Genomic DNA, 72,089 nt, shown 5'->3' on the forward strand with positions numbered 1-72,089 from the left:
GTGTGAAGTGCAATGATGATGATGATGATGATGTGATATGTCCGAGGTTATCATATAACCTTTGTATACACCTACCGAGCATTTCTTTGAGGTAGGACCCATGGGGGTTTGCAACCCATACATAATCTCAATAACTAATACCAATATAAATATCATATCTCCTCTCCAACTTGTGAACTTTGGTAGAGGGTGTTTGAAGGTGTCATATTTCCTTTAGAAAAACTAGTATTTCTATAGTAGTATCAGTATTTCATGAATATATGTATGATATGAGTATGTAATGCTCACAACCAAACTAGAATAAGAATCTCCAATCCAACCAATATACATGTATGTGAGCCAAAAGTCTACTCAATAGGGCAATCATCCATGATCCAACATAAGCTATGTATCCATAGAATGAAATATGCAAGTAATATATCATTGATACCACATAAACCCAAACTTAGGCATTTTTACTAAGAAAAAACTACCAAATGTATACGCAAAGCCGACAATACTAGATAAGAACCCTACACGGGGAACACACTTAACAAGTAGTCTCAAACCACCAATAACAATAACATAAGCCCCCACACGGGTAGACAACAGTAATAACACTATTTCTTGATTTATTCCCCTACCCTTAACATACTTTAATAAAAGATATTAACTTTCCAAATCAGTCAGAAGAAAGTTAAGCCATAACTACCGTGAATGTAGAAATCCCAATCTCAAACCTTCAATCATAGAGCTTTCCCCAGTCGAACATCCTCAAAATCAACTAAAATATACAAGTATAGAATCTACACATTAAGAAAGCAAATGATACCCATATTTCACATTTCCAAGGCAGGGTCAAAACGGACTTCCGAAATGGGTTTTCAAAAAGAAAGGGTAAACTTAGAATTTTGTTTTATAAAAACTTTACCATGATTTAAAAAAGCCATAGAAGAAGATCCAAGTAAAAATTGGTTGAAATTGGGGTTTAAATTAGAGAAATACTATTTTAAGCCTTTCGGGTCAAAATCCCCAAATTCCACTTTTAAATTCACGAAATTAAAGGTTTTAGATGACAAGAATTGAAGTAAAATAGTTGAATAGTGATTTGGATCTTACCCTAGCTTGAAAATGGAAGAACTCAACCAAAAACCCTTTAACCCGAATTTCAAAACCTAAAAAATAGGAGAAAAATAAAAAAAAGGAGTTTTTATACTCCTAGGTATTACTGTTTTAGCAGTCACCGATAAAGCAGTCAAGTGCCACTTTAGCGATACTCGTGATATGGAATGTCCACTTTAGCAGATAAGGGGCCACTTCAGCAACCTTCACTTAAGCGGACAAGGCTCTTCTTTAGCAACCACCAGTTGGTGAGTCGGGTTGCTAAAGCAACCACTTGGCCTATTTTGCGATCATCACTAAGGAGACCCTAGTGGCACTTTAGCGATTGCACCAGCTGGGTAGTGCACCAACTAGGACTTGGAAAATTTTCAAGTCTCGACTGACCCATTGAGATTTATCCAGAATCTCAAGAATGCAAACAAACTATGCTACCCTGCCAATTTTGACACTCTAGACTCAATGGCGACACTAGTTTGTTGAAAAGCAAATTTTTTCACAAAATTGATCCCCATAACTCAATTTCACAATCTTTCAAACCGAGGGTCTAAATGAGATATACTATCTATAAAATTACACCAACTATGCTACTGAACCAAAATTGATGTTTTGAATCTATTGTCTCAGTTTGTGTTGCCATCGAACACAAAAAAAATAAATGTTGACCAAAACTCAATAATAAGACCTTTTTAACCTCTAAAAAGCACAAACTCACACAAAATGCACCATAATGCATTGGAAATTGTGTCAATCATGCCTAGACCCTAAAAATATTTTGTAGAAACCATAAAGAGGGGTAAAATAGTTAAACTCATAAAAATGAATAATTCACAAAATCAAGCCCTTGTAGGAGTTTAGAGGAGCAGATACAATTTATGAAAAGAGAGTGCATACATAATGTGGCCATTAGTAGTACCTATGGGTTTGTGATTAATTTTTTACTTAGGTAAAGGTCATATGGAACTATTATAAAATAGGGGGTGTAAGGTGAGAGTTGGGAAAATTGTTGACAAATATTACTAATGCTTAGTTGTCTAAGAATTTATTACTGTCATGATCCTTCCCTAATTTCTATTGCTATTATATATTTCTAACCCTAGTTGGTAGATGATACCTACCAGTAGGTGTGGTTGTACTAATAATATACTTACTATATCTCCTTAGGGTATATAACCACGTTGTTGGTCAATTAGAGTTTCTACAGGGATGGTCGTAGTTACTGTTCAACAACTTTTGTCATCCTACTCGTACATGGATATTGCATCTTGGGTCTTCCTTTCATTTATTTAGTGCTCTTATATCAATTTTTATTTGGTTCTGGGGAACTGTTAATTTACTTTCATAATGTATTTATGTAATAGATTTATTTTGAACAAGATAACTATTTATTTTTTAATTTAATTATACATAAAGTTGTTTAAAATATCTTCCCCATTAATTGAATGGTTAGGTAGTAAGGGTTCTCTTATCCAGGGTAGGGTTGGATAGGTTGATACAAAATCCATGGAATAGATCGTGACAAGTTGGTATTCAAGCCCAGGTTATCAGTCTCTCAGTACAAGAGCAAATGGAGAGTAGAGTTTTGTGGTTTTGTGTGTTGACATTCACATCAACTCTGTAGGAAGCTACAAGGTATCTAGGGATCAATTTCACTTTCTTCTCTCCTATTGTACTATTTCAGTGTTGTCTCCCTAACTTGAGTCCAATTGGTATCTATAAGATTTCAATTGGTATCTTGACAATCACAATTAGGATTAGTTGCTCCCAATTGGTATCTCGATGACACTTGAAAGGTTAGAATAATGTCTTTCTAATTGGTAGAGGTCAATAAGAGGCATAGGACTGGTGTACTGATATGGTAGGCTATGTTGAAAACAAATGATATGTGAATCCTTAGGCATATATCTAATTTGATATTTAATATTGTAGTTTCAGGTTAGGTAGTACACGTAACTCTTTTGTTAGATTGATCTATTATGCTTACTAAATAGGAACTTGTATTTGAACATTTTAGGAGGCGGAGATAGTATGTTATATGTCTTCCTTATGTAGATATTTGTTAATTTAGTGCTATGAGTGATTTTCAATTATGATCAGTACAGGTAAATCTTTTGCTATTTGAATGGTTATACTTATCGGGAGCCCTCATCAGGTGATGATTAAGTTAAAAAATTATCTACCTGTATGGGTTTTTAGGCATTAGTTTGGTTTAGGTGATTAGTATGAGTATTGTTAGCTGAGTGGTTTCATGGGAATATCTAAAAATCATAAAAATTGGAAGTAATTTTGAGGCATGTCTTCATTTATGTGAGTGATATATATTTTGATTTCTTATGATTTGAAGTATTCCTTGATTTCTATTTGGTCATTGATGATATACTTGGATATCCTTGCATGGTCAATCTATGTTTATCATGTTAAGAATTTCCTAAGACGTGTAGTCTTTTTGAGATTTTTAAGCATAATGAGTTGAGAGAATTGAAAACCGTGTGATAAATGAATATAGAGTAATGTGTTTGGGTATACTTTTTTAAAAACTGGTAGAATGTATGGAATGGGATAGTAAGTGTTCGTGGGATAACATCATGCTGAAAGACCTGGGACAAAGATTTTAGAGTTGGAGTCATTGGTTCAGAACTATTGTAGCGATAATCTATTCATTGCTGCATTATCGCCACAAGAACTCCCCATCACTTCTGTGACATAATTGCAACGTTTCTTTTGTCGCTGCAATGATGTTGCTATAGCAGTAGACCTATCACTGCAGAGACGCCTAGGTAATTCATCTATTTTTATGATTTTTTGTGCTTCATAAAAATGACCTTGTATTGGTAATATGCACGAACAAAAATAGTTATCTGAAATAACTAGCAAGCTAATAGTTTATCAAGTCAAAGTTCTATAAAATAAGAGTACCTAAAAGAACGGAAAGAAAAAAATGATTATTTTACATGCCCCAAACAGGGGCAACCTAAGACTAGAAATAGTAATAAGCTAAAAGCGGAAATTGTATAATATGGACTAGGGAAAGACCTAGATGGAGTCCCCATCATTTCTGAGGCTTGAGAAGTCGTACACCTCATCCGCCATTCCACTAAAGATGGAGAACTCCTCCATATCTTCCTTCTTTAACTTGGAAGCTTTTTGTCATGACCCAAAATCCAAGGGTTATGATGACACTTATTGCAACAAGCTTTGACAAGTAAGCCTATTACCCAAACTAATATAACAAGGAAAATCAATACTAAAATCCAAGACAAGGCTTCTAGAGCGAAGCCGAGCCACAAAAACATGATAATAGCAAAAATATAATCAAAGATAACAAACCAAATTCGAAAACCTGGTGTCACGATGTAAGAACCACTAATACAACTCAAAGTCAGAATATACATAGGATATCCAAAAAAAGGAATAAACTCTGTTTCTTAAGATAGTAAGACATAGTCTAGATAAGAAAAGGTAGTGGCCAGCTCTGGATGTATAGATCAACCACTACCTCGAATAGACTCTAAATGCCGCCTGAATCAGCTATCTGTGCGGCACACTCATACCTGGGTCTGCACCAAAAGGGCATAGTGAGTATGGTACACTTGTATGCAGTAGGTATCATAGGCTAGCCGAGTAAAGTAGAAAATAAAGAATATAAACACAAACTATGGGCACGTCATGTACACTCAGAAAATATCCCAAATAGTAGTCCAACACCGTCTTCACTAATATTCTACTATAAGCACATAATACAATTACAGGTAGGGGAAAGAAGAGCAAATATACACATATACCAAATACAAGTATAAGAAGATAGAATAAATGGACATATATTAAGTCAAGAACAATAATACAATCACAAAATAAGATCAATATATGAAATACAATGAAGAAGAAGAAAAAGATGATGATGTTAGTAACGATGATGATTCATGAGGTCGTCGCACAACCTCCATATATACCTACCGAGATCTAGTTCTAGGTTGGACCCATGGGAGGTTCATCAACCCACACCTACCGAGCTCTACCCCTAGGTAGGACCCATGGGGGATGGGGGTCGTCAACCCATATACACCCAATATCCAATACCAATATCCATAAATCCTCTTCATCATAGACATCAGTAGAGGATTTTTATAGTGGTCACATTTTTTGTTAGAAAAAGCCAGTATTTCCAGTATTTTAACTCATGGTACCAATGTTTCATGAATTAGTGAAATATGAGGATGTAATGTGCACAACCAACTAAAATGAGAGTTTCCAATGTCTAACTAATATATCAACCACGTTAGCACAAATCCACTCAAGTCAACCAACCATCCATGATTGACTATAGTCCAGAAACCATCAAGTGAAATATTCAAGGAAAAAGGCCATTAATACCACATAAATCCCCCAATATAGGCCTTTTCCATACAATAAAGTACAACCAAACATACATATATCACTATCAGACCAATAAAATCATACAAGACCCCACACAGTCGCACATAATAAATAATATCTCAAAACTACCAAATAATAATTACATAGGCCCCACACGTGTACATGAATCTAAAAACATTTTCCATGATACAAACATATACCCATAGCATGCTTTTACATTAAGATTAAGTATCCAACCTAGTCTGAAGAAAGTTAAGACATAACATACCTCGAAAGCCAAAATTGAAACAAATAAGCCTTTATCACTGAGATTTTACCTCATACACGGACCCAGAAAGTCAGCTAAACACATAAATATAGAATCTATGCGTCAAAAGAAAGCAAAAGATACCCATATTACCCACTTCCAGATCGACGTCAAAATGGACACCTAAAATGGATTTTGAAAAAGAAGGGTAGAACTAGAATTTTTGTCCAAAAATAATTTTTCCATGATTAAGGGAACTCAAAGGAGAAAACCCAAGTGAAATGAGGTGAAATTGGAGTTTGAATTGAAGAAATTCTAACTAGGTCCTTCTAGGGCAAAATCTCCAAATTCTACCTTTAAATTTGAGTTTAAACAAGATTTAAATAATAGAATCAAAGAAAAGCTGTTGAACTTTGGAGCTTACCCAATCTTAAGAATAGAAGAAAATGCCTAAAAACTTGATCCCCAAGCTCCAAGTGTCAAAAATAGTGAAGAAAACCATGAAAGGATTATTTATATACCTAACTGCCTGGTGCCACTAAAGTGGTGAAGTACCACTTTAGCAGTACCTGCTAGCGTACCAGTCTGCTTTGACAACTAAAGCGGCCACTTGATTGCTTTAGTGGTATCCGCTAGTGTGCCAGTCTGCAAAAGAGGACAAGGGCCTCTTTAGCGCCCTCTTCTAAAGCGAACAAGGGCCACTTTAGTGTCCTTTACTAAAGCAGACGAAGGTTGCTAAAGTGCCCTTGCCCAGTTGGTAGCCGACTGCTAAAGCGGCTAATTGGGGCCTTTGCGCATGCTGCTAAAGTGGCCAAAGTGGTGCTTTAGCAGCTGCATTAGCTGTGGAGACTTGAAAATACCATGTCTCTGTGGACCCCTCTAGATTCATCGAGAATCCCGAGAACACAAACAAACTATACTACCTTATCAAATTTGATGCTCCAGACTCAATAACGAAATCAAAATTTCTAAAAAAATATTTTTTCCATAAAATTGACCCCAAGATCTGTTGACACTCAATTTTGGATCACACTTTTTTCTTTAATTATATTTTCAATACTTCTTGGCACTAAACAATTTTTCAAGATGAATTCATATTTTAATTTCTATGAATTTTGAAAAAAAATGAAAAAGGGAGGATTCATTTTTCTATCATGTTTTAAAATATTTTAACTAAATATAATTAATTATTTAACATCAAAAACAAACACGCGTACACATTTTTAGACTATATACATACATATATATATATATATATTTATATATACACATATACATACATATATTCTTATTATGTATTATGTTACATAATTATTAAATTTAAATGCGTATACAAATTTATATATACATATATATATTAAAATTAATTTTAGGATAATAAGAAGCATCGACAGAATAAATTTTAGTGGAAAAAAGAGCATTTAGGCCAAATACAATTCAATCTCAATCATATTTTTAAAACCCAATTTTATTCACCCATTTCAGACTAAAGAAGCCCAAAATTTAGCCCGACCCAGTCCATTAACAATATCCACCTCATCAATCCTCCCTCACCATATACACCATTAACATGTCACCACATCAGCAAGAAATATAAATCCTCACCCAACAAACACAAATTCATCTCACCTGTTAAAAGTCCTTTCAATCTGATGGTCATTTTTCAATAAAAGTTTTTTCTTATATATGTATATATATATTTTTAGTATTAAGATTTATATTAATCATCCGATTGAATGGTCCAAATTTTAATCAAATTCTAAAATCACCAGAACATCTCTCTCTCATGCGTCTCTTTCTCTTCTCCCCAAAAAATTGACCCATCCCTTTCAGTTTCCCAAAACAAACATTAAATCAAAAATTCTGATCTTCTCTTCTCTCTTTCTCGTTCTCTCCCCCACCAAATAAGAAAACCTTAGCAATGGCTGCCCCATCACTACTGTCACCCAATGAGATTCCCCCTTTTTATCTTTTCCTAATCCGTGAATTCAACGGATGTCAGAGAGACAGACCCAAATTGATACAAGAGTTAATTTTTATTTTAAAATCGTATTAAAGGTTCAAGAGTCATCCAAATTCATAAAGATCCTTTTCAACTTTTTAAATTTTGAATTTTCCTTACTATTCTAACCATTGGCTTTCCATGAAGTTTTGGGTTTCAAATTCAAATTTGCCTATAAATATCCAGAGTTTAACCTATAAAGGGGAAGGTTTTTTAGATTCACAGGTCTCGGTCCCCCACAACACTGGTTGAGCATTCAAAATACAGAAGTTTATACCCCAAAACATCAGGTTAAATAGCTTTTTCATTACTAGTATATAGTCTCTGGTTTTTCTCGATTTGAGTTTGAGTTTCAAAATTGAGTCGAGGCTGGAGAAAACTTGATGAAAGCCTCTATTTGTTTCCCAAGACAAGGTATGAACTGATTCTTTCATTACTCTCTTGTCTACTCTCATTCTTTTATCTTGATGATGTGAATATAAGATTTATTTATTGTCAAGCTTTGTGGTTGTATGGCTGGTCGTCTTCTACAAACTAAATTGAATATATAATTTGGTCTTAATTTGTGTTGATACATGGTGGTTTGAGTTTGAGTTGCGTATGACGACACTTTCACCTTGTTTGATTCCTTTTCCTTATTAAAATATGGGTTGCCTCTAGTTTTGTTGTAGTTTTACCACTATAGGAAAAGAATATTAATTTATTTGATAGTTCTAATACATGCTCCGTATTGGTTAAATAGGTGTATACATACCAACTGATGTTATTTAATGTTCTCTTCCTATTTTCTACAAGCTAAAGTTTAATAAACGTTATTCCACTTTGATTTTCTGCTACTGTTTTGTATGTTTCTTAAATCTAAAGATTAGTCAAAGAGTTCCCTGCCAGTTTATCTTAAAGAATCAATTAAAAATTTATCTAGGTTGAATTCAAAATAAAAAATATTTTTTTGCTATCTTAATATGAAGTGTCCTTTGTTAACCGAAGAGGCTTTGATTGTATCCCAAAAATTGCTATTTATTTCTGTCATATTAAGGTCAATAGAGAAATGACCAAGTTCTGATTTTGTTGTAGAGGGATACTTCCAGTTTTGAGTTAAGGGGAAATAACTCCTAATTTGTCCTCATACTTTTGAAATATGAATGCTTATGCCTGCTAAAGTTTGACAAATATGATCTTTTTTTTTTTTAGAAAAAAGAACCTTAGGTATTCTAAGTAATCAAAATCTCATTATATTTGTCTCGAGATTGAAAGAATTGATCAAAAATTACTCTTTGTTTTAATAAGTAACCTGCTAACATTGTTCATGAAGTCGAGGCTATAGCCTAGCTTATTAATTTTTCTTTACTGGCCTCTATCATTTTATGTTTAAGGAGTGACTTTAAAGTGTATTTCAGGGTATTCATTTCTTTTTTATCTTTGCAGTTGTGTGTATATGTTCTTTAAGCAGTTGTGTGTATATGTTCCTTAAGTTGGAGTTTAACAAGAGATTTTAAGAAAGAAAAGTTTTTCACAATTTTTTTTTTGTTTTATCTAAGGATTTAGTAAAATTCCAATTACAATTATCACCTCTTGATAATTTATATTTATTGCTTAGTTATGTTCTAATTTCCCCTTTGGTTAAGGTGTATAAACTATTTAGAATGTTAGTATTCATTCGAGTTTTGAATATTCATCTTGCATTAAAGTGTGCTTTCATACTTTTCTATTAACATGTACCTTCATATTTATATGAATAACTGCTAATCCTTATTGTTTTCCTTTAATGTAACATCTACACTCGTGAGTTAGAGTTCTGCAATGGAACTCATCTTGACCTATAGCATCGGGTCAACAAACTACTAGGATTGCAGAGACTCGAAGTTGCGTAAAGTAGAAGCTCAACTCCTAAACGGAGTCTCGTATTCCTTTGTCTTTCGTCCTCTTAATTTTTCATATCATGTTATGTTTTCTTTGGAATGATGTCTAATTCTTGTTTTTGTGATTGATTATACTTCAGATAACCTTATTGTTTATTGTTTCATATTACCAAATTATTTGTGGATCCTTTTGAAGTAGCTTGACGTCCTCATTTTTTACAATTAACGCACGACTAGTGCAATGATTTTTTCTTAAATAAATAATAAAAAAAGACTTAAGCAATTTTAACTTCATCTCACTCTTTAAAACTAAATATTTTTCAAAAAAAAGAGTTTTTCTCACAAAATATTTGTTGCAATCTAACGTTTTCTTAAAATAAAAGAAGAGTTTCAATATTATAATGAGATGACCACGAATTGTAAAAATATCGATTTTTGGAAAAGGAAAAGTCCTATTCATCAATTTTGATTCGTTTCAATAAATTTAATTTTTTTATGGTACTATCTATTTATTTTTCCAACACTTGTTTTGAGTTCTTTTCATATTTTGAAAGGCTCAAAAAATCGCGAGGTATATATACACACATCCTATTATACACAAGGTATATTGTTATCGCTGTTATATTTATTCCTTCACTTTTTATACTACACTTATGCTTGTATATTTTACTATCATATTCATTTTTATCTGCTTTCAAGTGTTATATTTTATCCAATTTTATCTATTAAGATTTTACAAATAAATAAACACTACATGATTACTTATATTTTAAATATATGCAAAGTTTAATTTACTCATGAAATAATAAATAATATGTTTTGACTTCTTTTCTTTACTATTGCAATAAACACATTTGTATAGATTTTTTTTTCAATTAAACAAATTTTCATATCTTCCTTGCACTCTTTGATATTCAGATTCATTTTATAATGAATAAAATTGCACCTATTTTCAAAATTATATATTTTCTTACTTTGAAAACTATTTCATTCATGTATATAATTTCACATACCATTGAAGCATACATACATACATGCACACACACATATGTATATACATACATACATATATATACACACACATATATATGTGTGTGTGTGTATATATATGTATATATATATTTTTAGTGAGTAAGAAGAAATAATTTTTTTTCAAATATTTTCCTAAATTGAGTCTATGGACTATCTTCGGATAGGCTCTAGAGGGTACCCAATACCTTCTCCTCGAGTAACCAAAACCCTTACTCAGAATCTCAAAATATTCTTGAAAGACCAAAACAGAGTTTTACATAAAAATATTTTTTTCCTAGTTTTTCTTAAAACTTAGGTGGCGACTCACACAAATAATTTTCTAAAAATCAGAAACAGTCACAATGACCACCATATGATATGTATTGTTTCGATCGGTTTGAAATAGGGCACGACAGCGTGGCGACTCTATTGGGGAATAGACTTAGGTTTTGACCTTAGCAGAATTAGTTTAGGATTATTATTTGGAATTCTTTCTTTTACTTGCTTTATTTACGTTTATATTCTTCTCTGTTTGAAAGGATGCAAGCCAAATCCAAACTTGTGTTCCTTATTTGTTTGAAAATACTACCTGTTACTACTTTTTCATTTGCTTTTTTCTATCGAGTCCTTGGCCGTAAGCACTTCACACACTGTAGTTCACGCATGGGGAGGGGGGAGGGATCTCACACTCCTCCAAACCTTCTTTAAATTTCCTAGTTTCAGATTCAGTGCATTTAGGTTAATGTACCTTCTCATAATTATTTAGTCCCAATATGAAATATCTAGGAAAAAATCTTACTCTAGCAATAGGTCATACTGCATAAACCTTTGGCGGGATGGTTCATGGTATCATCTTCTCAACTAGGAAGCCACCCTTTCATCATAAGGTTATGAAACCTTTATGACTTATTTTGTGTTAGAACTGATTCAGATTATCCATAGATCGAACATTAATGGATTTAGAACAATCGAATTGACCTTCTTTTACTCTTCCTTCATCCGACATTATTTTCAAGTCAATAGATATAGAGTATTACCCAAACTCGCCAACATTTGACATTCTTTTCTCGAATATAGAGCTTTGTTAAAAATCTGCTTCACCAATATCTTTCTCAAAGTCTATGAAAGCCGAGTGTTCTAAAACATCTTTGCTTTCATTTGATTTTCTCTTCAAAGTTCACAGATAGAGAATATCACTGAAAAACTTCACCTATGTCTAACTTCTTTTTGATCCAAATGGAAGTGGAATGTCATCAAGCATTCTTCCAATATTTGATTCCTTCTTTCTAGTCAACAGACATAGAATATTATTCAAAACTTTGCATTTATTTGACGCCCTACTTCATTACAATCAATATAGAATTAGTATGTATCTTTACTAACTTTTAACCCTTTCGAGCTAATGAGATACCATTAATACTCCTCATATGTTCGATATCTCTACCACATGATTCTCATTCATCAATAACGAGGCTTGAGATACTTACATTTTAAAGGCATCATTTTAGCTCACTCTTATCAATTCATATTGATTGTACGTCCTTGTTACCACCATAAAGGTCACTTTTGATCACGCTTGTTAGATATATTTCCTCTTTAAGAAAGTCAAAAATGTGTCAAAATCTAGATTCATCTATATCGGTTTGTTTGGACAAAGGCCTACATCTGGCAAAAAGAGGATCCAAAATATAGGATGCGCTTATTTGACATTATCCAAATGTGTTGTCCATCGACATGAACTAGATATTTAACTTTCATTTATGTTTGCATTCTCCCTCAATAGAGGCTGATTGTGTTGATTGATATAAATAGACTACTTAAGCTATATCCCAAGAATGAATGCCAATGTCTTCACCCGAATGGAACTGTTCCAATGCTAGAAAACGTATCAGGGACTTTTAAAAGACAAGATGATGTAGATAAGGATGAATGTATTCTTCTCTTGGATAAAAAACTTGAGACGTCAAGAGGAGAATTGCACTAAGGAAGGGACCCCACACATCCATCCATGACTACTCTACTGCACCCTTATTTTTTTCCATCACTAGGAACTCTTATACCTGAACACTATCCGTCAATGAAACCTCCTGCAACAACTATTGGGTTAGCGAATCCATCATCCTTGTTCACATCCATCAACTCCCAAAAATTTCCTCATTGCATCCCATATCCCAATATTGTCACATCCGCTCACAATATTCAACAAACAAATCACACTGCCTTTTAAGAATAGTATATTTCTCCAATGTGCATGACTGAGACACCCACTTTCACCATACCTACTAAAAATAGGTTTTCAATGAATTCAAGGACAAAAGAGGTAGATGACATAATCATAAATGATCTTCTCAATCTAAAGAAAGTGATGAAATACCTCCAAGAAACTCAAGTCAGTGAGCATTTGGACTATGAAGATTTATGTATCCATCCAGATATTCATTTTTCAGTCAGGTTCAAGACAACTAAGTTCGACTTATTTTATGGAACCGGTGATCCTCATACTCATTTAAGAGCATATTATGATAAATTGGTAGGGATTGGCAAAAATGAGAAGCTTATAATGAAGTAATTATTAGAAGTCTGTCCGGCGAGGCTCTGCTTGGTACATTAAACAAGACCCTCATCATTGGTGTAAATGGAGCGACATGGCTGGACTTTATGAATTGTTTCAAGTTTAACACAGAAATCGCACCTGATCAACTTTCCCTCATTAGCATACAGAAGAAGCCCTCTTAATTATTCGAAAAAAGATGCTTTACGATAGAGGTCTGAGGCAGGAAAAGTCCAACCACCAATGGATAAAAGTGAATTGATGAAGTATTTTATCCACAATTAAAAGAGGGTCTATTTCGAAAGGATAATGTCCACACTGGGGTAGAACTTTGCTAATTGTGTCAAAATGGAGAATTTTATAGAAGAGGCGATTGACTCTGGAAAGATTAAGTCGACAAACAACTCGAGTAAATCTATTCAGTTGGAGTCTGTTGAAGGAGCTAAGGTGGAGAATAAAGAAGAAGTATCTGTTGTGATACCGCACCCCCAATACCTAAATCATCCCAATTATTTCAAAATTCTGATAACGAATTGATGCAAATATTGAACCACAAGGTACATCATGACTACAATATTCATTGAAGTCACCTTCAACCCCGATCTCCCACATACTAAAATCCACCACGATCATGTGTACCAATCTAAGTATTAGTTTATCAAAATCAAACACCTTTTATGCTAAGACAAAATTAAGGGTAAGCATAATCGAAGTCGCACTCAGTTTGTTGAACCATTGACACTTTTGTTTGAGAGACTGAGAGCTGTAAATTTATTAAAACCTGAGCTAGGGAAGATTCATAACCCATTACTAAATGGTTCGATGAAAGAAAAGGATATTCTTTCCACTCTAGAGTTCAGGGGCATGATATTGAAGATTGTAATAGGTTAAGTCATAGAATTGAGTACTTGATCAAGGCCGAGGTAATCCAATGTGTCATAGTACAACCAAATGGAAATAATGATCCAGTGACCAATCATGAAAATAGAGGAGTGTATATGACATAAGAGAAACCATCCTCCACGTCAAGCCGGCAAGGCCTTCTAATAAGCCACTCTTCAGAGAAGTGCTAACTTTAGTGGGAATACGATAAAGATGAATCCAAGTTGACCAACTCAGAAGCAGTCAATAGATTCCTATATTTGAAGGGATAAGATTTCCTTCTAATTATCATGTAACAAAACTATGTTCTGACCTGATTTCTCATGGTGAGATATGTAGGCAGCCCTCGTCTAGTTCGATCATACTTAAGTAGAATCATTTCTTCTTTTGTAACTGGAACTACATGCGACCTGATTTCCCTCAGTAGGATATGTAGGCAACCTATGTAAGGCTCATTCCCTTTATAATACAAAATTTTATCTTCCCCTAACGACGAGTGAAATTTAAACATGATGAGATCTAGAAGACCCTATACTTTCAATTAAAGATGTTCTTAGAAATGCAACTAATGCATTAGATCCACAACAAAGGATCATTAGGTAAAGTCTATCCGAAAGACTGGGGAAAAATTTTGAGAACGCTCGAAAAATCAATGAAGGCTAGGAAGTTCAACTTTGAAGTGTTATAATCAAGGTTGATTCATGCAAATAATGCAAGTCATCACTAAAGCTACAAGGTATCAACGAGGGACAACTTATCTATAATATCGAGAGAAATGCACCAAGGGTTAACATGGAAGACACTCCCACTACTTAACTAAAGATCTTCTCTACAAATACTGTTAAAATATACTATCAATCCAAACGTTTCAAAATCACATTGATGATTAACGCATGATTAAACACTCATTACATCAGTTATAGGGGATCAACCAAATCTTCAGGTGGCACATGCTTATTAAGGGACTGGAAAGAAGGTCCATATAATAAGGAATGATAATCTATACCCTCAATCCTAGGGAGGATTTCTAAAAAAGGAGATATGCTCAAAAACATTCAAGCTTGGATTACAACTAATAATCAATTATGAAAAAATGCCTAAATTAGTTGATGCTACAACTATAGTGGACCTCAAAGAGTTCATATATGAAGATACCTAAAATATAAGGAGACTGTCAAGGAGGCGCCCAATAAATATTCAGAGTCTTAAAGGAAGTCTCGTACATATACTCAAGCCTCTTTCTTCCATCAAAGTGCGAGTCATCAAGATTATATACTAAGATAGCTTACACGGCACATTCACTGCGCTCTCACTCAAAATCATGCTACAAAGGACCGACCTTGGGATAGAAATTTTGAAACTTGACTTATAAAAGTATCAATCGAATTAAATAATCCTTTTATGATAAGCGTTGGCACAAGGAAAAAGTGATAGGATGTTGAAGACTCTTACATAAGACACACCACTCGAAAATGAACAATGAGCCAGTAAAGGCAAGCTCATAATTACCAATCTTACCATTCTCCACCCACCCTTCCTTGTGGCTAAATTTTCTTAATTTTCCTTACATGGAACTATATTTTGACCTGATTCCTATTCTAGGATACGTAGGTAGCCTGAGTTAGGCCCAATCATATCAATAATATAATCTTTCTATCCTTTCAAAAGTTTTATTTATCACCTCAAGCCACATCGATCATATCACTTTGATAGAAGCCTAAGAGCGAAGAGAAAGATAGAGAAAGTCCTCACTAGAAGATATACCAATACAAGCACATCATTTGGATTTAAAATGCGCCACTACTTTATTTCACGAATTGAAGAATAAATCTACTAATTGCTGAAAGGTTGAAGGATGAGATAACTATTAGGACAAGTTCCCGATCAACACAAAATCAACACCTCCTCTCCAAGCTAAGATTCTTTCTTTGAGTGCAGGAACAATGACGCATTCACAAAAGTTCAAACATCTTGGAAAAACAAAATGCTACCTCACTATCACGAGTTATGCATCCAGGTATCATTAATTTATCCATAATTATTTCAAAAGTATAAAGAATCTTCTCTAATTTTGCAGGTCGCGATAATGATCAAGGAGGCAGACATCAAGTATCTCACAATATTCTATCAGGAGCTCAACACTTCATCTATGTTATAAGCTAGGGGGCCTAATTTTGTAATTAATTTGCTAAAACTTTTTAACTCTAAAAGAAATTTCTTGATTTTTCACAGGTCACATTAAAGGGATGTCCTAATTAAGCCTCTATCTTCAAGAACTAACTAGTTGTTCACAAAACTCTAACATAATAAACACAGGGAAGTTCGCCCCAAAAAATAGGATTGAGGAAGTCCGCCCCGAACAATAGGATAGGGCAAATCCGCCTCGAATAATAGAGCAACGAGAAGTCCACCCCGAACAATAGGATAGGGCAAGTCCACCCTGAATAATAGGACAGGGCGAGTCCGTCTCGAACAATAGACAAGGCAAGTCTGCCCCGAACAATAGGACATGGGGAAGTTCGCCCAGAATAATAGGACAGGGCGAGTTCTCCCTGAACAATAGGACAGGGCGAGTTCTCCCTTAACAATAGTACAGGGCGAGTTCTCCCTGAACAATAGGACATGGCAAGTCCACCCCGAATAATAGGACAGAGAAAGTCCACCTTAAACAATAAGACATATAACACAACTTTTACTTCTATATCAAAATATCTCCCCAAATAAAGCACTTTACATTTTTTAGCAATCACCCTACCGGTGAGAAACCTCTATAGTGCAAGACGTATCGCCAATCAATACCTATAATATATTCACTCATCATGACAGATGTGCCAATATTTTTCTGAATACCTATACTCTACTCTTTACATTACTATTTTCATTTAAAATTTTGAACTGTAACAGGTACTTTGTCACCCCTTTTCCCTGTTTTGCAAGACAACGCATTACAACACGAAATTACCCTCTAAGCAGTAAACTGGGCAAGCTAGTAGAATGTCAAGCATCCCTAGATACATCAAGGATTCATTCTCGAAGCTCAACTTAACTCGATTCACACATAGTCAAATTTGATTCTATATCTCTAAACTCTTTTGTATCCCAATGGCATCAAAACTGGACATTGGGGAAATTTTAAAATTCTAAGATCATTTTTTTTGCCATAAACCCTCAGTTGAAATTGCTTTGAAAACCTTATCCTTCAAAGCCATCTTTTAGAACTACATATGGCCTGATTCTCATCTCTTTCAGGGATATGTAGAAAGCTCAAATGTGAGCACGATCGTACTCACTCAATTCATGCCAAAATCATTATTTGCTACCACAAAAGAATGTAGTGTCACCATAATTCAACATTGGGGTAAATTTGAGACTCCATCAAAATTTATTGTATCTCTACCTTCTCGAACTACATATGATCTAATTTTTTGTGAAGCTCGAGATATGTAGGAAACTCAAATCAGAGATCGGCCATACCCCCACCAACCAAACCTCTTTTTGAACTAAAAATGACTTGATTTCTCATGAAACCCAAGATATGTAGGCAGCTCAGAAACTGGAGCCCAGACATAATCTTTCAAACTTTCTTTTTTGCTCGAGATAAAAATGACTACGTCAACTTGACTGTCCAAAGATTATTATAAAAATCTTTGATAAATCAGGGGCAACAGTTGACACCCAATTTTGACTTACTCTTTTTTTCTTTAATTATTTTTTAATACTTCTTGGCCCAAAACAATTTTTCAAGATGAATTCGTATTTTAATTTTTATGAATTCTGAAAAGAATGAAAAAGGGTGGATTCATTTTTTCTATCATGTTTTAAAATATTTTAAATAAATATAATTAATAATTTAACATCAAAATAACACACACGTTCGCATTTTTTTGGACTATACATTGTATCTCTCTCTATATACGAATATATGTATATATACATATATACATATATTCTTATTATGTATTAGGTTATATAATTATTAAATTTAAATACGTATAAAAATTTATATATACATATATGTATTAAAAATAATTTTAGGACAATAAGAAGAATTTAAAAAATTAATTTCAGTGAAAAAAGAGCATTTGGGCCAAATACAATTCAATCTCTATCACATTTTAAAAATCCAATTTTATTCACCTATTTCAGACCAAGAAAGCCCAAAATTTAGCCCAAGACCTGGTCCATTCCCTACATCTACCTCATCAATCCACCCATACCATATCCACCAATAGTATGTCGCTATGTCAGCAAGAAATATAAATCTTCACTTAATAAAAACAAATTTATCTCACTTGTTAAAAGTCCTTTCAATCCAATGGTCGTTTTTAAATCAAGTTTTTTTATTTATATATGTATATATTTATATTTATTATTATTAAGATTTATCTTAACCGTCCGATCAAATGGTCGGACGGTCCAAATTTTGATCAAATTCAAAATCACCAGAACATCTCTCTCTCACATGTCTCTTTCTCATCTTCCCCATAAATTGACCCATCCCTTTTAGTTTTCACAAAACAAACATTAAACCAAAAATTCTAATATTCACTCCTCTCTTTATTGTTCTCTCTCTTACCAACTAAGAAAATCCTAGCCATGTCTGACTCATTACCATTGCCACCCTACGAGATTCTTTTTTTCATCTTTCCCCAATTTATGAATTCAGCGGATGTCATAGAGGCAGACCCAAATTGATACAAGAGTGAATTTTTAATTCAAATCCGCATTAAAGGTCCAAGAGTCATCCAAATTCGCAAAAGAATGGTCCTTTTCAATCTTTTGAATTTTAAATTAACCCTACTATTCTAACGTTAGCTTTTTATGAAATTTTAGGTTTCAAATACAGATTTTGAGATTTGGATTTTCCTATAAATACCCACAATTCAAACTTCAGAAGGGGAGCTTTTTAAGATTCATAGGTCCTGGTCCCCCATAATACTAGTTGAGCATTCAAAATATAGAAGTTTATACCCCAAAACATCAAGTAAAAGAGCTTTTCATTACTTGTTCATATTCTCTGGTTTCCCTCAATTTGAGTTTGAGTTTCAAAATTGAGCTGGGGTCGGAGAAAATTTTATGGAAGCCTCCGTTTGCTGCCCAAGACAAGGTATAAACTGATTCTTTTATTACTCTCTTGTCTTCTCCTCGTTCTTTTATTTTGATGATGTTAATATAAGATTTATTTAGTGTTAAGCTTTGTGGTGGTATGGCTAGTCCTCTTCTACAAACCGGATGAAATATACAATTTTGTCTTAATTTATGTTGATTCATGGGTGGTGTGAGTTTGAGTTGCGTATGACGATACTTTCTCATTTTTTCCTTATTAAAATATGGAAGCCTCTATTTTTTTTGTAGGTTTCTCACTATAGGAAAAGAATATTAATTCATTTGGCAGTTCTAATACATGCTCCTCATCAGTTAAATAGGTGTATACATGCCGACCAATGTTATTTAGTGTTGTCTGCCTATTTTCTACCAGATCAAGTTTAATAAACATTATTCCAGTTTTATTTTCTACTACTATTTTGTATTTTTCTTAAATCTAATGATTCCTCATAGAGTTCCCTCCCAGTTTATTTCAAAGAATCAATTGAAAATTTATTTAGGTTGAATTCAGAATAAAAAATACTTTTTTTGCTATCTTAATATAAAGTGTCCTTTGTTAACCAAAGAGGCTTTGGTTGTATACCCAAAATAATTATTTATTTCTGTCATCTTAATGTTAATAGAGAAACGATCAAGTTCTGATTTTGTTATAGTGGGATACTCCTAGTTTTGCGTTAGGGGGAAAGAACTCCTAGGTTGTCCTCACACTTTTGAAATATGAATGCTTAGACCTGCTAAAGTTTGGCAAATATGGTCTCAACAAGTTTTTTCTTTTTTCTTATAAAAAAGAACCTTAGGTGTTCCAAGTAATTAGAATCTTGCTATACTTGTCTCGATATTGAATAAATTGGTCAAAAATTATTATTTGTTTTAATAAGTAACCTACTAACATTGTTCATGAAGTCGAGGCTATAGCCTAGCTTATTATTTTATCTTTATTGGCCTCTATCATTTTATGTTTAAGGAGTGGCTCTAAAGTGTATCTCAGGTATTCATTTTTTTTTTATCTTTGAAGTTGTGTGTATATGTTTCTTAAGCAGTTATGTGTATGTGTTCCTTAAGTTAGAGTTCAAATAAGAGGTTTTAAAAAAGAAAAGTTTATCACTAATTTCTTTTTGTTTTGTTTAAGGATTTAGTAAAAGTCCAATTAGAATTAAGTATCACCTCTTGATATTTGATGTTTATTGCTTAGTCATATTATCATTTTCCCTTTTTGTTAAGGTGTATAAACTATTTAGAGTGTTAGTATTCATTCGGGTTTTGAATATTCATCTTTCCTTAAAGTGCGCTTTCATACTTTTCTGTTAATATGTACCTTCATCTTTATATGAATAGCTGATAATCCTTATTGTTTTCCTTTAATTCCACATGTACACTCAGGAGTTTGAGTTCTGCAATAGAACTTATCTTGACCTATAACATCGGGTCAACAATATACTAGGATCGCAAAGAGTCAGTGTAACGCTCCAAATCTGGTACCCGAAATGCTACCCAGTGCTTATGACCCCGAAGGACCAAAAGCTAATGCATGACTGATATCGATAATTGGGCACTGCATAATATACTGTATAAATGAAGAAAAAAGGATGAAAGGCCATAAGGTTCAAATATCTGATAAAACATAAAATCTAGAAATGCGGTGTATCAATATCGAATAAAACTAAAATAACTGTCTAAACATGCTATAGTCTAGAAGCCTTTAAACTGTCTAAAACTATGGAGTTGATGGGGCATGTCCCCAACTAACTCTGGACTACTAAAATAATAAAGTAATAAAATAATCATGCTATCCTCGAATGATGAGGACTCACTGCTAGTCTGGCTGCTAAACTTCTGATCTACTAAGGATGCTCTGGAGCTCGTGCTTCTGAACCTATGGTATAAAAATACAATAGCGCAAATGCGTCAGTATGATTGAATGTACTGGTATGCAAGTAAGGTAGGATGAATGCAAGGGGTTTATATGGATGAACAATACTAACTGAGTGAATAACATGAGCATGAGAATACATGCATGAATACGCAAAATGTAAATGAGATCATGACATCACTGAATCTGAATACTGATAACATAAGTTTCATATAACTGAGATACTATTATTTGAATGACTGTATCTGACAGTCTTGTTTCTGATGGAACTAGCTGAGTTCCGTAATGAGTTGGGTGACTGTATCCGATAGTCCTGAATTCTATAGAACTATCTGAGTTCTATTATTGAGACTAAGACTGAGACTATAACTGTGGGAAATAGTCATTTAGCCAACATGCCCCTTTTTTGAACAAAGTTGGGGTCCAATTTGTAACCTCAATTGAAAGGGTGGTAATACCGCGCCACTAGTAAGGACAATCTGTGAGTGACCCTCATTTGGTAGTGTCCCCAAAGGAGAATGGTGGGACCTTCATCTAGCAGTATTGATCCACCTCATCAATCCTTAACTGACAATGTTGATGACTCAACCTATGCTGGCTACATAGTTTTAGAATGCAAGGATTGCTTCTAAGGGTTACACCCTTAATGGTCAGTGTGTGTGCCCTCATCCTTAGGTTCGCTCGATGCTAAATTCTACTCCTAAAAGAATAGACACCGAACTAATTATACTGAGATGAACTGGACTGAGTTCACTGAGTTCCGTTGACTGATGGAATATTACTGAGATCTGATAACTAACTAAGATTACTGAGTTTTCCTGAGTCATGAGACTTACAAAATTCTACAAAACATGGCATGACTGAAAGTATCTTGAAAAATGACACTGGCTCTAGGTACACAGCTAAATTGTTAGGTATAAATACCCCCAGGACTAGATAGCATAAAAGTAATTCATGGAACAAGTTCAAAAACATAACAATGGATATGCATATATCCATAATTCATTGACTAAGACATTTCATCAAACACTTGACATGCATTATCTTGTACATGAATAGGGATTTAATACTATAATACTATAATGACACTTTTTCCTTCACATAGGCATTTAATCAAACACATTGGGAGCATACTTTGGTTATACCATCATCAATGCATCTAATTATCATAGTTGCATAATTAAATTTGCAACTTGAAGGGTTTATTATGAATAGCATGCAAATCATCACATAGAAGGATCAATCACTGGAACATGAAATTTATAACATGAATCAAAACCCCACAACAACATAGACATGAATTTCAGTTCAACTAAATCATGAACATTCATAAATATACAAATCTTGGATTTTGAAAAGATATTCTTGAGCTTTATGGGTTAAAGGAACCCATGAATCAACACTTGACATACCTAGGTAGATGATTTCTTGAAGATTAGTGGCAAAAAACTTGAATTCTTGACTTGGCATTAGACACCTAGGGTTTTTTTGTTCTTGGGGATTGATCTTTGAGAGAAACCCTAATTTGGTATTGTGGATGAATAAAGAAATTATGATCTCTGGTCTGGTATAACTAGAGGTCAAAACAGATGGAAAAATACCCAAATACTCTTTTAAAAATGGATTAAAATTACTGATCGGAAGTGGCAATGGTTTGGGCGATGGTCCATCGTTGGCTCGATAGTCCGTCGGTCCTGAACGTCGCATTTGGATAGAACCTGGATTTTCTGCCTCGTCTGTGATGGTTTGGGCAATGGTCCATTAGTCCTGGCCATTGTACTTGACCAGAAGTTAGGTTCACTGCCTCATCTACGACAACTTAGGAAGTGGTCCGTCACTAGCTTGACGGTGTGTCGGCCTGACCGTCACTTCTGGGCAGTTCCAACAATTCTCTATAAAACATCCATAATATTTTACTCCGGTACTGGATTTGGACAAAATTGGTATCATTGAAAAGATAATTCAATTTTCCATATGATAAAAAGTCAAAATTGGGGAAATTATATCTAATTTAAACATTAATCATTTAGGAAGTCATCACTAACTCTTTTGGAGACTAGATTTGACTAAAAAAAATTTGGGGTATTCCAATATCTCCCCCTTGGGAAAATTCATCCTCGAATGGGACTGACTAGATTGGGAAAGCTGATAGACTGATCTTACTTAAGGGACGTGAACATTTGAGCATGTTTTTATGATTGGAACTTCTGATATACCAAAATGTCATACTGAATATGGACGTCTGATGCATGGATGTATAACGGATAGTCTTCATAAATGCATGACTGAAATTACTAAGAAACTGAGTTTCTCATGATGAGAATACATATCTGATGCATGAATATGTGACTAACATGATACATGATCATGTGGCTGGATATGCAAAGGTATTTGATACCAAGTTTATAACTGAAATCTGAGCATAAAATAGAATAAGATTAAGAAAAGGTATTACCTTGGGCTGAGTCAGACTTTGTGGAGAAGAGGTGAGGATACTTGATCCATATGTCTGCTTTTTCTTCTCAAGTATCTCCCTCAATGGACTGATTCTGCCAAAGAACTTTGACTAGAGAGACTTCTTTGTTCCTCAGTTTACGAGTCTGGTAGTCAAGAATTTTGACTGGGATCTCTTCAAAAGAAAGGTTGTTCTAAATGTCTAAGCCCTCTACTGGACCACAACTGCTGGTTCACCTATGCACTTCTTTAGTAAGAAGACATGGAACACTGGATAAACTGAGGCTAGATCTGAGGGAAATTTAAGCTCATAAGCTACCATGCCAAAATGACTGAGAATTTTGAAGAGACCGACATATCGAGGACTGAGCTTTCCCTTCTTGCCGAATCGCTTCACTACCTTCATGGGAGAGATTTTCAAGTACACATAATCACCAATCTCAAACTTAAGATCCTTTCTACGTATATCTACGTATGATTTCTATTGGCTCTGAGCTATCTTGAGCCTTTCTCTGATCAACTAAACTTTCTCTAAGGTGTCGAATACCAAGTCAGGACCTACTACTACAGCCTCACCCACTTTGAACCAACCGATTGGAGATCTACACCTCCTACCGTAGAGAGCTTTAAATGGAGCCATCTGAATACTGGAATGATAGCTGTTGTTGTATGAAACTGAATCAAAGGAAAGTGGTCATCCTAACTCCCCTTAAAATCAATTTCACATACCCTTAGCATGTCTTCCAAGGTTTGAATGGTCCTTTTTTCTTGACCATCTGTCTGCGGATGAAAGGCTGTACTGAGATGAACTTGGGTACCAAGACCCTTTTGTAATGCTTTCCAGAAGTGAGAGGTGAACTGGGTAACTCTATCTGCGACAATAGACAATGGAACATCATGTAATTTGACCAACTCCCTAATATATAGTTTGGCATAATCCTCGGCTGAATAAGAGGTATGGACTAGAAGGAGATAAGCTGATTTGGTCATCCTGTCTACAATGACCCAGACTGAATTATGCTGATGACGAGTATGACGAAAACCCATCACAAAGTCCATGTTTACTTCTTCCCACTTCCAAGTAGGAATACTGAACCCTTGCATGAATCCACTAGGCTTCTGATGCTCTATCTTAACCTGCTGACATGTTGAGCACGACAACCTTAGCAAATCTCTCTTTATCCCACTCCACCAATAGATATCCTATAAGTCACGGTATATCTTAGTGGCCTCTGGATGAATAGAGTAGTGCGTACTATGCACTTCTGCAAGAATTTGTTGCCTTAAGTCATCTACACCTGGACACATAGACGACCCTGACAATGGAGAACACCCTCTCTCCTTTGGGAGAAAACCTCTATCTTCTGATTTTTGACCGACTCTTTCAACTTAACAAGACAAATCACTATCTTGATTTTTCTTTCACCTCAGATACTAGAGATGATTCGGATCTATTCTGAACCCATATACTACCTTCTACTGAATTGACTAAGCAGAAACCTAGTCTGGCAAGCTGATGGACTTCCTGAGCTAATTTTTTCTTACTGTCCTCAACATAAGCAACACTACCATAGACAGTCTACTGAGAGCGCTGACCACTACATTGGCTTTGCTCGAATGATAAAGGACACTTATGTCATAATCTTTCAAGATCTCTAACCACCTTCTCTGATGGAGGTTAAGATTTTTTTGAGAAAAAACATACTGAAGGCTCTTATGATCTGTTAATACATCTATATGAACACTGTAAAAGTAGTGTCACCAAATCTTTAAGGAAAAAACTACGGCTGCTAACTCAAGATCATGAGTCAGGTAATTCTTCTCATGGGGTTTAAGCTGTCTAGAAGAGTAGGCTATGACCTTACCATGCTGCATGAAGACACAACCCAAACCTGCTCTAGATGCATCACATTACACTATGAATCTATTTGAACCGTTTGGAAGAGTCAAAACTAGAGCTGAAGTGAGTCGAGTCTTCAACTCCTGAAAACTCTTTTACCATAAATCTGACCACTGAAACTAAACCTTCTTCTGAGTTAAACTGGACATAGGGGATGCAATAGACAAAAATCCTTCAACAAACCAACGATAATAGCCAGCCGAACCTAAGAAACTCCTAATATCTTATGGAGAGATGGGTCTGGGCCAGTTTTTCACTGCTTTGGTCTTTTGAGGATCAACTCTAATGCCATCACCAGAGACGATATGACCAAGGAATTCTACTGACCTTATCCAAAATTTGCACTTACTGAATTTGGCGAACAATTGATGATTTCTGAGAGTCTGTAATACAATTCTAAGATGGTCTATATAATTATGCTCACTGCAGGAATAGACAAAAATGTCATCAAAGAAGACTATGATGAACATGTCCAAGTACTTCTTGAACATACGCTTCATCAAGTCCATGAAAGCTGCTAGGGCATTGGTAAAACCAAAGTACATGGCTAAGAATTTGAAGTGACCATACCGAGTATGGAAAGCTATTTTTGGAATATCATATTCTTTGACCCTGAGTTGATGATAGCTTAATCTGAGGTCTATCTTGGAGAAGTAACTGGCACCCTGAAGTTGGTCAAACAAGTCATCAATTTTGGGAAGTGGATACTTGTTCTTGACCATGACTTTATTGAGATGACGGTACTCTATAGACATTCTAAGAGAACCATCTTTCTTGCACACGAATGAGACTGGTGTACCCCACAAGAACACACTGGGTCTGATGAATCCCTTATCTAGGAGACCCTTCAACTGTTCTTTCAATTCTCTGAGTTCTGCTGTTGCCATTCTATATGGCTAAATAGATATAGGCTGAGTATCTGGAAGAAGATCAATGTCGAAGTCTATTTCCCTTTCGGGAGGAATTCCTAGAATATCTTTGGGAAAGACATCTAAATATTAATTCACTACTGGGACTGATTCAAGACTGGGAGTTTTGAAACTAGTGTCCTTAACTCGAACAAGATAATAGACACATCCCTTAGATATCCTTTTCCATGCTTGAAGGTAGGAAGCAAGCTAACCTCTGAAAACTGAAGTACTACCCTTCCACTCTAGAATGGGTTTATTCAAGAACTAAAATTGGACAACTCTATTTCTATAGTTGACTGTGGCATAGTAAGAATGAAGCCAATCTATGCCAAGAATGAAATCAAAATCAGTCATCTCTATTTTGAATAAGTTTGCTGAAGTTACTTTCTAAGATACCATAATTGGATAGTTCCTGTATACCCATCGGGCTATGATGGTTTTACCCACTAGGGTAGAGAATGAGAAGGGCTCTGCTAGAATTTTAGGACTGACTCTGAAATCAACTGCTATATAGGGAGTAACAAAAGACAAAGAAGTTCCTGGATCGAGAAAACTGTAAACATGAAAGTGAAATATATGTAATGTACTAATAACCACATCAGGAGAATTTTTTCCTAATCTTGTTAGGACTGAAGAGAATAAAGTCTATTTGGGTGCTGCCAACTGGTAGCACTGGAAGTGGCACCCTGCTGATTTGGGTGACCAGATTAAACTGAGGAACGGTTTTGCTGACCCTGAAATCCTGACTGGGGAAAATCTCTAAATCTGTGGTTGGGCTTGCCATATCCAAAATGCACATCACTGCCAGCTTTGAAAATACCCTAATGGTTCTTACCACAAGTCTGGCAAAGAGAATTTATTCGAGCATTGCCAACACTGCCCTTAGACTTAGAGCCTAGAGCCCTATCTTTGTTACCATCCTTGAACTTAGGAACTGGAGCACTAGCTGAGGAAGGAGATAGAATAGATGACTTTGGGTGGAACTGAGAATGACTTCCACCCTCTGACTTAGGCTGAGCAAAGTTGAAACTCCTATCCTTACTCTCTTATTCTGCTTCTCTCTCATCTTAATCTTTTGCTCTTCTATCTATTGAGCATAGATCATAAGTCTGGATATGTCCATATCACTAATCAACATTGCAGATCTGCACTCATTAACCATACTATCATTCACCCCAGAAACAAACTTACTCATCTTAGCCCTGCTGTCTGCCTCTACATGAGGAGCATATCTAGCAAATTGAGTAAACTTAAGAGAATACGCTTTCACTATCATGTTGCCCTACCTGAGGTTGATAAACTCTAATACTTTAGCTTTCCTCAGCTCTAGGGGAAAGAATCTATTTATAAAAACAGTGGCAAACTCCTCCTACTCTACGGGTCCTACATCTACACCCTTCTCGACTTTTCACTGTTTGAACCATGTGTGAGCCACATCCTGCAACTGATATATAGCTAGCTCAGCACTCTCACTAACAGTAACTCCCATGATATTCATAATCTTTTAAACCTGATCGAGGAATTCTTGAGGGTCCTCATCTGACTTAGACCCAAAAAAGAATGAAGGATTCATTCGAGTAAAGTCCCGAATCCTGGCTGTAGTTGAATTGGCCACTGGGTTGGTCGGAACGACAGCTGGTCGTTCATCTAACCGGTATGCCCCTTTTCTGTATAGAGTTGGGGTCCAATCTGTAAACCCAATTGGAATGGTGTCAATATCGTGCTACTGGTAAGGAAAACCTGTGAGTGACCTTCATCTGGCAGTATCCCCAAAAGAGAATGGTGGGACCCTCGCCTGGCAGTGTTGATCCACCTCATCAACCCTCAAATAATAGTGTTGATGCCTCAACCTAGCTGGCTACATAGTTCTGGAATGCAATGATTGCTACTAAGGGCCACACCCTCAATGGTCAGTGTATGTGCCCTCATTCTTAGGTTTGCTCAGTGCTGAATTCTACACCAAACTGGATAAACACTGAACTAATTATACTGAGATGAACTGGACTGAGTTCACTGAATTCCATTGACTGACAAAATATTACTGAGATCTAATAACTGACTGAGATTACTAAGTTTTCCTGAGTCATGAGACTGACTGAATTCTACTGAACATGGCTTAACTGAGAGTATCATGAAAACTGAAACTAGCTCTAGGCACACAGCTAAATTATCGGGTATAAATAACCCCAAGACTCGATAGCATAAAAGTAATTCATGGGACAACTTCAAAAACACAACAATGGCTATACATATATCCATAATTCATTGACTAAGACATTTCATCAAACACTTGACATGCATTAACTTGTACATGAATGGGGATTTCATACTATCATACTATAATGGCACTTTTTTCTTCATATAAGCATTTAATCAAACACATGGGGAGCATACTTTGGTTATACCATCATCAATGCATCTAATTATCATGGTTGCTTAATTAAATTTGCAACTTGAAGGGTTTATTATGAATATTATGCAAATCATCACATACTAGGATCAATCATTAGAACATGAAATTTAAAACATGAATTAAAATACCACAACAACATGGACATGAATTTCAATTCAACTAAATCATGAACATTCATAAATATACAAATCTTGGATTTTGAAAAGAGATTCTTGAGCTTCATGGGTGAAAGATACCCATGAATCAACACTTGACATACCTGGGTGGATGATTTCTTAAAGATTGGTTGAGAAAAGCTTGAATTCTTGACTTGAGATTAGACACCTAGGGTTTTCTTATTATTGGGGATTGATCTTTGAGATGAAACCTAAATTAGTGTTGTGGATGAATATAGAAGTTATGAGCTCTGTTCTAGTATAAATAGGGGTTAGAATGGGTGGACAAAGACCTAAGTACCCTTTTAAAAATGGCTTAAAATTGCTGATCGAAAATAGCGATGATTTGGGCGATGGTCTGTCACTGGCTCGAAGTCCGTCGGTCCTGACAGTCGCACTTGGCTAGAACCTAAACTTTATGACTCGTCTGCGACGGTTTGGGTGACGGTCCGTCACTAGCTTTACGGTCCATCGGTCCTGGTCGTTGAAATTGACCACAAGTCGGGTTCATTGCCTCGTCTGCGATGGCTTGGGCAATGATCCGTTGCTAGCTCAACGGTCCATCAGCATGACCATCGCTTTTGGACAGTTCCAACAATTCTCTATAAAACATCCATAACTTTTTACTCCAATACCAAATTTGGACGAAATTGGTATCGTTAGAAAGCTAATTTAATTTCTCACATGATAAAAAGTCAAAATTAGAGAAATTCTGTCTGATTCAAACATTAATCATTTAGGAAGTCATCAATAACTCTTCTGGAGACTAGATTTAACTTAATGAAAGTTTGGGGTATTACACTCGGAGTCGCGTAAAGTAGAGGCTCAACTCCTAAACAGAGTTTGGTATTCCTTAGTCTCTCATCCTTTTAATTTTTCATATCATGTTATGTTTTCTTTGGAATGATGTCTAATTCTTATTTTTGTTATTGATTATGTTTAAGATAACCTTATTGTTTATTGTTTCATATTGCCAAATTATTTATGGATCCTTTTGAAGTAGCCTAATATCCTCATTTTTTACAATTAAAGTATGACTATACTTAAGGAATTTTAACTTTGGCTCACTCATTAAAACTAAATATTTTTCAAAAAATGAGTTCTTCTCACAAAAATATATATCGCAACCTAACGTTTCCTTAAAATATAAGAAGAGTTTCAATATCATAATGAGATGGCCACGAGTAGCAAAAATCTCGATTTTTGACAAAGGAAAATGCCTATTAATCAATTACAATTTGTTTCAATAACAACAAAAACATACGCAGTGCATTCCCACATAGTGTGGTTTGGGGAAGGTAAAGTATACGCAGACCATACCACTACCTTAGGTGAAGTAGAGAGACTGTTTTCGAGAGACCCCTAACTTAGGACCGATAACAGTATAACAAACACAAAACATAAATGCATATAAACTAGTACAGTAGGCAAAATAAACTAACACCACTAGCCAAAAGATAATACTAAAAACTATATATCCAAAACCATAGACATCACTCAACACCATGAACCAAAAACTGCAGACACAAATAAACAATACCCCCTACTGTTACTGACATACTCCCACCCTCTAACCCTCTATTTGTTTGTCCAACACTTATTTTGAGTTCTTTTAAGGTTTCAAAAGGCTAAAAAATTCATGGGTATATATATATATATATATACATCCTATTATACACAAGGTAAATTTTTATTGCTATTATATTTATTCCTTCACTTTTTATATTATATTTGTACTTGTATATTTTACCATCATATTCATTTTTATCTACTTTCAAGTGTTATATTTTATCCAATTTCATCTATTAAGATTTTGCAAATAAATGAATACTACATGATTACTTATATTTTAAATATACACAAAGTTTAATTTACTCAAGAAATAATAGGATAATATGTTTTGATGCCTTTTCCTTACTATTGCAATAAACACATTTGTATAGATTTATTTTTCAATTAAACAAATTTTCATATCTTCTTCGCACTCTTTGATATTGATATTCATTTTACAATGAATAAAATTTCACATATTTTCAAAATTATATATTTTCTTACTTTGAAAATGATTTCATTCATGTATATAATTTCATAAACATTAAGGATTATTTTCTTATAAAGTTATATTTTCTCAAATATACATGTTATGACAAGGGCATTATTTTAAAACTTTCCTCTTTACCATTTTCATATTTTGAAGGCATACATACATACATACATACATACATATATAAATACATATATATATGTATGTATGTATGTATATATATGTATGTATGTATATGTAATAAACTATATATTATATCTTTGTATATTGTTGTGATGCATTTTATATACCTTGGATCTTCTTTGTCCTAAAATAATAAGTGTTCCTATCATTATTTCAGTGAGTAAGAAGAAACAAACTTTTTCCCAAATATTTTTCAAAATTGAGTAAGGACTATCTTTGGATAGGCTCTGGGGGTGCCTAATACCTTTCTCTCGAGTAACCAAAACCCTTACTCAGAATCTCAAATTATTTTTGAAAGACCAAACCAGAGTTTTTCATAAAAAATTGGGTTTTCCTAATTTTCCTAAAAATTTAGGTGGCGACTCAAACAAATAATTTTCTAAAAAATAGAAAGAGTCATAATGACCATCATATATTGTGTGTTGTTTCGATCGCTTCGAAATAGGGCGCGACAAGACCTATTTTCACAATTTTTCAAATGGAGGGTAGAAATGAGATATACAAGCCGTAAAACTACACCATCCATATTACTGTAATACCCCATACTTCTACCTAGCTTAAATTTATCCTAAAAATATTAAAGAATTGTTTCAAAGATGAATCCACTTTTATACATATTTTATTTCAAGATTTTAACTTTTTTTCATGTGAGAAATTCAATAAGCTTTCCATCAATACAAAATTCGCCCAAATCTGACACCCGGGTGAAGAGTTAGAGCCCTTTTAGTGAGACAGTGTATCACCTGGGTCATCAGCACATCGCGGAGCAGGTCAAAATGACAATCGTCAAAATTCAGTGAGCTTTCACGATTATGGCGCATCACGCTAGGGCTCAAATTCAAAATCATCCTTTTTCCAGTGTCTCTACGTGATACCACCGCATCACGGTGAGCTTCCAGGTCCCATACAGTATTGCAACGCAATTTCACCGCATTACGCCATCAGCCCAGTTCCCAGTTGGCAATTTCCAGTGACACGGTGTGATAGCACCATGTTGCGCCAGCCTGCCAAATTGGAAAATTTTCTCAGAAATAAAATAAGCATCCAAGGGTTAAAAAGGTCAATTTCTCAACCCTATATAAACCCAATAACATATGATTCAGCCATATTTTGTCCAAAATATAGGGTTTCTCTCAAGTTTCTCTCAAGAACAAGTTTTTAATTGGGGATTCATATTCAAGACTCAAATTCAAGAATCTCTCCATCAATCTTCATAGACTCAAGAACTAAGGTATGCAGAGTGTTCATTCATGGATTCCTTTCATCCATGAAGCCCAAGAATAAAGTTTTAAATCTTGTATTGTTAATATTTTGTGGTGGGTTGATTATGTTTATGTGATTATGATTGTATGATTCCCAAGTTGGAATCTTTATATGTTGTTCATGAACCTATGCAAGTATGTGGTCTGAAATATGTAAATTGAGTTGAAATATAAAGTTTTGTTGTGTTAATTTGATGGTCATGCCTATGCCTTAAGTCATGCATCCTAGGCGTTTGATAAAATGTTTAAGAGAATATAAATTATGCGCTATAGCTTAATTATGACCCAAGTGATAAATGCATGCTTTACCCTATGACCAAGAATGACTTCTATGATATTGTGTTCATTATGAATAGTTGAGGGAATGTCCATGATATTAGGTTGATGAAAGTATGACATGTTTATATGCAATTCCATTCATGTACAAGACTATGATAACCATGTGTTTTATGAAATCCCCAAAGTAATGTATTATGAATTGTTGATATTGGTCATGTGTTCAAGAAGTGTTATGTCCTATCAGTTTTATGCTATTGAGTCCTGGGGGTACTTGTACCCGATAATTTAGCTATGTTCCTAGAGCCAGTGTCATGTTTTTACAATACTTTCCGGCAAGCCATGATCAATAGAATTCAGTTAGTCATATGACTCAAGAAAACTCAGTAAACACAGTATCAGTCCAGTCTCATTCAATAATCTTAGTAATCTTAGAGATCTCAGCAATCTCAGTAGTATAATAATTTCAGTGATGTCAGTACTTAGTAATCTTGGTAACCTCAGTATTCCTAAAAATCTCAGTAACTTCAATACTCTCCATCATTTCTCAGATCTCAGTAACATTCCGACAGTCAACGAAACTCAGTAAACTTAATTTAGCTCTGCTAAACAATACTATTAGTATCAATTCAGTTTAGTTTAGTTAATCAGTTCAGTTCAGTTAATAAGTTCAGTGTCTACTTAGTTGGGAGTAGGATTTAGCACCGAGTGAACCTAAGGATGGGAACTCACTTGTTATATGAGGGTGTAATTCTTAAAAGTAATCCTTGCATTCTAGAACTACGTAGACAACGTAGGTTGAGATATCATAGCTTGATGGGAACTCACCTATTATATGAGGGTGTAATTCTTAAAAGTAATTCTTGCATTATAGAACTACGTAGCCAACGTAGGTTGAGATATCATAGCTTGCTATATAAGGGTAGATGAGGTGGCTTAACCTGTTATATGAAGGTTCCCGCTGATCTCACTAGAGTTAGCTATTTTATGAGGGTTACTCACAGTTTATCCTTACCAGTGCTGCGGTATTGACACCTTTCCAATAGGGGTTACAAATTAGACACCAACTTAGCCATAATGGTGTATTAGGGGTATGTCAATTAGATAACTACTTCCCATAATTTTAGTTATAGAATTAGGACTATCAGATACAGTCATTTAGTCTCAGTAATAGTACTCAGATAGTTCTTTAGATTTCAAGATTGTCAGATACAGTCAACTCAGAATAGTATGAAACTCAGCTAGTTCCATCAGAACCTAGATTGTCAGATACAATCACTCAGTATCAGTTATTTTAGTTATATAGTTATCAGTATCCCATGTTATCAGTATTCAGTTTTAGGATTTTCAGACACAGTCAATCTAACCAGTTCTTCATTATCAGAACTGTCAGAAATAGTCTTTTCTGTATTAATAATATAACATCAGTTCCTAAGTACTCTATAGACTCAATTATTCAATATCCCAGTATTAGCACTCAGATATCAATAAATCTATGTTATCAGAATTTATGAGTCAGTGTTGTCATGAATTCAGTCATAGTCTCTTATTCATGCATGTATTCTCACATTCATATTATTCAGTCAGTTAGTATTGCTCATGCATATGAACCATTGCGTTCAGCCTACCTCACTTGCATACCAGTATATTCAAAGTACTAATGCATTTTTGCTATGGTGTTTTATACCATAGGCTTAGAAGCACGAGCTCCCAAGCATCCTTAGTAGATCAAACGTTCAGCAGCCAGACTAGCAGTGAGTCCTCATCACTCGAAGATAACATAATTGTTTTATTACCTTATTATTTTAGTAGTTCGGAGTTAGTTAGGTACATGTCCCATCAACTCTACAATTTTCAGACAATTTAGAGGCTTTCAAACTACAGCATGTGTTCAGATAGTTTATTTCAGTTTTTGGTATTTTTTATACCCCATTAAAGACATTGTATTATATTTAGTATTAGTTCAGTTTTGAACCTTATGGCCTTACAACTTTTATGTATTTCGCATAATTTTAGTATATTATTTAGTGCTCAGTTACAAATATTAGTCATGGGTTAGCTTATGGTCCTTCGGGGTCATAGGCACCGTGTAGCATTCTGGACACCAGATTTGGGGCGTTACAATTACCAACCTAAAATCAATGTTTTGGATCTACTAGTGTAGTATATTTTTCCATCTAATGCACAAATCAAATGATGTTGACTAAATTTAAGTAGTAAGCCTGTACGATCAACAAAAATCACAATCTCGCACAAATCACATCAAAGTGCATTGGGAATCATGCCGAACATCCCCACATTCTAGAAACACCATAATGCAACCATGAGGAGGGTTAAAATGGTCAAATTATATAAAAATAATATTTCACACAAATCACCAAAAATCAGGTCTTTACACTTTTGAATGGGACTGCGTATTTCAGCATGACCTTCAAGACCTTCAATATCTGAGCTAGCATGCGATCCTAAGAATATCTCTTCATTTTTTTCTCCTTGTGTAACTCCCTACAAAGCTCTATATTATCTTGAGTTGGGTCAACTGGAGCTATGGAGCTTGAAGGAGTCAAACCTGGGGAAGGTAAATGGGATTACTCTAAGAAGCTCTACGCTATAGACAGGTCTACCTCCAAGTGCCCAAGGGATGTAGAGGTCTGGTTAGAGTGGTACTGATAAATCTCAACTTACTCCCATTTATGAGGGGTGAGGCAGTCATTGTAAAAAATGTAACTCGAGTTGTGGTTGAATTTGTAAGGAGCAAATTATAAATTTCAAGTTCCATGGGTGCTCTAATTACTAAAAGGTTACCCAAAATGCTAATAAACACGATATGTAAAATAAAATAGGGGGATTTGATTGTAATAATTTTTTGATTAACAATCCACGTATTTGAGACTTTTTGATTTAAAATCAAGATTTGAGGAGATCTTGGGATTGTCTACTTAAAGGTAAATAGTGTGGGTAGATGATGGTTTAATGTGAAGCTCAGTTTTTAACTAAAGGATAGGCTAGGTCGAAAGTCATTACGGTCAATATTTTAATAAAACCATAAAAATTTCACCCATTGGCTCTTTCGAGCACCTAACAAGTGTGCAATTCGTAATCACTCAAAACCTCAATCAAGCATCCCTATTTCTAGGATGATGCTCTTGACATGATTTATACTCTAAATACACTTATTTCTAAGATTGCAAAAGGTAGTAAACCATAGGCTCAGTTGTCCACCATTTCTTTTCCCCCCTATAACCCTTTTTCAAGGATGTTATAGGTTACCTCAAGTTCACCTTCACCCCTCTTTCAAGGATAATGAATGGTTTCTAGAGTTTAGGGTTTTCAACCATCAAACCCATTTGGAGATTTAGGGTTTTCACCCATAAATTCCAACTCATAAATTCAAGAAATGTTGGAATCCATACTCAACAACTAACAATCATGCAAACACAACAACACTCACACACAATTACACTTTAGTTCAACATAATCTCAAGACTAACTTAATTAGCTACTCATAAAGAAGGTAATGAAAGATATACCATAAGGATTATCCAAAATATTCATTATTCACAAAATACTAAGAAGTTAGGTCTCCATAATTTTTTACACACTTGCCCAATTAGGGTTTTTTAATTTTAATTCAAAAATGTCTATGAGGTAAGTAATACCCAAAGAACAAAGGGTTTTTGCCTATATAAGGTTTGGTATTCGTCCAAGAGAAATTACAAAACTGCCTTGGATTATACTCCCGCTTAGTAATGACCGTGTGAGGTTATCTGCACTCATAGCTAACACGACCATGGTTGGGTTCTTCAATCGCATTTTCTTGACCTTTGTAACTGATCGTAACCACCGCCTGAGGACTTCGGTTATGGTAACTAAGGATGAACTACTCCAGGTATCCAACTGCACTCTTTTTGCTTCTATTTGATCCCTTTTTAGCTCTGATCCATATATTTTCACCTTCTCAACTATAAACCTACAAAATATGGATATTAGTGCATTTAAATCATGATGATGTCTTATTTTCTCATACAAAACATGGTAGTTTGCATAAATATTTAGTGCAAATGAGTGGTAAAATCACCACTTATCAGGGACCAGAAGCTTCACCGTCTCTAACCCTGCTACTCTTACCCTCCACCCCTATATTTCTCTTCATCTTGCTCTCTCCTTGTGAACCCTTCACTTTTTGTAGGCTGAAGGTCACTTCACACTCTTCCAATGAGTCACCTCCCTCCTTGAGCATATCTACCCTTTTGTACAACTCGATGATCAAGGATGGGAATAATAAATCCCTCAAAATCCCTCCCCTCATGTAGAAGTACTTCCACTTATTGATGATTTATATCGCCACATTTATCACGATCCTCGATAGAGCATAAGCCACCACTGGAGCTCAATAGAATGTCATATTTAAAATATTTATCAAAGGATGAATCCTTCATAATGCCACATTCAGCCATCTCTGAGTCTCCATTGTGAAATGGAGTCTTTTGGTTCCCCTAATACTCGTCCATCATACCTTGTTCTACTGTCCCTAGGCACCAAAATATGTGCTAACTACTTTAAGTTGGCCTTATCAACATTCATCTCAAAGGATACATTCGAAGGTTTAGCACCCCTGAAGTATAGTTGGTGCTGGCAACATTCACAAAAATATTCTTTCCTACAATATGGAAGGTCAGTTGAGGCAAGGACCAGTCCATAGTCGGGAGTATGACATAGAACTCTCAAACTATCTCCAGGTTTCATGTGGGGAAAGACTGTTAATATCTCCCATTAAAAGGCTTATGACTGATTGTAGAAGTGGGAACTTCTTCAACCAAGTCTTTCATCATGAATATCTCTTATGGATGAAGCCCCTGGTACTCGACCCCTCCTCATAGCATTCACAACAAGTACTATTTGGGAATCATTTGTATAAGGGTTGGTTAACCATAGTAGTAGCCCTACAAAAATTATATTATAGTGATTAGAAGCCAATTAAGGATGCTATGAAAGGAAAGAAATAAAAAATAGAGTTTGAAAAATCACTTGCAAGGCTACTACCCAACTATCATTATAGTGAAAGGGCTTTAATGCTGCAGCAATGCCTTCTTTTCAAATAATTGGAGTATGGGAGCCAATTTTGTATTTGTAATTTCTTGTGTTGATGCTCTATGATAAGTTATTATTCCATATTGTTATTTATTATGCATATCGATATTGGCATGTGTTGATTCCTTATGTTATACTGTTATTCAGATGTACTTACTTATTATGTACAACAATGTTGGAGATGATTCAGGTTCATGTATGTACCTTGACTTAGTTATGTTATCTTGCATTTTACATACTTACATTATGATTTGGCCTATTGAGTACCCAATGTTTTGGTATACATTCTACACTTCTGTACCTTTTTTGTGCAAATTTGAGTACTAGCTGTCGCTGTTGATCGTTGATAATGCTGCATGGATATTTTCATAAATAGGGTGACCTCATGGAGTTTGAATCACCCATTTTACTCTATCTTTTATATTCATTCTTTTGTTATTGAGATAGATATTGTTGACTATTCTAAGTCTTTGAGTTGTATTATTATTAGATGCTCTTGTACTGGCTTTACCAGGTCATAGGATGGTATCTTGTATTGACTACTTTATTTATTTAGAATTCTTACTTATTATAAGTGTATTTTTCATTTTTACCTATGTTGTGCATTTCCTACTGAATTGACCCATTTCACTAGCTTTAGGTTATGGTTTGGCTTACATACTAGCAGGATCTAGCAAGTGCCATTATATCTCGTAAATTGGGTCATGATAATTTTCAAGATCAATTGCACCACGATCTTCTAATAATAGTACAATGCTTTTGTGGGTTCTATTTTTGTTCTAGTTCCTTACCTTATTTCATGTATTATCCCAACACACGTAGCACACATTACCCTATAAATTAAACAAGTACAAAATTATTGGGTTAACTTCCAAGCAAGGATTGATTTAACATTGTGGCACAGAGTGGTTAAATTGGCTACTTAGACTTTACCAAACTAATTCATGGGTTGCCTTTTATGAAGCGCCCAATTTAACTTCATGGAATGACTCGAGTATGACTGATTACTTAAGCACCATCAAGATCTGCATCACATACCACCTTTACCTATTCAACTTCATCGATATAGTGTTTCACCCTTTGTCTATTTATTTAAACTTTTGACCCTCACTATTTTCAAGTTCAATTGTACCATAGGGAAACACTGTCACCACTTAATAAAGCCCCTCTATTTTGACTTCAAGTTGCTAGGAAACAAGAAAGCTTAGATTTAAACAACAGAACCTTATCTCTAACAGTGAACTCTCTTCTTTCTATCTTTCAGTCGTGGTATGCCTTCATATTTTCTTTGTACAGAGGTGAACTTGCATAAGCTCTAAGACAAAATTTATCCATCTTTTTTAGCTACTCAGGTCTCAATTTGTCTGCATCACTCCACTCTAAATTTAGATATTTTAGTGCCTACAATGTCTTGTGCTCAAGTTCGACAAACAAGTGGAATGATTTTCCATACATGAGCTAATATGGGGAAGCATAAATAAAAGTCTTGAATATTGTTCGATAATTCCATAATGCATCATCCAACTTTCTAGCCCAATCCATTCTAATGGCATTCATAGTTTCTGCTATAATAGACTCGATCTCATAAATAGAGACCTCAACTTGACCACTGGTATGAGGGTGGTATGGTGTTGCCACCCTATTTTTCATACAATATTTCTCAAGCAAGGCTATAAATAGATGATTGCAAAAATGTGAGCCTCCATCACCAATGTGTGCCCTTGGAGTGCCAAATCTAGAAAATTTGTTCTATTTTAGAAATGTGGTCACACTCTTACCTACATTGTTTGGAAGTGCAACTACTTCCACCCATTTTGAAACATGGTAAACTACAACCAGAATGTACTTCATACCATATGATGTTACAAAGGGGCCCAGACACTTAATAAGAATTCTAAAAAGAGATCTACAAGGGTTTTGACCCATAGAAAATTTCTTGGATTTTTGGCTTCTGGTCATAACACGACTATGGGGTATGATTTATACACTAGGTTCCGGATGGTATGGTCCAGTTTTATGCTAACCAGTATTGGCTGGTAGAGTAGATTTTGGTTACTGGAATGGGTACGACTATGGGGTACGAGTCATATTTGTAGATTTGTGTTATTTGGTTCATTCACTTAATCTTAGACTTAGTGACTTACGGCTTACCATAAGTCGTAAGTCAGGGTACAAGTCATACCATGGATTTGTATAAGGGATAGTGTTCAATCCTCTTTGGATTCTATTCTGCCAGGGGTATGGTTTATGGGTACCATTTGTACTCTTGAATACGACTTGGGTTTGGGTGTATCTTACCTTGGATAGTGTTAGGTCCAAAGGGTAAGGCCTAGGGTATAAGAGGTAGGTGCCACTCGTACAGGCTGGGTACAACTCATGTGTGTCAGTTATACCCTATGACATAAATTTAATGCAGTTTAAGTGAGGGCAATCTTGATATTTCCCCACTTATCCTAATAAGGTCCCAAGATTTATATAGCACTTGGGAGGTTATTTTCCCTATTATTCTATTCTTAAACACTTAGAAAACACTCTTAAATCTTCTCTAGAGTTCTTCGTCAAGGAAAGCTAGGGTTTTATCTCAAGAATTGGTTTGGGGATGGTATTGGTGATTTCTGTCCATCAATATCTTAGTTTAAGGAATATTCTCTTCCCTCATTGTTACTTCAAACTAAAGTTATGGTTTTATACAATGTTTTCATGGTTTGAATGTTTTATGGTTTGGGTTTTCAAATATGATTTAGGGGTTTTATTTATAAATGTTGGGTTATAGTTTCCCTATGCTTTAATTTTGATTTTATATGCTTTAATGGTGGTTTTGGATAGTTGGATTTCATTGGAAAGGTTATTGATATTTGGAATTGGTTTTGGAAATAATATGCGCCCAAAGTGTTTGATAAAATGCCTATAACATTGTTTTCACTATATTATTGGATTTTTAGTGGAACTTATGCATGGTTTAAATGTGGTAATGGAACCCTAAATGGCTTAAATGGTTTTAGAATATTTTAAAGGAATGGTTTGGCTTAATAAGCCTACTTGTAGGGTACATGGGAATCACCCAAGTAAATCAGATAAAATCGGTACATAGGAATCGCTTAAACACTAAAAGGATTGGCTAAGGACAATTCTTGCAAGTTATAGTAGGTAGATGATAGCACTACTAATGGCATTGGTTAATAATAAATGGATAATGGTTTGGTTGTTTAGTAATGGTTTTAATTAGGCTTAAAGGAAGGGGTGTGTAGCAAAGACGTGGAAGGTGAAGGTCATGGGGGATCGAAACTGGAAGCTCATATTTGTTGATGTGAGGTTTGGTCCTAGTGACTGTGTGCATGATGTCACACTTTATATTTTGGGCGATGTATTATTCATCCCAGGTTTATTTCTCTAGTCATGCGACTTCACGCATTGGGGCCTTATAAGTAGGGGGAGTTGAACCCATATAGCCTGCAGGAGGTTTTAGAACGACAAAGCTACACAATCCAGGTAAAGGTTTTAATGGCATGCTAAACCTGGTTTCCTTTCCCAGTATGGTTACATATATATATATATGGTTTGTGTGTATATGAATGGTTTTACTTGGTAGTATAAATGACATTATTTTATCCTTATCCTGAGTTCATGCTAGCTTTCACCCATTAACCCATCTTTGGGTGGCCGTATCCCCATGCAATGCAAAAAATCAAGTGTTTTACTCCTCCTGCTTAGCATTAGGACACTCAAGGTTCAGCTTTGGATTTAAGTGGTGAGCTTTCATCTATTCAAAATACTCTATTTCATGGATGTTATTTCATACTCTGGATTATTTATGTATATTAGGTTTGTCTATAGTTGGGGGTATGTCCCAATCAAATATTTGTATTGTTTTGGTTAGAGGCTTGTGGTAGTGCTATTAGTTAGTATAGGAGGGATCGGTAGTAGTGCCAGCCTTAGTATTCGCATTGGTATTAGGCTGGCATTATTAAACATAATTTATTGCTGTTCCTTCTCATTTCATTTTGGGATTACTTATAACATATCTTGGAACTCATTTGGTTATGGCCTAGTTTATGGCCTTTGATTTGATATTGGTTTGGCTCAGTTGGTTTTGTCGGAATGGTTTGACGGATGGGATGGCTTAGTCGGGTCGGTCTAGGAATAGACTTATCCCAAAGTCAGTCCTATCCAACAATGCTATCTTGTTATATGTTTGAAATTTAGCCGACTCAAAGCAGGCGGCTGGAGGTTGGGTTTGGTAATAGGGGTGGTCCCCGGTCCTTGTCAAACTTGGGACGTCCAGTATGACAAGGCCCCATGTTGGGTTCTATCAAGTTGGTATCAGAGCTTTAGGTTCATGGTCAATTGGGAATCCACAAAGCCGTGTCTAGTAGAGTCTCTTTTAGGTATGTATAATGCACCACACTCATAAAAGAGAGGCTACAGAACATTTAGGAATGTTTTACTTTCTTGGTATTCTATTTTCAAGCTTGGAATCTAAGTCATAGAATCTCCTTTAATCCTTGTTTGTTTATATTTAAGATCATGCCTCATAGATTTGGAACACAAGAAAACTCTTCAATCCTATATTGGGGCAATGTTGATGGGGTACGTCCTACGTTTGGAGTTTGTCTTCGATCTCAAGGTCCTATTCCTGATTGCTCTGGGAATCCTTTGATTGCTACTAGTCCTCCTCAGGGTGAGGTGATTAATGCAGAATTTCTCCAATCTATTCATGTTATTGCTTAGTTGGTTACTGCTCAGGCTGAGCAAGATATGTCTGGTGGATTGTTTACTGAGGCTACAAGGGTTAGCTAGATTATGAAGATGAATGCTCATACTTTTACTTATGTGAAGATGAAGGAGGATCGTCAGGCTTTGTTGGATGAAATAAAGAAGATATTTAGGGTAATGCAGGCTACCAATGTGAAAGGTATAAACTTTGTAGCTTATTATCTCAAAGATATTTCGTACCAATGGTACAAGGAGTGGAATCAGGATAGAGGTAATGTGGAGGAGTCATCCTTATGAGATGCCTTTTCTGGTATTTTTCTGGATCATTTCTTTCCCCAAGAGCTGAGAAAAGCAAAGATGGGGGAGTTTGTGAATCTTAATTATGGGAGAATGTCTGGCAAAGAATATGCCTTAAAATTTCATTAGTCTTCAAGGTATGCTCCTAATTTGGTGGCTGACATGAGAGATAGGATAAGAAGGTTCACTTATGGGCTATCTCAAGATTTGACCTTAGAAAGAAAGACTGTTTTACGGATCAAGGATATGGATATTTTGAGGTTAGTTGTGCACATGCAGCAGGTGGAGGATGAAAAGAGAAAATAGGTGGAGTTCGGAGATAGGAAGGGTAAGAGGAACAGGTTTTATGACCTGGGAAATGCTCAATTGTAAGGTGGTCGAGATGGAGGTAAATGGCCAAAAAAAGTGGGGGATTTCTGGTTCCTTCTCTACTACTAGTGCTCTTTACCCGAAGTATTTGGGTGATAGGCATCAACAAGGAGGTGATAATTTTTGGGAACAGAGTACCCAATCTCAAGTGAGTGGGGGTTATTCGACTTCTTCATGCCCTTCTTGTCGGTTCTATAGTCATCTTTATCGGGTCTATTATGATGAAGGGAGGGATAAGTGTTTTAAATTTGGCCAGCTAAACCATATGCTCAAGAATTATCCATTTGGTAAGGGAGGTTCAGGAGTGGTCAAAGCTTCGATTTCTTCATCTTCTACTCTTATGCCTAGTGTTGCGACTTCGGTGTCTGCTCCTGCCTCTAGTACTGGTATAAGCTGGAATAGGTTGTATGCTCTTGCATTTTGGTAGGAATCTAAGGCATCACCTGATATCATTACTAGTACGTTACTACTATTTTCTCGTGTCGTGTATTATCTGCTTGATTCGGGGTCTACTCTTGATTATGTGACCCCATTCGTGGCTGTATGTATTAGTTTGATCCTGAGGCTATCTTGGATCTTTTTTATGTTTTCTCAGTTATTGCTGAGAGAGTCTATAGGGGGTATGTGGTATTTATTGGCAGCAAGTAGACCTTGGTAGATTTGGTTGAGCTAGATATGGTAAATTTTTACGTTATTCTGGGGATGGATTGGTTATACTCTTGTTATGCATCCTTGGATTATCAAACTCATAAGGTTGTCTTTAGGTTCCCTGGTGAATTGGTTATAGTGTGGGAGGGTGGTTCTTTATCTCCTAAGAGAGGTTTATTTCTTATCTTAAAGATCAGAGGTTAATATCTGAAGGGTGTCTTTATTATTTAGTTTGGATTAGGTATTCTAACTTAGAAGGTCCTTCTTATAGTCAGTTCTGGTGGTTAATGAGTTTATTGAGGTCTTTCTGAATTATCTTCCTGGTGTTCCTTCGAATAGGGAAATAGAGTTTGGTATTAATTTGTTTCTGGAAAATCATCCAATATCTATTCCTCCTTATAGAATGGCTCTGGCTGAGTTGAGGAAACTCAAGGAGCAACTTAAGGATCTTCTAGATAAGAGGTTTATTCCTCCTAGTGTATACCCGTGAGGTGCACCAGTGTTGTTCATACGTAAGAAGGATGGTTCCCTTCAAATGTGCATTGACTATCAGTAGTTGAATAAGGTAATGATTAAGAACGAGTATCCTCTTCTAAGGATAGATGATTTGTTTGATCAGTTGTAAAGTGTCAAGTTCTTCTCTAAGATAGATCTTGGGTCTGGGTATCATCAGCTTAAAATTAGGGAGGAGGATATCCCTAAGATGACTTTTTGCACTCGGTATGGGCACTTTGAATTATTGGTGATGTTGTTTGGTTTAACAAATGCTCCAACAACATTTATGGATTTGATTAACAGGGTGTTCAGGTAGTTCTTAGATGTTTTTTTCATTGTGTTTATCAATGGCATTCTATTTTATTCCAAGAGTGAGGTAGATCATGCTAATCACCTCCTTGTGGTATTCCTGACCTTGAAGAAATAGGAGTTGTATGCCAAGTTCTCCAAGTATGAGTTTTGGTTGAACGCTGTGACTTTTCTTAGTCATATTATCTCTAGTGAGGGGATAATGGTGAATCCTTAAAAGGTAGCAGTGGTTAAAAGGTGGCCTAGATCCACGAATCCAATCGATATTCAGAGCTTCTTGGGTTTAGATGGGTATTATCGGTGGTTTGTGGAAAGCTTTTCGACAATGGCTGCTCCTTTGACTAAGTTGACCCAGAAAAAGGTGATGTTTTCTTGGTCGGATGCTTGTGAGGGAAGTTTCAGGAAGTTGAAAGATAAGCTAACTTCAGCTCCAGTTTTGACATTTCATGAGAGAAGTGAGGGGTTTATGGTTTATTCTAATGCATCTCGAATAGGTGTTGGTTGCATCTTAATGCAACATCTGAAGGTGATTGCTTATGCTTCCAGGTAGTTGAAGGTAAATGAGAGAAACTATTGTACTCATGATTTGGAGCTTCTTACGATGGTCTTTGCTATAAAAATATGGCAGCATTATCTAGATGGTGTACATGTGGATATCTTTCGATCATATGATTCTATAATATGTGTTCACTTATAAGATCTCAGGCAAAAGAGATAGTTGGAGCTTCTCAAGGATTATGATATGAGCCTTCACTATTACCCAGGTAAAACTAACGTGGTTGTTGAGGCTCTTAACAGGTTGTCCATGGGGATTTTGGCTTATGTGGAGAAAGAAAAGTGAGAATTGGTGAAGGATATTCACCACTTAGCTAATCTTAGAGTTCATCTCTTGAACTCCGAGGATGGTTGGGTGATGGTACAGAAAGTGGTTCAATCGTATTTTGGTGCAAAGGTTAAGGAGAAGTAAGTGATAGATCTTATCTTGATGAAAATCAAGAAAATTATGGGTATGCAAAAGGTAATAGTGTTTGAGATCAGTGGTGATAGTACTTTATAGTACCAAGGGGAGGTTGTGCGTTCCTGATGTCGATGGTTTGTGATAAAGGATCTTGGCTGAGGCGTATGAATCGCGTTACATTGTACATCCTGACTCGACAAAGTTGTATCATGATCTCAAAAGATATATTGGTTGAATGGTATGAAAAGGGATGTGATTGATTTTGTGGCCAAATGCATAGTGTGTCAGTATATTAAGTGCAATGCCCCGAGTCTGTACCCCGAACTCTACACGGTGCTTATGACCCCGAAGGACCACAAGCTAACCCCTAAGATGGCACCTACTGTGAGCACTAAATAAATATACTATAATAAATGCAGAATAATAGGTTGGAATGCCATAAGGTTCAAAAAATCTTAAATACTGATAAATAATATCATCTATGATAATGTATATATACTGAATACTGACTAAAAACTAGACTGAAAAGCCTGTAAACTGAATTGTTTGAATATTGAGTTGATGGGACACTCCCTCAACTAACTCCATCTACTGAAATACTAAATCTACTATAATAATAAAATGAAAGAATATCCTCGATTGATGAGGATTCACTGCTAAATCTACTGTTGGCTGAATCTAGATCTATCTATGTACGGTTAGGAACCTGAGCATCCGAACCTATGATATAAGAAATCATAGTGCAAAAAAAGAGTATGTGTCAGTACGTGGAATGTACTGGAATGCTAGATGGGGTAAGGCTAAATGCAAGGGTTCATATGCATGAACAATAACTGACTGTATGATATAGAGTAACTGAACATGAGAGTAAATGGATAACTGATACAACTGTAAATATTGAGTATACACTCCTTTACATATAAATTAATACTGTTACTAAGATTATCTGAAGCTAAGTCCTGAGTTTTGATACTGAGTAACTGATAACTGAGGTTTCTGATACTGGTTTACTGTATCTAACAACCTTTATTCTGTAAAACTGAACTGAGTTCTATTCTGAAGACTGAAACTAAAACTGTAGGAGGTAATCATCTAACTGACATGCCCCAAATAAGATAAGATAACTACGTTGGGGTTTAATCTGTAACCCCAATTAGAAGGTGTCAATATCGTGCCACAGGTAAGGACAAGCTGAGATTTCCCCTTATTTGGCAGGTAATCTAATGAGAACGGTGGAAACCTCATCTGGAAAGTTAAAACACCTCATCAACCCTCAACTAACAGGTTTGATGTCTCAACATACGCTGGCTATGTAATTTCAGAATACAAGGATTTATTCTAAGGATCACACCCTCTACTGGCAGGTGAGCCCCCATCATTAGGTTCACTCAGTGCTGAATCCTATTCCCAATTGAAAGACACAAAACTGCGTATACTGAACTGGACTGAACTGATACTAATTTTATTGAATTTTCCTAAATTTTGTAACTGACTGAGTTCTATTAAGTTCTGTAACTGACTGAGAGTATTACTGATTGTGATAGGACAGAGACTATTCTGTAATTGACACTGGATCTAGGTAAACAACTAAATTATTGGGTATTAAATATCCCCAGGACTTGATAGCATAAAAAATAAAGCATAGCATGATCTTGAGATACACAACAATATACACTTGTCCATAATTCATTCATAAAGGCATTTGATCAAACACTTGTAAGGCATAAGCTTGTACATGATCGGGACCACATAATGACATGTCAAGATTCCACTGTCTACTTTACATAGGCATTTTACCAAATACTTAGGAGAGCATGGAGTATTTCAGATGATGATAGTCAACACATGTAATCATGAATACAACATTCAATTCCAAGTTCAAGGGTTAAGCATGCAATTCATGTAATTCACCACATAGCTATCTTGATTTCATGGAAACTTATAATTAAACATGTATTGGATCCCAATTACTATCATGAACATGAATACATTCAATTCCAAGCATGGAATTCATAAAGCATAAATCTTGAAGTTTTAAAAATGGATTTTTGGGATCTATGTGTGAAAGGGACCCATAGATGAACACCTATTATACCTTGGGTTATTAGTTCTGGAAGGTGCTTGAAGAAATTCTTGAGTTTTGACCTTGATTCTTAAAGCTAGGGTTTGTTTTCTTGAGAGAGCATACTTTGATTTTGAGGAAAATTGAATAATAATGATGTAACTAGGTTAATTTTGGGTAATTTACGTGTTAAAGGCGAACTTGGGTCATGGAAAAATAACCAATTACCCCTGGGAATGATTTAAAATCGTTACAGAAAAATTCTCGATTTAGGCACCTGGCGCGACGCGGTACTATCGAGCCAAGCTACTATAAATGACAACTGGGAATGTGGCTAGTGGTGCGATGGGTGGAATCACATTGCAATACTGGATGGGACCTAGGAGCTTCGCGCGATGTGGTACAATCGCATTGCTTTACTGGAAATTGACAATTGTGGATTGGTTCCTTGGCGCGATGCTCCAATTTCATGAAGCAGTACTAGATTTTGAAAATTAGGAAATTAGATGGTGGTACGATATACCGGTATCACGGTACCTCACTAGAAACTAAGAACTTCCATTTTGACATTCTCCGTGATGCGCTACTGGCTTGAATAACAGTGTTTAACAACTAAGGCTTAAAATAGCCATAACTTCTTACCCGATTATCAGATTTACGCGAACTTTACATCTTTGAAAAGCTAATTGAATTTCCTACGCAATGGAAGGCTCTAAGCTGATTAATACTGAGTATTTCAAAAATTTTATATTAGATAACTCATGGACTGAGAGTTAATTTAGGCTAGGGAAATACGAGGTATTATTATACTTCCCCATTGGGAACATTCCTCCTTGAATGAGACTAATTAAGCTGAGAAACACTGATAGACTAAGATGACACACTGAACATACATATTTTATGCATGACTACATGACTGAACTTCTAAAAAACTAAGTTCATATACTAAACATGCATATCTGATGCATGGAATACATGACTGTAGCTACTCATAAGCTGAATTTTCATACTAAACATGTATTTCTGATGCATGAGTACATGTCTAAACTGATTCATGAATGCATGACTAAATATGAAATGGTAATGGATACCTTGTAATAATTATAGCTGAACATGGAACTGAGTAAAGCTAAGGAAGACTGTTACCATAAGCTAGATCTGAGTTTGTGGAGAAGAGGCAAGGGTACTTGATCCGCATATCTGCTTTTACTTCCTAACTAGCTCCATCTATGGACTAATTCCTCCAAACAACTTTGACTAAGGGAACTTTTTTGTTCCTCAGTATGCGAATCTGATGATCAAGGATCTAGACTGGAACCTCTTCAAAAGAGAGAACGTTTTGAATGTTTACGTCCTCTAAGGGTACTATGACTACTGGGTCACCAATGCATTTCTGTAGCAAGGAGACATGGAAGCACTGGAGCTAGGTCTGAAGGTAACTCAAGATCATAAGCTACCTTTTTAAAACAATTGAGAATTCTATAAGGGCTGACATATCGGGGACTGAACTTTCCCTTCTTGCCGAACCTCTTTACCCCCTTCATGAGAGATATTTTCAAGAACACAAAATCGCCGATCTCAAACTCGAGATCCTTTCTCCGTACATTTGCATACGATTTTTGTCGGCTCTGGGTAGCCCTAAGTCTTTCTCTAATCAACTAAAACTTCTCTAAGGCATCGAATACTAGGTCAGGCCCTACTACTGCGGCCTCGCCTACCTTGAACCAACAAATTAGAGATCTACATCCCCCACCATAGAGAGCCTTAAACGGAGCCATATGAATACTGGAATTATAGCTGTTGTTGTATGTGAACTGGATCAAATACAAGTAGTCATCCCAACTACCCTTAAAATTGACAATGATGCTCTTAGAAAATCTTCTAGAGTCTGAATGGTCCTTTCTACTTGACCATCTGTTTGAAGGTAGAAGGCTTTACTGAGGTGAACTCGGGTTCCAATACCCTTTTGGAATGCTTTCCAGAAATGAGAAGTGAATTGGGCACCTCTATATGAGATGATAGATACTGGGACTCTGTGTAACTTGAATAACTCTCTGATATAGAGTTTGGCATAGTCCTCGGCTGAATATGAAGTATGAATTAGCAAGAAATGAGATGATTTGGTTATCCTATCTATGATAACCCAAATGGAATCATACTGATGATGAGTACAAGGCAAACCCATCACAAAGTCCATATTCACTTCTTCCCATTTCCATGTGGGAATACTAAACTCTTGCATGGACCCACTAGGCTTTTGGTGCTCAATTTTAACCTGCTGACACGTAGAAAACTTAGCTACAAACTCTACAATATCCCTCTTCATCCCACTTCACCAATAGATCTCATGTATATCGTAATACATCTTAGTGGCCCCTGGATAAATAGAGTATTGCGCACAATGCACTTCTGTAAGAATTCGTTGCCTCAAGTCATATACACCAGGCATACATAAATAACCCTGGGAACTCAACACACCATCTTCCCCTCGGGAGAAAACCTCTACTTTCGAATCTGTAACTCACTCTTTCAACTTAACTAGACTGGGATCTCTATCCTTCTTTTCCTTCACTTTGGAAACTAGAGATAATTCAAAACTGTTCTACACCCATACACTACCTTCTGCTGAATCGACAAAGCAAACACCTATTCAGGCATACTGATGAATTTCCTAAGCTAACTTCTTCTTATTGTCCTAAACATGAGCAACACTACCCATAGACAGTCTACTGAGAGCATCATCCACAACATTGGCTTTGCCTGAATGATATAGAACACTCATGTCATAATCTTTCAATAACTCTAACCACCTTCTCTAACGTAAATTTAAATCTTTCTAAGAAAAGAAATATTGCATGCTCTTGTGATCCATGAACACATCTACATGCACCCCATACAAATAGTTTCTTCAAATACTTAAGGCAAACACTATAGCTACTAGCTCAAGATCATGAGCCAAATGATTCTTCTCATGGGGCATAAGTTGTCTAAAGGCATAGGTTATGACCTTACCTCTCTGCATGAAGACACAACCCAAACCTACCCTGGATGCATCAAAGTATACAACAAAACCAGCTGAACAATCTGGTAGAGTCAAAATTAAGGCTGAGGTGAGTCAAGTCTTCAGCTTCTGAAAATTCTTCTCACAGGAATCTGACCACTGAAACTGGACTTTATTTTGAGTCAATCTGGACATGGGGGATGCAATATATGAGAACCCTTCACCAAACCGATGGTAATAGATAGCTAAACATAAGAAACTCCCAATATCTGATGGAGAGATGGGTCTAGGACATTTTCTCACCGCTTTAGTCTTTTGAGGATCAACTCTAATGCCATCATCGGAAATAATATGACAAAGAAATGCTACTGACCTTAGCCAAAATTAGCTCTTACTAAATGTAGAGAATAGTTGATGAGTTCTGAGAGTCTGAAAGATGATTCTGAGATGATCTAAATAATCATTCTCGCTATGGGAATAGAAAAGAATGTCATCGATGAAGACTATAATGAACATGTCCAAGTACGTCTTAAACACGCAATTTATTAAGTCCATGAAAGCTGCTGGGGCATTAATAAGACCAAAGGACATGACTAGAAACACGAAGTGACCATACTGGGTTTGGAAAGCTATTTTTGGAATGTCACATTCTCTGATCCTGAGCTGATGATAGCCTTATCTGAGATCTATCTTAGAAAAGTAACTATCACCTTGAAGTTGGTCAAATAATTCATCGATTCTGGGAAGTGGGTATTTGTTCTTCACTGTGACTATGTTCAATTGACGGTAGTCTATACATATTCTGAGAGCACCATCTTTCTTACACGCAAATAGAACTAGTGTGCCCCACTGAAAAACACTGGGCCTGATAAATCCCTTATCTTGGAGATCATTTAACTGTTCCTTTAACTCTCTGATTTTTGCTGGTGCCATTCTATATGGCAAAATAGATATGGGCTGAGTATCTGAAAGAAGGTCTATTCCGAAGTCTATTTCCCTTTTGGGAGGAACCCCAAAAAGATCATCAGGAAATATATCTGGGAATTTATTTACTACTAGAACTGACTCAAGAGTTAGAGTTTCTGAGTTATAGTCTTTGACTCACACAAGATGGTAGATATATCCCTTCGATATCATTTTTCTTGTTCTAAGGTATAAAATCAACTGACCCTTAAGCATTGTGGTACTACCCCTCCATTCAAGGACTGGTTCATTTGGAAACTAAAAATAAACTATTCTACTTCTTCAATCAATTGAGGCATAACATGAATAGAGCCAATCTATGCTAAGAATGGCATCAAAATTTGCCATCTCTAGCTCTACTAAGTATGCTGAATTAACTTTCTGAGATCTCATAATCGGATAGTTCCTATATACCCGTCATGATATGATAGATTTACCCATTAGGGTAGAAACTGAGAAAGGCTATGCTAGTATTTCTGGACTGACTCCAAAGTTAACGGCTATATAAGGAGTTACGAAAGAAAAAGAGGCGCCTGGATCTAACAAGGCATAAATATGTAAATGGAAGATCTGTAACTTACTAGTCACCACATCAGGAGAATTTTCCTAATCTTGTCTGGACTAAAGTAAATAAAGCCTATTTGGGCATTGGCCACTGGTGGCACTGGAAGCGATACCATACTGATTCGGGTGACCTGACTGAGCTGAAGGGAGATTATACTAACCCTGAGAACCTGATTGAGGATAATCTCTGACTCTGTGACCTGTCTTGTCATACCCCAAACAAACATCACTGTCATCTCTGAAGACACCATGATGGTTTTTGTCACAAGTCTAACAAAGAGTATTTATTTGAGCACTACTGACACTGTCATGAGATTTAGAGCCTGGTGCTCTATCTTTATTACTATTTTTGAACATAGGAACTGGAGCACTAGCTCAGGATAGAGCTGGAACTAAAGATTTTTGGAAAAACTAGGAACGGTTACCGCCCTCTGACATAGGCTGATTAAAATAGAAGATACATGTTCTAGCACTCTTATTCTACGTCTCTCTCTCTCTGGTCTTAGCCTCTTCTATCTGCTGAGCATGGACCATGAGCTTGGATATGTCCATCTCTTTAATCAACATCACTGTTTTGCACTCCTTAACCACACTATCTGATACCCCAGATATAAATTTGATTATTCTGTACCTAATCAAGTAACTCTCTCTGGAAGTCATTCCCATAATGTCTGTGACTTTTTGAACCTAATCAAGTAACTCTTGTGGATCCTCTTCTGAATTAGATACTGAGAATAGGGGAGGGTTCATTTGGGTGAAGCCCTAAATCTTGGCTGCAGTAGTATTGGCCACTGGGTTGGCCAGAATAGTAGCTGGTCGTTCATTCTGAGTTGCTACTGAATTATCTAGAGTCGTGAATGTAGCTCTAAATTCTACATAAGAGATGTTCTGGTCCAGGGGATCTGCCTAAATGAGCTAAGGTGCTTACTGATTTCTGGTTCTCCTTTTGTTAGTCTTTTTGGGTGGTATGTTTTGTAAATGAAAAAAAGAAATGGATTAGACTAAGAATTTTACCTTGAGCTCATGCTCACTCGCACGACATGAATACTGAAAAAGGGAAACTATTTCTTAAAATATCTCATAGTCTCCTGTCCATAAGTGTGGCGCGCTGCACACACATGCACCAGACTCTACTAGATGCAACTATCAGACTTTCTAGGACATAGTTGAAGCTTAGGCTCTGATACCAAGTTTGTAATGCCCCAAGTCTGTACCCAAATTCTACACGGTGCTTATGACCCCGAAGGACCACAAACTAACCCATGAGCTGGTAACTGCTGTGAGGATTAAATAAATATACTACAATAAATATAGAATAATAGGATAGAATGCCATAAGTTTCAAAACCTCTAAAATACTGTTAAATTATATCATCGGTGATAATATCTCTAAAACTAAATACGGACTAAAAACTAGCCTAAAAAACCTCTAAACTGAACTGTCCGAATGTGGAGTTGATGGGATAATCCCCCATCTAACTCCATCTACTAAAATACTAAATCTATTATAATAATGAAATGAAAGAATATCCTCGATAGATGAGGACTCACTGCTAAATCTACTGATGGCTGAATCTGGATCTATTTATATGTAGTCAAGAACCTGATCATCTAAACCTATGACATAAGACATCATAGCGCAAAAAACGAGTATGCATTAGTATGAGGAATGTACTAGTATGCTAGATAAGGTAAAACTAAACGCAAGGGTTCATATGCATGAACAATAACTAACTGTATGATATAGAGTAACTGAACATGAAAGTACATGGATAACTGATACTACTGTAAATACTGAGTATGCACTACTATGCATATAAATAAATACTATGAATAAGCTTATCTAAAGCTAAGTACTGAGTTCTAATACTGAGTAACTAATATCTAAGGTTTCTGATACTGGTTGACTGTATCTGACAATCCTGATTCTGTAGAACTGAATTGAGTTCTATTCTGAAGACTAACACTAAAACTGTGAGAGGTAATCATCTAACTGACATGCCCCAAATAAGGTAAGATAACTGAGTTGGGGTCAAATTTGTAACCACAATTGGAAGGGTTTTAATATCGTGCCACGGGTAAGGACAAGCTGAGAGTTACCCGTATTTGGCAGGCACTCTAATGAGAATGGTGGAACCCTCGTCTGGTAGGTTAAAATACCTTATCAACCCTCAACTGGAAGGTTTGACATCTCAACCAATGCTGGCTACATAGTTTTGGTATGCAAGGATTACTTTGAAGGGTCACACCCTCTACTGGCAGGTGAGCCGCCATTCTTGGGTTCACTCAGTGCTGAATCCTACTCCTAACTGAAAGACACTAAATTGTGTATACTAAACTAGACTGAACTAATACTAAGTTTACTAAATTTTCCTGTATTCTACAACTGACCAAGTTCTACTGAGTTCTTTAACTGACAGAGAGTACTACTGATCATGACAGGACTGAGACTATTTTGTAACTGACACTAAATCTAGGTATATAGCTAAATTATTGGGTATTAAGTAGCCCTAGGACTCTATAGCATGAAAAATAAAGCATAGTATGATCTTGAGATACACAACAATATACACTTATCCATAATTCATTCATAAAGGCATTTCATCAAACACTTGTTAGCCATAAGCATGTAAATGATCAGGGCCATATAATGACGTGAAGATTATACTATCTACTTCACATAGGTATTTTAGCAAACACTTGGGGGAGCATGGAGTATTTCACATGATGATGGTCAACACATGTAATCATGAATACAATATTTAATTTCAAGTTCAAGGGTTAAGCATGCAATTCATATAATTCACCCAATAACTATCTTTATTTCATGGAAACTTATAATTAAAAATGTATTGGATCCCAATTACTTTTATGAACATGAATACATTCAATTCCAAGCATGGAAATCATAAATAATAAATCTTGAAGTTTTAAAAATGGATTCTTGGGCTCTATGGGTGAAATGGACCCATAGATGAACACCTAACATACCTTGGGTTATAAGTTCTTGAAGGTGCTTGAAGGAATTCTTGAGTTTTGACCTTGATTCTTGAATCTAGGATTTGTTTTCTTGAGAAAGAATGCTTTGATTTTGGGGAAAATTGAATAATAATGATGTAACTAGGTTAATTTTGGGTAATTTATGTGTTAAAGGATGACTTATATCATGGAAAAATGCCCAATTACCCCTGGGAATGATTTAAAATTGTTACTGAAAAATTCTCGATTTAGGCACCTAGCGCGACGCGCCACTATTGCGCCAAGCCACTGAAAAATGACAAATGGGAATGTGTCTAATGGTGCGATGTGGTGGAATCATGTTTCAATACTGGATGGGACCTCAAATCTTGGAGTGATGTGGTACAATCGTATTGCTTCACTAGAAATTGACAATTGTGGATTGGGTCCTTGGCGCGATGCGCCAATATCGAGGAGCAACATTGGATTTTGAAAATTGGGAAATTAGTTGGTGGCACGACATGAAGGTATCATGGTACGTCACTAGAAATTGACAATTTCCATTTTGACATACTCCGTGAAGCACTACTGTCCTGAATAACGGTGTTTAATGTCAAAAGCTTAAAATAGCCATAACTTCTTATCAAGTTATCGGATTTAGGCGAATTTTATATCATTAGAAATCTAATTGAATTTCCTACGCAATGGAAAGCTCTAAAATAAAAAATACTGACTATTTCAAAAATTTTATATTATATAACTTATGGACTGAGAGTTAATTTAGGTTAGGAAAAAATGGGATATTACATTAAGGTTGAGCATATGAGGCCTGGTGGATTATATCAAGAAATTGAGTTTCCCAAATAGAATTAGGAGGTGATTAATATGGATTTCAGTACTGGTCTTCCTCTGTTTTGGAACCAATTTGATTCAACGTGGGTCATCATGGTTAGGATGACAAAGTCTTCTCACTTCTTGTCAGTAAGGACTGCTTTTTTGGCATAGGATTATGCAAATTTGTATCTTCAAGAGTTTGTGAAGCTGCATAGGGTACCTATTTCGATTATCTCTGATCATGGTATGCAGTTTTTATTTTATTTCTGGTGGTCTTTTCAGAAATGGTTGGGTACCAAGGTTAGTCTGAGTACTACTTTTCATCTACAGATGAATGAGCAAGAAGAAATTACTATTCAAATATTGGAGGATATACTTCAGGCATGCGTGATTAATTATGGTGGCAATTGAGTTGATCATCTTCCTTTTGTAGAGTTTGCTTACAACAATAGCTATCATTCTAGTATTAGTATGACCCCTTGCAAGGCATTGTATGATAAAAGGTTTAGATCACTTATTGGATGGTTTGATCTTGATGAAGTGGATATTTTGGTCTGAATTTGGTCTATCAGGCTATGTAGGAGGTGAAGGTGATTAGGGATAGGCTTAAGCTGCACAAAGTCACCAAAAGTCCTATGCGAATGTAAGGCATAGATACTTGGAGTTTGAGGTTGGGAATAAGGAGTTATTTAAGGTGTCTCCCATTAAGGGAGTAATGCCATTTGGTAAAAAGGGAAAGCTTAATCCTCGGTTTGTTGGTCCTTATGTGGTTCTGAGAAGAGCTGGGAATGTTACTTTTAAGCTGGAGTTTCCTTCTAGTTTGAGCTTGGTTCATTCGGTCTTTCATGTTTCCATGTTATGGAAGTGAATTGGCTATACTTCTTTGATTGTTCCTTTGAAAGAGTTGGGTATCTTGGATTCTTTGTCTTATGAAGAGGTTTCAGTGGAGATATTGGATAGGCAGGTTCATCGGTTGTGGATCAATGATGTGGCTTCGATTACGGTTCTATGGCAGAACCATAAGATGAAAGAAGCTATATAGGAAGTAGGGGAGGACATAAAGTTCAAGTATCCACATTTGTTTTCTGCTCTTGGGATTCGTGCGGAAGGTATGTCTCTTCAACACATATTTATTTTTTGAGTTTGTTAAAGGAAAGATTGATATCATTTCCTCTTTGTTTTCAAACTTTGTTAAAGATTAGAAATATATTTGGTAATATAAATGACTCCTGCATGTGGTTACCGCTACCTTTTCCGTCAGTCGCTGATGAATATTCCTAGTGGGGGAAACTATAACACCTGAGGTTTTGACACTAATAAAATTTCCTGGAGTTCTAGCTTCTGGTCATGACATGACTATGGGGTAATATTCGTACGCTAGGGTACGAGTATTATGGTCCAGTCATATGATTACCAGTGTTGGTTAGTAGAGTGGATTTTGGTTACTGGAATGGGTACGACTATGGGGTACAAGTCGTGTTGGTGGATACGTGTTGTTTGGTTCATTCACTTAATCTTAGACTTAGTGACTTAGGTTAGATCTGAGTACGAGCGGCTCACCATGAGCTGTAAGTCAGGGTACGAGTCATAGCATGGACTCTTATGTGGAACAATGTTCAATTCTCTTAGGATTCTATTGCCAGGGGTATAATTTATGGGTACCAATCGTACACTTAAATACGACCTGGGTTTAGGTGTGTCGTACCTTGGATAGTGTTGGGTCCAAGGAGGAAGGACTAGGGTATGAGAGGCCAGTACCTCTCATATAAGTTGGGGTATAACTTATAAGGGTCCATCGTACCCTATGATGGGAATTTAACGCATTTTAAGCGAGGGCAATCTGGATATTTACCCCTTATCCTAATAAGGTCCCATGATTTATATTGCACTTGGGAGATTATTTTCCCTATTATTATATTCTTGAACACTTAGAAATACTCTTAAATTCTCTCTAGAGTTCTTGAGCAAGGGAATCTAGGGTTTCATCTCAAGGATTTGTTGGGGGCTGGTCTTGGTAATTTCTCTCCATCATTATTTTAGTGTAATGAGTGTTCTCTTCCCTCATAGCTAGTTCCAACTGAAGTCATTTGTTTATATAGTGTTTGCATAGTTTGAATGTTATATGGTTTGGGTTTTACAATATGATTTGGGGGTTTTATTTATAAATACTTGGTTATGGTTTCCCTATGCTTTAATTATGATTTTATATAATTTAATGTTGGTTTTAGATAATTGGATTGCATGGGAATGATTCTTCATAATTGAAATCGGTTTGGGAAATAATACTATGCCCCCCAAGTGTTTGATAAAATGACTATAACAATGTTTCACTATATTATTGGATTTTCAATGGAACTTATGCATGGTTTAATCTTTGTAATGGAACCTTAAATGGATTAAATGATTTTGACATAGTTTAAAGGAGTAGTTTGTCTTAATAAACATACTTGTGGAGTACATGGGAATCCCCCAAGTAAATTGGATAATATGATCTATGGTTACATGGGAATCACTTGATCACTAAAAGGTATCACTAAGGACAACACTTACAAGTTGTAGTCGATATGATGATACCACTAATAATGGCCTTGGTTAATAATAAATAGATAATGGTTTTAATTGGGCTTAAAATAAGGGGTGAATAGCAAAGTCGTGGAAGGTAAAGGTCCCGAGGGAATTGAAACTGGAACACATATTTACCGATGTAAGGTCTGGTCCTAGTGATCGTGTGCATGATGTAAAACTTTAAATTTTTAGAGATGTACTAGTCATCCTAGGTTTTTTTCTCTTGTCATGTGGCTTCACGCACTGGGCCCCTTTCAGCAGGGGATCTGAACCCATATAGCCCGTGGGTGGTTTTAGGACGACAAAGTTACACAGCCTAGGTAAAGGTTTTGATGGCATGCTAAACCCGATTCCCTTTTCTAGAATGGTTATATATATATATATAAATATGTATTATTTGTGTGCATATGTCTGGTTTTGCTTGGTTTTATAAATGGCATTATTTTATCCTTATCCAGAGTTAATGCTAGTGTTCACCCACTAACCCATCTTCAGGTGGTTGTATCCTCATACGATACAAGAACAAATTGTTCTACTCCTCCTGCTTAGCATTTGGACACTCGAGGGTCAGCTTTCGATTAAAATGGTGAGCTTCCATCTATTCAAAAGGCTCCATTTCATTGATGTTATTTCATACTCTGGATTATTTATGGATATTGGTTTCTTCTACTGTTAGGGGCATGTTCCAATAGGATATTTGTATTCTTTTGGTTAGAGGCATTGTGTTACTACTATAGGTTGGTATGAGAGGGATCAGTAGTAGTGCCAGCCTTAGTATTGACATTGGTATTAGGGATGACATCACTGAACATAATTTCTCACTGTTCCATTGTATTTTATATTAGGATTAATTATATTATGTCTTGGAACCCATTTGGTTATGGCCTAGTTTATGACCCTTGATTGGGTATTGGTTTGGCTCGGTTGGTTTGGTTGGGACGATTTGGCAGACGGGATAGCTTGGTCGGGTCGGTCTAGGAATAGAGCTATCCCAAAGTCAGTCCTTGTCCAACTAAGCTATCTTGTTATATGTTCGAAATGCAGCCAACTTAGGATAAGCAAGTAGAGGTTGGTTCGGTAACGGGGGCGGTCCCCGGTCCCAGTCGGACTTGGGATGCCCATTACGATAATGGCCCTGGTTGGGTCTATCAAGATAATAATAATGAACTTACAATAAGAATATCAAAAACTCCAACATCTCCTTTTTATATGAACCCCTAAATTTCAATGTTTGTACTTGCAAAATAGATAATATGTCATGAAAGTAGTTATAGAATGCAACCTGAAACAATAGACCTATATTAAGTATTTATAGACAAAAAGGAAGCCCATCCTAAATAAATTTGGAATACAAGGTCGGAAGTGGCTATGCCTCTGACAAAGATCCATATAGAATTGATGATGACTCATTATCAGTCTTATTTTCCCATCCATTTCCTAGTCTCCTATTTACTTGTGATGAATCGGCTAGTTGTTTGACGATTCATCAAATGACTCATTTCAACTAAGACCCTTATGCATGATTTAGGACTTTTCTTAGTTGCTCAGGATGGCTTTTCATGAAGATTCATCATGTAACCCGATAGGTGGAAGCCTTCTATCATACCCTGATTGTACTTGAAATTTACATTTAATTAATCCACAACAATTTCAGGCTACGACTAGTGTGACCCAATGAGTCGTAACTTGCCCTTGTCACCACTGACACTAACTTTGTCATCTTCAGGATATTGGCTTCTCCCCTTAGGACGATTACTCCTTATGAATTATAATATAATCCAATTAGTCCTGGGCCACACTCATAGTGTACTGATACTTCACTTCTCCAAATCCAAAATTTTGTTGGATTGACAACGATTAGGACTCTGAGTCGTATTATGACCCAATGACTCATAGCCAAGTGTGCTTTTTTAACACTTATGGAAATTCTTCTTCTTCTTCTTCTTCTTTCTATCACTCACTTACAAACCCTAATTTCTTGAAAACATTACAAATAAATATCATATCTACATTACTAGATTTTGAATTAATACGCATATTTTATTTTATTTTAGGCATCGAAAGTGCCATAAAACCGTGGCACATCATACAGCCATCAGGCTGTATGGTTCACAATGTTCAATCAGTTTCCAAATGAGATAATGTATTATGCTTGTAGCATTGGGCCCATTGGATATTGGAATCTATGGGGCTAGATTGTAGAACTTCCCAAATTTTGGTCCATACTAATTCCAAGCCCTTGTTCAGTCAAGTTCGTCATTACCTGCAATTAGCAAGTAGTGACATCATCAGAATTTTCACTGAGGTGTTATGAAAAAGTAACATATAAAGAAATTAAAATCTAGTATACATACATAAAACGTAATTTTCACCATGTATAAACAATAATGTAAATTAAGGGAGGAAATTTGGATTTCTTGGAGAAGGAGCTTTGATAGTCTAGGGTTTTCTTTTGAGAGAAAAGTGATGAAATAAGCATAAAGTACTTTTGTATAACGTTAATGATGTGTTTTGGATGGATTGAGGGCTGGGTAATTCACCAAAATACCCCTTTTAAACTCCTAAATGGAACTGGAGAAACGAACCAAAAATCTCAATTTACTAGTCCACCGCGACGCTCCACTATCGCGGTGGCTCACTGAAAAAGGACGAGTGGGAACTGGGATTTTTCTGGGATGTGGAGCTATCGTGGTGCCCTATTATTTTCCATTTTGGCCACTGGCACGATGCACTACTATCACGTAGGCTTGCTGGAAATTGACAAATGTGAAATGGGACTCCTCCGCGATATGGTGGAATTGCGGAGTGTCACTAGAATTTGACAACTGCCAATTTTCTTAGCTCCGGATGCGCTGATAGTCCAAGTGACACACTGTCAACTTAAAATTTCCCTAACTCCTTAACCAAGTATTGGATTTGGGTGAATTTGGCATCGATGGAAAGTTTATTCAATTTCCCACACAATGGAAAGGTGAAATCTTGAAAATTCAACATGGAATAAATATTATTCATTTTGGAAGCTATCCCTTAACATTCTAGGAATGAATTTATGCTAGAAAAGTTTGGGATATTACATTATCTCCCCCTAGGGAACATTCCTCCTCAAATAACGCTAATTAGGCTGAAATCGCTAAGAAATATAAGGCTATAAGCTATCATGCACAACTAAAATAAACTGTATGACTGAATCCCAACATAGTGGGCTACTGAACTGATATGTGAGTGTATGAACTTTCATGAGAATAGCTTTATGGATGAGACCAAAATGAGAGCGTTAACTTATGACTAACCATTACTTTAGGCTAGATCTGATTTCATGAGGAAAGAATGAGAGGTTTATGATAGCAAAATTCCATGAAAACTTGAGGCATTACAACATCTCCCCCTTGAGATCGTTCGTGCCCGGATGATACTGATTTGGTTGAGATACTAGAAATAGACTGAGATGATATGCAGGATACTTATGAACTGAATCATGACTTAATATCTAAATCTAAAACTGATGCATGATGCATATAATGAAATGGCTATACTCACAAAATTTCTGGTAGTAATACTAGTCTAAATCAAAAGATGGAAAAACTATAGAGATTCGTCTGTCTGACTGTTAGACTGGATTTCTGGCTACACTGACTAAATCATACTGAATGCTCATACCCAAATGGAGTACTTCTTCAACACTTTTCTAAGAAACTCTAACGATATTAGGGAGTAAAGAACTCCAGGCATGATCTGAAAAAGACCTCTGAATAAGAGATTACAACATCGCTACCACTCTGTAGCATGGAACATAGACCTATAAACCATACACTAGGATAGGAATGAATTGCTAGGCCTTAAGCAATGCAACATCTTATTTTCAAGCTTAGCAACACTTCTCAAACACTTCCTCAACTATACTATTTCCCTCAAATACAATACTAGATTGATTCAACTTATAATTTTTCACATGGTATTGATAAATCTGTCTACTAAATTCTAACTGAACTAAATTATCTTATTGGGGTCAAGCCTAACTCGTAATCACAAGGTACTGCACCTAACAACATAAGACTAGTCCAAACCATGGATTCAATACCCCAAGCATTGTCATAACTGCTCACCTCTAGAATAATTCTCCTTACCAATTTAGCAACTAAATTCAACTTCCTACTAGAAATTCGTTAGTGCACAACACACCTATCCCTTTATATACCAACATAACATCCAAGAGAATCTTCCTAACCACATATGCATTTCTACACAAATACCCATAAGAGCATCTTTCTCATATTCTCTAGTACCTCTATCAATAACAACTTTCATACACTATTCAATTCATAGGATGATACACGTAAAAGATTCTCTACAAATTGATTCATACACAAGAAAATAAACTTCACCTTAAAATTCTTTCAAACTTATAGACTTACATAAAACTAGCTTACAACAATCTTCCCAAACATAACACATTTACTATCTCCAATCCACATAATTGCTCATTATCACTATCTTGACCAGGGGAAGGTCACTAGAAAGTTAGAATACCAGGGCCCAAAACATGAAGGGATACTAAGCAAAAATTGGCACTTTATTGAGTCTTGAGGAATAGAGTATTCATAACATGGCCTTATTAAAGAGATCTAATCTGAGGACTTACATGATATAAATCTGAATTTCGCTAATCGTTAAGAGTGTTGCATGAGTATTGGAACTGAACATACTGTAAGGACTGAATTTAGAGTTCATAACTTATGGAATATGATTCCAACTACTAGATGAACTAGAACTACTCTTACTACGAACTGGGAGAGTACATAACTCTCTATTATACACATGAACATGAGCTATGGATAGGGAACTAACACGTGAGGCATGAGTAAATATCAGGATAGCTAGAGTACAAAACTTTGTACTAAGATGAGAATAGGTCAAGCATCATCCTCTGTTACTGACTTTCTATACTACATTGGCATCACTTATTAGAATCTGGAAGTCTGACTTGGTTACTCGTTCTATCATCTCCCCTTTGGCTTTAATCCATTAATCTAAGTCTGGGAACTGCTAAATAAATTTCAATCTAAACTGCAATCACTTTACTCTTGAGTCTGGGGTATAATCAATACATATAAAACTAAACTTACCCTGAAAGATTGTATCTTAACGTGTGACACCTAATGCTAATGCCTCTATCAGAGATACTACTCTATCTTTCTATAGATCAATAGTCATCATATAACATCTTGAGCACTTACTAACTTAGAATCTTAATGGGTATCACCATATCTTGAGTTCACACCATCTAGAGCTTTCAACTCTTATTTGTATTTTCTTAATCTTCAAGGATTCAAGCTTAGATTCTAACACTTAACATGGTTATAATCAACCTTTAATAAACCAAACAACTCTAATAGCTTACTAATGTCACTTCTTTAAACTTGTATTTCTAAACCATGAGAATCAAGATCATACCAAAAAGGCTCAACATTATCTACCCATAGCTCCTTAACTTAGCTATTAAAAACACCATATACCATCTAACTAGTCTTCTTTTACTTAGAAACTCAATGGTATTAACAACCGCACAAAACATGTAATAACCTTAGAAAATAATGCAACCCTATATCACCTTGGGCATACTTCTTCATCATATATACTACATCATACTTAATTACAGATAACTGAACTCAAACTCTTGCATACACTATTCAAGCCTACTGATTACTTCCATACAACTAGCACCACTAACCAAGCAATCATTATTTCCACCATTATGATCATCCACTATTTAAACTTAGTATCTAGTGCTAACATAATTCCACAACCCAACCTCGCATATAATTCTCGCTTAGAAGCTATGAAATAAATCATCAAGAAACACTAGTCCACTAGGAATTCATAATAATAGTAATTGGTCAAAATCATATGACCTATCTCCTTATAATCCATTAGCACATACTACTTCTACACAAATAAATTACTATCATAGCTCTATAAGTTTTAGCTAAACTTTTTTTTGTGACCTTAAGGGAAGCCTATATTGATGATACTAAACCAAAAAACAATTCATTAATATCCTATACTTTTCAAACACAATAGATAGCATCAATAAATCCTCCCGTACTTCAAGCAAACAACAATTCACCTTAACTAATAACTCCTTCTCTTCCTTCCACTAAAATAACACATAAGAACATATCACCTTAACATATCTCAATAATATGTACAAGTTTATCTATATATTTTCTATCAATCATCATGCTTACTCTTCTTGCCACTACTCTTCTATACCCATACTTGCAACTACAATAAGGATCTACTATTCATAAATCATAATACTGAGAGTTCATACTATCCTTCGAATGCACACAATATTTAATAGTCTAGGTTCACACTATCTTCTCTCACGAGCACTATTTGTACTGAAGGAATAATAAAGAATCTAAATGGATATCTAATTCAGTATCAACTGAACAACTCATAAGGATAAGAACATAAACTTTCAACTCAAGGGACTTAACACACTATGGAGCTCTTCTCAAGCATTTTGTGTGACTTCTAAAACTTCTGATAGCAAATTTAAAAGTATTATCTGGGGAGGAATTGGAACTTGCTAATTATGTTATCTCATGAATAATACATAGATGAAGAATTTCAAGGTAACACACGAATAGACAGAAGATTTTGAGAAAATAACTTAACTGCACGATCTAGAGTAGGAAAAAAGGAATTTTTTCTTAAATACCTCCTAGCCCCTCGAAAAAAAGTACAGACGTCTTCGTACTATTCTACAAGACTCTACTAGACACGGCTTCATAGAAACCCTAGGACACTTGAAACTTGTGCTCTGATACCAAGCTTGTAACTCCTAAAAAATCTATCCTGAGACGTCACACCGTGCTTAGGACCACAAGTGATCCCAAGCTAACCCATGAACAGGTATACTATTAAGAAACTGACTAAATATGTATAAAGTGCTAAATTTGTTGTGTGGAAACTTAAGAAAAAATGATTGAATTTGTGAAAATAAAATATTGATACAATTTTGCATTTTGATACAATCTGAAAAGAGGGACTGAAATTTACATAACTGACTCTAACTGACCTCTATGAAGCCTCTACTATACTGACTATAGATAGTCGGGACATGAACCCTAACTATCCAAATCAATATTACTTAATAAAGAAAAAAATAAAATATTGCACAAACTGTATAACTAACTAGAGCCCTTTAATCAAGAGGACTCATCACCTGCGGACTGGAATATAAAATTGTCTGAATATAGTATACGTGCTATAACTCATACCTATATTATGAGACAATGTAGCACATATACATATATGTGGATCAATACTTTGAGGATGTACTGAATATATGAGGATGAAATGCCTAAGTAAAACATCATCTCATTATCATAACTTATAAAACAATGCATACTAAATGTAAATGACTCACATAAATTGGAATATCTGAAATACTAAAAATAATAATCATGAGAAACAAATCATACTTGTAAATCTAGTGAGCCATAATATTTAGTTCAAAACGCTGTGCTATTACTCTGTCTTTAAATAATACTTTCTAAGTGTAGAAAGGACTCACTTCTAAGTCTGAAATCTGAAAACTAAAATTCATAACTCTTATCTTTCTATAAAGCATAATCTGAGTAAAAAGGTGAGCCTTTACACTTACTTTTTTAAAAAAAATCTGGGAAATACTTTATCTTAGAGCTTAAGAATCTTTAAGCCATAACTTCCAAAACATATGCTTTTATCTTAAAACTTTAAATCAATAGATTGTTGCAGAGTAGGGGACATATGTTGGGAGGTTCTTCTAACCAACATACTCCATGTGAGCATCCATGGAGTGCCACGTCTGGCCCCCATTAGGTAGGGCTGTTCTACCCTTACTATCAGAATAGAACCTCTATCTTAGTGATCACAATCTGAGTCTTCCATATAGAAATGGGAATAAATATAAATCCTATGTTGGCATATTATTTTGGGGTATGAAACCATAGTAACTTACCCATGTCGGTGCTAAATACTGCTCCCATTATTATGCTCAAAATCTTAAGAAATTCACTTCAAAAATAGCACAAGGGTTTACAATAAAACCAATTATGCCTTTCTTTCTTTAAATCTCAATTTATCTGAACAAAGTGGATTCTTTATCTTTGTTTAGGACCAAAACATCAAATCTTTATTAAAATTTGTGAATAATCTTATCTGAAAGTGCTCATAGCACAAATAATCTTAAAATAACAATCTTAAATTGGGGCTTAACGACCCACACATCAATCTTCATGTTAAATATCTTAAAATTCATGCTTTATGATATAAACACTCATAATCCATCATAAAATATGAAAATTACTGCACAATGCATAGCAATATAATATAATCATATAATTCAACTTCTAAATCATGAAAAATCTCATAATCTAGTTAATAATGATAATGGGTATAACCCCTACCTTTAATTTCATGGGAAATCTCATAAATTGCAGTAAATTTGTAATTAAAATAAACTTTTGGACACAAGGATGAAAGAATTTTCTTTGTTAAATCCATCAATTGATGATCTTAGATGCTAAAACTTGAATCTTAGATCTCTATTGGTGCTTTGAAGATAAATTGTTAGAGTTCTTGTATTGGGATTCCAAAATATTGGAGGAAATTTTGATTTCTTAGAGAAGGAGCTTTGATGATCTAGGATTTTCTTTTGAGAGAAAATGATGAAATAACCATAAAGTGCTTTGGTATAAGTTTAATGATATGTTTTGGACGGATTGGGGGCTGGGTAATTCCCCAAAATACCATTTTTAAACTCCTAAATGGAATTGGAAAAATGACCCAAAAATTCTAATTTACTGGGCTGCCGTGACACTCCAATATCTTGGTGGATCACTGGATAAAGATGAGTGGGAACCGGGCTTTCTCTGCGATACAGAGCTATTGCGGTTCCCTATCGTTTTTCCATTTTGGCCACTGACGTGACACGCCACTATCACGTAGGCTTGCTAAAAATTGAGAAATGTGAAATGGAACTCCTTCGCGATGCAGTGGAATTACGAAATCTCACTTGAATTTGACAATTGCCAATTTTCTTAGCTCCGTGATACGCTGATAATCTAGGTGACACACGGTCAACTTAAAAATGCCCTAACTCCTTCACCGAGTGTCGGGTTTGGGCGAATTTCATATCGATGGAAAGCTTATTCTATTTTCCACATAATGGAAAGTCAAAATCTTGAAAATTCTATATGAAATAAATATTATTTATTTTGGAAGCTATTCCTTAACATTCTAGGAATGAATTTAAGTTAGAAAAGTTTGGGGGTATTACAGGCTCCGACTAAGTTCAAGAGCTTAAGGAGAAGTTGAAAGAACTCCCTGACAAGGGTTTTATCCTTTCTAGTTTGTCTCCGTAGGGTGATCCTATTTAATTCGTTCGTAAGAAGGATGGTTCCCTTCGAATGTGCATTGATTACCGTCAGTTAAATAAGGTTACGGTGAAGAATAAGTATACTCTTCCTTGGATTGATAATTTGTTTGCCTAGCTTCATGGTACTAGATGTTTCTTTAAGATTGATCTTTGATCAGGTTATCATCATTTAAGACTAGGGAGGTGGATATCCCTAAGACTAATTTTTGAACCTGGTATGGTCACTAGGAGTTTCTAGTCATGTATTTTGGTCTGACAAGATTTATGGATCTCATGAATTGGGTGTTCCATCAATTCTTAGATTTTATTGTCATAGTGTTCATTGATGTTATTTGGTGTACTCTAAGAATGAGGCGGTTCATGTCATCACCTTCATATGTGTTGCAAACCTTGATAGATCAACATTTGTATGCCAAGTTTTCAAAGTGCAAGTTTTGGTTGAAAGTTGTTACTTTTATGGGTCATGTCATTTCTAGTGAAGGGATCATAGTGGATCTACAGAAAGTTACAGTGGTTAAGAAGTGACCTAGATCTATGACTCCCAATTAATATTTAAGCTTCTTAGGTTTAGCCGATTACATAAGATATTTGTAGAGAGTTTCTCAACTATAGCTACCCCACTAAGTAAGGTGATCCAGAAGAAGGTAAAGTTTGTGTGGTCTAATGTTTGTGAGGGTAGTTTTTAAAAGTTGAAAGATAAGTTGAAATCGGCTCTGTTCTTAACCCTGCTCGAGGCCACAAATGGTTTTGTGGTCTATTGTAATGCACCCCGGATGGGACTTGGTTGTGTTTTAATGTACCAAGGCAAGTTCTTTGCTTATGCTTCTAGATAATTGACAGTTCATGAGAAGAATTATCTGACTCATGACTTAGAGTAGTTAGTTATGGTGTTTGCATTGAGGATTTGGCGGTATTATTTTTGTGGAGTCCATGTAGATATCTTTTTGATCATAAGAGCCAACAATATGTGTTCACTTAAAAGAAGTTGAATCTCAGGCAGAGGAGGTGTCTTAAGTTACTGTAAGACTATGACATGAGTCTTTTTACCACCCAGGTAAGCTAATGTGGTTGTTGATGCTCTTAACAGGTTGCCCATTAGAATTCTAGCTAATATGGATAAGGATAAGTATGAATTGGTGGAATATATTCACCGTTTGGCTAACCTTGGAGTCCGTATCTTGGACTCTAAAGATAGGGTGTGTCTATACAAATAGTGGTGCATTCCTCCCTTGGTACTAAAATAAAGGAGAAGTAGGTATTAGATCCTATCTTAATGAAACTTAAGGAAGATATGGGTCAACAAAGTTGTATCTTTTGAGATTGGTGGTGACGGTATCTTAAGGTACCAAGGCAAATTATGTGTTTCTGATGTAGATGCGTTGCGAGAGAGGATCATGGTTAAGGCTCATGATTCACTTTATGCCATTCATCCTAGTTAGACGAATATGTATCGTAATCATAAGGAGATTTATTAGTGGAACAATATGAAGCAAGATGTGGCCATTTTTGTGGCTAAATGCATGGTGTATCAACAAGTGAAGGTTGAGCACTTGCAGCCTGGAGGGTTGTATCAAGAAATTGAGTTTCCTGTATGGAAATGGGAAGTGATTAAAATGGATTTCATTACTGATGTTGCTCTGTCTTGGAATTATTTTAATTTGATTTGGGTTATGGTGGATAGGATGACTAAGTTTGCTCATTTCTTTCTAGTAGGACTAATTATTCAGCAGAGGATAGTGTGAAGTTATTCCTCCAAGAGATTGTGAAGTTGCATGGGGCACCTATTTCTATCATGTCTGATCATGGTATACAGTTCTCATCATAGTTTTGGCATTCATTTTAGAGAGGTTTGGGAACTAAGGTGAGCCTTAGTGCTATTTTCCACCCGCAGTCGGATGGACAAATAAAAATAACTATTCAGACATTGGAAGATATGCATCGAGCTTGCGTGATAAACTATGGTGGTAGTTGGGTTGATCATTTTCCTCGTATAGAGTTTGTGTATAATAATAGCTACCACTCTACTACTGGGATGGCTTTGTTTAAGGCTTTGTAAGGTAGGAGTTGTAGATCTCCTATTGGGGGGGGGTCAACATTTGTGAGGCGGATATGTTTGGCCCTAATTTTGTTCATTAGGCTATAGAAAAGGTGAGAGTGATTCAGGATATACTTAAAGCTGGCCAAAGTCACCAAAAGTCCTATGTGGATATGAAGCGAAGATAGTTGGAGTTTAGTGTTGCTGATTAGGTGTTCTTAAATGTATCTCCCATGAAGGAAGTGATGCAGTTTGGTAAGAAAAGTAAGTTCAGTCCCCGCTATGTCAGTCTGTACTTGGTATTAAAGAGGCTGGTAGTGTTGCATATAAGTTGGAGTTATGTCATGACCCAAGGCTACCCTCTAGTCACCACAACGGTTCTTACGTTCACAAGTGACCACAAGCTAACCCATGAACTGGTACCCGCTGTAAGCACTGATTAAATTGATAATAAAAGACATGTGCAGAAAATGACTGATAATCCTGAAAAACTAACTGACTATCTGAATGTCTGAAAAGCCTCTAATTTATTGATTGTGGAGTTGATGGGACAAACCCTAAACTAACTCCAACTAACTAAAGTAGAGGAATACTGAAATAGAGGACCACAAGCTAATCCATGAATTGTTGCTACTATTGTAATGCTGAACTATCTAAGCACGGTCAAGAAACTATGCGTCTAAAACTATAATATATGACATCATAGCGTGAAGAAAGTATGTGGTTAGTACTTTGAATGTATTGGTATATAAGATGAGGTTAGGCTAAAATACATGGGTTAACTATACATAAAGTAATAACAGACTGAATAGCATGAGATAACTGAGTATGCATGCCTGAAAACTGAAATACTGAGAATGCAAGACCAAGCATATAATGTTTTTTAAATAATCTGTAAACTAAATTATTGAAATATTATAATTGAATAACTGGAAGTCTGTATGCTATGTTCAAGCAAACATGAATTGAATTCTGTACTGAATATTGAACTGAGACTGTGGGAGGTATCATGTAACTGACATGCCCCAATCTGAGCTAATCGGGGTCCAACCTGTAACCCTACCTGGAAGGGTGTCAGTACCGTGCCACATGTACTAACACATACTAGTGTGGATCTACTTAGCTGGTGTCCTAAAGGACTAGGGAGTCAGTCCTAAACTGGCGGGTGACCGCTAAGAAAATGCTAGTCCTAAACTGGTGGGTGACATCTGAAAGAATGTTAGTCCTAAACTGGAGGGTGCCATCTCATAATCCTATGCTGGCTATGTATTTCTAAACTTAGGGACTTCTTCTAAGGACCTAGTCCTAGCTGACGGGTGAGCCCCCATCCCTAGGTTTGCTCGATGCTAAATCCTACTCCCAACTGAATTGACACTGATTACTTGCTGAACTAAGCTTAACTGAGCAAACAACTGATCATAAATAACATGACTGAATGGCAATGCTCATAGTTTATCTGAAATCATTCTAAAGATACTGAATTTATGTAAATAACTAAGTATTGGATATTCATAACCCACCAGCACTGAATAAAAATTACAATAAGGACATATAAAAGCTTTGAAAACCATAATGGGAAATCATCATTCAAAACCCATCACTTAGGCTTTTTATAAAATACATTGCAATCAAGACTTTAACATGGGGATGTTTTTAAACATGAGGAGATAGCATAAGTACAAGACAAAATCATAATTTGAAGATTTATTATGACTCTTATGATAATGATATGGGAAACTACAACATTCAAAATATACTATAAGCCATTCCACTTGAAAACATTCATAATCTTAACTTGAAGTTGAAATGACAAAGGATTCATGAAGATATTCAACATAATCATGTAGAAACTCATAATTTAAAATCAAAAATGATTCTTGGACTCCATGGGTGGAAAGGGCCGCCCATGGATGAACATCGCACATACCTTAAACCATTAAGCTTGAACAATAAACACTAATCTTGATGCTTTCTTGAATTCTCTTAAATTGGGGAACTTGAATTTCTTAGTTTTCTTAGCAAGAAAGTAATGGAATTTGATGTTCTTGGGTGGTGAATAGGGTTTCTTTGAGAGGAGGATTGGATAAGATGGGCAAATAATTCCATAACTAACGTTATAATTTGTAATTTGACGACTTGGATTAAGGGGAAAGAACACACTTGCGCCATACATAATTTCTTTCACCACCCCTACATAACAACC

Source organism: Capsicum annuum, chromosome 3 (genome assembly GCF_002878395.1).
Source record: "Capsicum annuum cultivar UCD-10X-F1 chromosome 3, UCD10Xv1.1, whole genome shotgun sequence".
NCBI lineage: Eukaryota > Viridiplantae > Streptophyta > Magnoliopsida > Solanales > Solanaceae > Capsicum > Capsicum annuum.